Below are 59,650 nucleotides of genomic sequence, written 5' to 3'. Positions count from 1 at the left end.
TTTAAACTTAGTATGAAAATGGCAGTCTTGATAAGAAACATTCTACAGTTGAGATTTAATTGAAACTCTCCTGATGCTGATTATAGGAGACTGCGTTAACAGAGGAACACTCTGACACCACACACACACAAAAACACATACCCAGACTTACAAACAAATTTCAAGCACATATACTGGAGGAATTATGTGGGCGTAGTGGAATGGTGTGCTTTGATAAGATTACACTTTAGATCTACAGGATGTATGCCAGCAAGCTGTCTAACCCACCCACCCACACACACACGCATGCACGCGCGCAAGCACCCACACACGCACACAGGCGCGCGCGCACACACACTCACACTCACACACACAATGCCTGGATCAGAATATATGTTAGTTCATTTATAACTTCACTTTCGAAGAGCATTTGTAGGACTGGGGTTTGGACCAATAGTTTGATGTGTTTCATGAAAACCCATCACACACAAGTGCGCATGCACGCACACACACGCTCGCTCACAATATTATAGGCTACGCTGTCTTCGGCTCCGTGTTTAACTTTAGATCTCACTCATAATTAAGCAAGATAATTACGGTAATTATTCTCTAACGGAAGGAAACGTGGCTCGTTAAACCTGCGCAATCAGAACAAACGTTTTAATAAAAGACCGCGAAAACCTAAGGTCTGTAATATTAGAATATCAGTATCACCACAATGAACTCGTGTTTGTGTGTGTGTGTGTGAGTTTTTTTATTATATTTATTGTTACAGGATCAAATCCACTCGCGGCGAGATTACATTTTCTTCCATAAAAGGATAGCCTGATGACGCGGCTCTTTGGCGCGCGTTCTGATTTGGTCTGAGCATCTGTAGGCTGTGGTGAAGGAGATGCAGGGGTCAATGTGTTGTGCAACCCGGGTGCACAGAGTAGATGCGCGCGGACGGACGCAGCGAAGGTCTGGCTGCGGGTTGCAAAATAGTTTGAAGTGTGTGTGAGTGAGAGAGTGAGTGAGTGAGTGAGTGAGTGAGAGCAGCAAAAACCCCGAACCCGGAGCAGTGTCTCGGTGCGTATGTCCTCTATTGAGATAGCAACGAGAGCTGGACACACGGAGGGACAAACTTGGATATATCACCTGGACTTAAAGCTCTGTCCATTTCTTTCCTTCGTAACGGATATAGCGGTGTGATAGGCTGCTGTTCTGGCTGCGGGGATGGTGTTTATGAGCGCGTACAGGATCGGTGCATGCTTGGGGATGTTGTGTCGCGTGCTGTCGGTCCTTTCTGTGGTCTCAGGGTTTAACTTGCATGGGGAGCGTCCAACTGTGTACCGGGGACCAGAGGGGAGCTACTTTGGTTACTCCGTGGACTTCTACCGACCGACCCCAGAAAGCAAAAAGTGAGTGATAACAGCTCAATACCTTTGTCGGGTTCTCATCAGACTCAGAACAGCGGGATGGGTTCACTCATGCAGACCAGGGTTTAGTATCTGGACTGAAATGGAGAACTCCATGAGCATGATTTCTGAGTCCAAAACTGGCTTTAATCTGTATCAGTTCCTTAGTTTAATGAGAGAAAATAGTTAGTAAAATTGCAAAAATATTAGTGTATTTCTTGTCACAATAATGCCTATTCTCCTGTATTGCAGAGGGTGTGTGTTTATGTGTGCATGTCTGTGTGCTTGTTAAAGCCACCACAAGATATGAGTTAACAATGATGTGATGTTTCTGTGTGTTTCTCAGGTTGAGTGTGTTGGTGGGAGCGCCCAAGGCCAACACATCCCAGCCAGGCATCATAGAGGGAGGAGCTGTCTATTATTGTCCCTTTACCTCAGACCCCACCAAGACAACCCACAGATGTACACAGATACCCTTCGATAACACCAGTGAGTTAGAGCATGCTGTGTGTGTGTGTGTGTGTGTGTGTGTGTGTTAGCGCCACTCCCACAAAGCTCATGAGAGTGAGTAAAAAGGGGTTAAGTCCTGCCCATGTGGTTAGCTTCAGGTTTCAGGAGCATAGCAGACCGTTAATATGTTTGTGTATGTGTGTATGTATGTGTGTATGTATGTGTGTATGTATGTGTGTGTGTTTCATTTCCATCTGTTGGAAGTGTCATTTCACCCATTACACTTCATGCATCCTGAAGATTTTGTGTGAGTTTATGTGTGAGTGTGTGTGAGTGTGTATGTGTCTGTGTGTGTGTGTGTGTTTGTGATGATCCATATGATCTTTATCAGTTGCAGGCAAAAGGCCATAGAAATAAAGCTTCCATAATTTTTGATGGGACAGCAGTGGTGACTGGAAGCATCTGTCTGATGTTCAAGAATTATTTATGTTCTGTTTCTGTCATGAAAAACATATTTCCTTTTGCACTAACTGGTCTATTCTGAAAGGGAATAAAATCTGTTTATTGAGGTGAATAAGTCCTTTACTGTCTGCCTGGATATCTTCTCTCCCTTCCCCCACGCTCTCTCTCTCTCTCTCTCTTTCTACACTCCTTTCCTTTCTTTTCTCCCTTCCCTTTCTTTTTCTCTCTTTCTACACCACTTTCCTCTCCCTTCTACTCCACCTTTCATTTCTCTTTCTTATCTCTCTTCCTTTCTCTCTCCAATCATCATTCCTCTTTTTCCCTTTTTTTGTCACTATTTTCCCCATCTCTCTCTCTCTCTCTCTCTCTATCACGCTTTCATTTATCCTGGGGGAGGGGTAAAGTGTAAGCGTGTGTGAAGCGGCCAGGGAGGGTTGGTGGGTAAACTGTGAGCACATGGGAATTCAGGTCACTCCGGAGAGGTTAGGGATGGGGAGGGGGTAGGATGGATGAGGGGGGGTGGGATGGATGAGGGGGTAGGATGGATGAGGGGGTAGGACGGGTGGGGATGTAGGAGAGTTGGTGGGGGGGGTGAGCGGGGGAGTAAGTCTGCTTTTTGTTAGATCTTCACAATCATCCCTGTCTGGATATGGTCTCTCAGACACACGCTGTGTTGTGTGATTGATGTGTGTCGGTAGAGTGTGTACAGCTAGAGTTACTGTAGCCTCATTAATTCAGATAAAACCCAGAGACACTAGACACAAACACATATGCAGATCATCTATGACAGTCTCATACACACAGACAGAGAGAGATACTGTGCAAGGCCTCAATCAAAAGGAAATGGAGAGTGTGATCGGAGACATGAAGCAGTAACATGCTTGATGGTGGGGTCAAATGGAAGACACCCACCAGCCTGTTTGGGTTATGAATAGTGTGCAGGTGTGTATGGCGTCATTCTTGTGACGTAGCATTACATAAGACACATGGGTTCACTCAAATTTCATAATTAGTTTATTTCTTTCTGACATTGTCCTTACTGTGTGTGTGTGTGTGCATACATTTGTGTTTTTATGTGTGTGCGTGTGTGTGTGTCCCTGTCTTTTTGGACTGTGTCTCTCTCTAAACAGCCCCAGCTGGCCTCCAAAAACAGGAAAGGATCTGGACTGGAGCAGACTAACCCCCCCTCCAAACAAACACACACACACACACACACACACACAATTACAAAGAGCCACAAACAGTCACAAAAAGTCACTAAGAGTCATAAACAGTCACACAATAACACAGTCACACAATAACACAGTCACACAATAACACAGTCACACAATCACACAGTCACATGGTCACACAGTCACACAATCACACAGTCACATGGTAACACAGTCACATGGTCACCCAGTCACATGGTCACACGGTCACACAGTCACATGGTTACTGGTGTATATTTCGTGTGACGTGTGGAACTAGACTTCTAGCTAAGGGTTAGAGCAGGATGACTGATGCTACAATAAAACTCGGTATAACTCTTTCTCTTCCCTCCATCTATCTAGATAACAGAATGATTAAAGTGAATGGCACCAGAGAGCCCCTGGAGTTCAAGTCCCACCAGTGGTTTGGTGCCTCAGTCAGAACTCACAAAGGCAAAGTGGTGGTGAGGAATACCTACACACTCACACAGTCATATATAGTGATCTGACTGCATCTAATACACACTCACACAGTCATATATAGTGTTCTGACTGCATCTAATACACACTCACACAATCATATATAGTGTTCTGACTGCATCTAATACACACTCACACAATCATATATAGTGATCTGACTGCATCTAATACACACTCACACAGTCATATATAGTGATCTGACTGCATCTAATACACACTCACACAATCATATATAGTGTTCTGACTGCATCTAATACACACTCACACAGTCATATATAGTGATCTGACTGCATCTAATACACACTCACACAGTCATATCTAGTGTTCTGACTGCATCTAATACACACTCACACAGTCATATATAGTGTTCTGACTGCATCTAATACACACTCACACAGTCATATACAGTTGTGCTCATAAGTTTGCATACCCTGGCAGAAATTATGACATTTTGGCATTAATTTTGAAAACATGACTGATCATGCAAAAACATATTTTATTTTTAGGATAGTGATTATATAAAGCCATTTATGATCACATAGTTGATCACATAGGCTCCTTTTTAAATCATAATGATAACAGAAATCACTGAAATGGCCCTGATCAAAAGTCTACATATCCTTAAATGTTTGGGCTTGATACAGACACACAAGGTGACACACACAGGTGAAAATGGCAATTAAAAGTGAATTTCCCACACGTGTGGCTTTTAAATTATGTGGATGCACTGAGCAGGCTAGATACTGAGCCATGGGGAGCAGAAAATAAATGTTAAAAGACCTGTGTAACAAGGTAATCTTATAAAGAAGGAAAAGGACATAAAAGCATATCAAAAGCCATGCAAATGCCAGTCAGTACTCTTCACTTAGAAGTGGAAAATTCGGGGATGTCTTGCTACCAAGCCAAGGTCAGGTAGATAGAAATATTTCAGCCAAAACTGCCTGAAGAATTGTTCGGGATACAAAGAAAACCCCACAGGTAACCTCAGGAGAAATACAGGCTGCTCTGGAAAAAGATGGTGTGGTGGTTTCAAGGAGCCCAATACGATGATACTTGAACAAAAATTAGCTGCATGGTCGAGTTGCCAGAAAGAAGCCTTTACTGCGCCAATGCCACAAAAAAGCCCAGTTACAATATGCCCGACAACACCTTGACACACCTCACAGCTTCTGGCACTCTGTAATTTGGAGTGGCGAGACCAAAATAGAGCTTTATTGTCACAACCATAAGTGCAATGTTTGGAGAGGGGTCAATAAGGCCTATAGTGAACAGAATACCATCCCCACTGTGAAGCATGGTGGTGGCTCACTGATGCTTTGGGGGTGTGTGAGCTCTAAAGTTACAGATAATCTTGTGCAAATTGGCAGACAGCTGCGCATGGTACGCTCTTGGACTTTCCAGCACGACAATGACCCTAAGCACAAAGCACAAGTTGACCCTCCAGTGGTTACACCAGAACAATTTGAAGGTTCTGGAGTGGCCATCACAGTCTCCAAACGTGCGGTTCATGCAAGACGACCAAAGACTTTGCATGACCTGGAGGTATTTTGCCAAGACGAATGGGCAGCTATACTACCTGCAAGAATTTGAGGCTTCATAGACAACTATTAAAATAGACTGCACGCTGTCATTGATGCTAAAGGGGGCAATACACAGTATTAAGAACTAAGGGTATGCAGACTTTTGAACATGTTTTGTTTTATGGTTGTGCCATTGTTATGACCTAAAGTTAAATATGAATCCCATAAGAAATAAAAGCAATGTGTTCTGCCTGCTCACTCATGTTTTCTTTAAAAACTTTACATATATTACCAATTCTCCAAGGGTATGCAAACTTTTGAGCACAACTGTATAGTCATATGCATGTGTGTGTGTGTGTGTGTGTATGTGTGTGTAGGCCTGTGCTCCTCTGTATCACTGGCGTACAGTGAAGGTGAACAGTGAGAAGGACCCGGTGGGAACTTGCTATGTCGCCGTGCAGAATTTCAGTGCATATGCAGAATACTCTCCATGTAGGACCAGTGAGTATCCCCCCCCCCCCCCACACACACACACACCATGGCAAAACACCAATGTCTGTTAGAATAAAGAGGCTAATCTGTTGTTGGAGGCCAATACACCAAAAGGATTCAGTCAGAACCATCAGCAGGATAAAAAGCTACTAGCTGGTCATCAGTAACCCATCAGCAAACGCACAGCTACACTAACTCATTGACACAGACACTCACAGAAACACAGAAACAAACACAGACATACAGACATACAGTGGGGCAAAAAAGTATTTAGTCAGCCACCATTGTGCAAGTTCTCCCACTTCAAAAGATGAGAGAGGCCTGTAATTTCCATCATAGGTACACTTCAACTATGAGAGACAAAATTAGGGAAAAAAATCCAGAAAATCACAATGTAGGATTATTTATGAATTTATTGGTAAATTATGGTGGAAAATAAGTATTTGGTCAATAACAAAAGTTAATCTCAATACTTTGTTATATACCCTTTGTTGGCAATGATAGAGGTCAAACATTTTATGTAAGTCTTCACACGGTTTTCACACACTGTTGCTGGTATTTTGGCCCATTCCTCCATGCAGATCTCCTCTAGAGTAGTGATGTTTTGGGGCTGTCGCTGGGGAACACAGACTTTCAACTTCCTCAAAAGATTTTCTAGGGGTTTGAGATCTGGTGACTGGCTAGGCCACTCCAGGACCTTGAAATGCTTCTTACGAATCCTTCGTTGCCTGGGCGGTGTGTTTGGGATCATTGTCATGCTGAAAGACCCAGCCACGTTTCATCTTCAATGCCCTTGCTGATGGAAGGAGGTTTTCACTGAAAATCTCACGATACATGGCCCCATTCATTCTTTCCTTTACACGGATCAGTCGTCCTGGTCCCTTTGCAGAAAAACAGCCCCAAAGCATGATGTTTCCACCCCCATGCTTCACAGTAGGTATGGTGTTCTTTGGATGCAACTCAGCATTCTTTTTCCTCCAAACACGAAGAGTTGAGTTTTTACCAAAAAGTTCTATTTTGATTTCATCTGACCATATGACATTCTCCCAATCCTCTTCTGGACCATCCAAATGCTCTCTAGCAAACCTCAGACGGCTTAAGCAGGGGGACACGTCTGGCACTGCAGGATTTGAGTCCCTGACGGCGTAGTGTGTTACTGATGGTAGCCTTTGTTACTTTTGTCCCAGCTTTTTGCACGTCATTCACTTGGTCCCCCCGTGTGGTTTATGGGATTTTTGCTCACCGTTCTTGTGATCATTTTGACCCCACGGGGTGAGATCTTGCGTGGAGCCCCAGATCGAGGGAGATTATCAGTGGTCTTGTATGTCTTCCATTTTCTTATAATTGCTCCCACAGTTGATTTCTTCACACCAAGCTGCTTACCTATTGCAGATTCAGTCTTCCCAGCCTGGTGCAGGTCTACAATTTTGTTTCTGGTGTCCTTTGACAGCTCTTTGGTCTTGGCCATAGTGGAGTTTGGAGTGTGACTGTTTGAGGTTGTGGACAGGTGTCTTTTATACTGATAACAAGTTCAAACAGGTGCCATTAATACAGGTAATGAGTGGAGGACAGAGGAGCCTCTTAAAGAAGAAGTTACAGGTCTTTGAGATCCAGAAATCTTGCTTGTTTGTAGGTGACCAAATACTTATTTTACAGAGGAATCTACCAATAAATTCATTAAAAATCCTCCAGTGTGATTTCCTGGATTTTGTTTCTCATTTTGTCTCTCATAGTTGAAGTGTACCTATGATGAAAATTACTCTCATCTTTTTAAGTGGGAAAACTTGCACAATTGGTGGCTGACTAAATACTTTTTTGCCCCACTGTAGAAACACAGACACACACACAAACACACAATGACAAAGGGACACACACACGCACACACACAAAAAATATGCAATGCTTTGATAATTGTCTGAAGGTTATTCAGTGCTTTGGTCTGTCACTGAGATTAGACATCAACATCAAAGTCCTTCAAATTGAGATCAATTTGATGATCCCCAAGTGGGTTGGACACACAGTGCTACTGTACAACACAACACAGTAGAACATGTACACACACACACACACACACACACATACACTCTGTGTAATGTATCCTAGTGTGTTTCAACTTTTCTGTCTTTGAGCTAATTTAGATTAATGGCCATCATGGATACACACTCTGTGTTTTGAATGAATGCGCTTCTGTGTGTGTGTGCGTGCGTCTGTGAGTGTATGTGTGTGTGTGTGTGTGTGCGTCTGTGTGTGTATGTGTCTGTGGGTGTGCGTCTGTGAGTGTATGTGTCTGTGTGTGTGTGTGTGTGTGTGTGCGTCTGTGAGTGTATGTGTGTGTGTGTTTGTGTGTGTGCGTCTGTGAGTGTATGTGTCTGTGTGTGTGTTTTGTGTCACGACTCATTTAACCTTTCCTTGGAGTGCCTCAGGAACACTGGGAACGATTCACTATAAGACAGATTTATTGCTATATATACAGTGTATACACACATCACTTTTACCGGGTGCTAAAAATTCTGCACTCTGATTTCTTCCACAAGAAGGTTGGGTGTATGGAGTAGTGAAAATGCAAAGTTAGAGATTGTGAGATAACGTTGACCCCATGATGTGATCAATGACTGTGTTAATCAGATGATCCAGACCCAGAAGGACAGGGATTCTGCCAAGCCGGCTTCAGCGTGGACTTCACCAAGGTAACAACCATCCCCACAAGCCACAGTCATGACTGTCCTATACAGAGATTGTCCCTACAGTCTTTCTAATAGATGTCTCTGTCAACATATTCACAGACTTGTTGACAGAGTGTGGGCATGTGTGGACCAAAATGCACAAAAATTACTTGGCATTACATATGAAGCGTGAAACATGGTGAACATATATTTTAAAACGCTTTTGTAGGCTTATGGGGTAGGTTTAAGGTTTGGGTTACGGTTTAGTTTAGGGTTTGAGTTTCAGGAAAAGACAACTACATGGTATTACAGGGACACGGCAACGATGCTGTAAAGAGGCTGCAGGTGAAAACCCGGGGGATTAACATAACTTAAAGACAGACTGAATCAAAGGAACAAAACAGGAGCTTAAATAGCGGGTAAGGGTGCAGGCTGGGTTGTAGGTTGGGGTGCAGGTTGGGGTGCAGGTTGGGGTGCTGGTTGGGATGCAGGTAAGGGTGCTTGTTGGGGTGCAGGTTGGGGTGCCGGCTGGGGTGCAGGGTGGGATGCAGGTAAGGGTGCAGGCTGGGGTCGGCGGGCGGTCAATAACACTTTAGACAGAAGTACATATAGCACAGCTCGTGAATCTATTCTCTCTGTGGCCTTCCATCTACTAATAGCCGCCCGCGTTACAGGCAAGTGCGGAGGGGTAGTGCTGGCCCTCCCAGCTACGACTCAGACCTTCCATCCACTAGCCGCGCTTGTCTTACGCGCATTCTCCCGCCGTGCGCTCTCCAGGGTCCTGAACCTCTGAGGCCACTACACCCTCGCTCAACGGTAGGACAACAACTGTCCATCCGGAGCTACGTGGAATGGGTTTCCATGGCTGAGCCGCTACATTCAAGACAGCAGGCAAAATGCCAAACGTTGGCTGGAGTGCTGTAAAGCTCGCCACCATTGGACTCTAGAGCAAAGGAAAAACTTTCTCTGGAGTGACAAATCACCCTTCACCATCTGGCTAACGCTATCTGCTCGAATGCATAATACCAACTGTAATTTGTAGAGGAAGAGGGATAATGGTCTTGGGATTTTCATGGTTTGGGCTAGGCCCCTTAGTTGCATTCAAAGGAAACAGCACACAGTGACATTCTAGATAATTCTGTGCTTCCAACTTTGTGGCAACAGGGGAGGGCCCTTTCCTGTTTCACCATTATAATTCTTCCGTGCACAAAGTGAGGACCATACAGAAATGCTTTGTTATTTCTGTCAGGGCTCTCAGTTTCACATTCGCTCTGCATCACTGCCTGTCCTCACTAATGCTCTTATGACTGAATGAAAGCAAATCCCTGCAGCAATGTACCAGCATCTAGTGGAAGGACCTTAGAGAGAAAATAGAAAGACACAACTAACTGTCAAAGTGCAGAGAGCCAGGGAAATGCACCTTTGTTTTGAGGGCTAATTTCTTTCTCACACTTCAGCACACACACACATTATTTCATCGATGTTTTATGCATGGATGTCCTGATCAACTGACCCTTTTTTCCTCAGGATGGGACATTAGTGGTGGGTGGACCTGGAAGTTTCTACTGGCAAGGTGACAATCACTGTACCCATGTGTGTGTGTGTGTGTGTGTGTGTGTGTGCTAAAGTTTGAAAGAGTTCACATGAACATGACCCTCTATGTTTAAAACTAAGTTGTGTGGCTGTGTCTGAGTGGATGCATTTGTCATGCCCTTGTCCCCCGCCTGGTTTTGACTTTGCAGTAGAGACCGATGTACTTTTCAGACCCAGAACACTGCTACAGTAAAGTGTTGATAGCGGAAAATGGAAACCTTTCTTAGAACTTAACAAGCTTCAGTCAATACCGAAACCACCTTTTCCAAACTCTTCACACAGTCTGCATTTCTAACATGCATCTTGGCCAAAAAGTAAACCCCACCTCCAAAACTCACTAAAAACTGTACTAAAGTATATAGAACAAGAATGAATCAGAAATGCAGCGATTGGGATATCCTTTATTCTATATTTTTGCATATAGTAAATTATACTTTTGAAAAATAAACAAACAAAAAAACAATTCCCAAAATTCCAGGGCTGCAATAATAACAAACAAACATCAACATGTATAGTATAATCACTAGCCTCGCTGTGCTATATGGGGCAATGAGTGGTTTGTGTAACAACAAACCATCATTGGACGGTGCTGCACACATTGTGATGTTAGCTCCTCTCTGGCCTGGGACATCCACAGTGGCTCTCTGACCAATCACATTCCTTCCCCACGGTGTGTTTTTGCCAGGTTGAATCCAGCTCCATCCACAAAGATGAATTTATGTGCAGTTTGCCTGGCTTCCATCTCCATTACTCTCTAAAAAACTATAAATCCACACTTTTACAGTACTTTACATTATGCATAGATGTGTATATACCCTGTTTGGTTATTGAACAGACATCTTACCTGGATATATTGATGCTGGAGTTCTTTCACACGTTCCACCATTTCTCTCAAAGGGTACAGTGTACAACACTTGGGTACGTTTTCAGCTGAAACTGCAATCAGCTGTGTTTGGAATGGTTAAATATTCTGCTAACAATATTTTTCAATCTGGTTACGGCAGAAATGCGCAACAGTTGCTATAATTCTGTTTTTAATATGTTTTTCACAGTTTTGAAAAAACATGTGCTGGGAATATATTGTTTTGCAGTTGGTGGAGTATGAGAAAAGAGTTCATGGATTTTGGAGAATGTGTTCATTGAATGCATTTTGTGTGGCAATGAAAAATGATTCACAGTGTGTTTCACATACACTTCTGTTTTGCAGACCGTGTGAAGAGTTTTGACAATGTGACTCTTTGATTGCTAACAATTGATCGATTGTTAGCAATCGTGAAAAACTGTAAAAAATAAATAGAAAGTGGGGCATCAGAAAGCACCTATACTGTTTCAGACAAGACGATTCTGCACTGGAATAGATTGCTCGTCATGTCTCTCTGACAGAGAAGGTATATGAAAGCCATAGGGTGACCTTACAAATATACAACTATGCTGTAACCGATGCGCTTTTAAAGTGCCACAGTCCATGTGTCTGAAAAGGGTACAAGAGCAGCCGCTCCATGCCTTCTGTGTTCAATCCTGTCATCACAGAAAAAAAGAGCGAGTGAGAGAGAGACAGTCAGAGATGAATGCAGATGGGTTTAGCATCACGATCAAGGCACATTCCTGATCCAGACCAGGTTTAATATGAGAGGAAGCTCTGCTTCAGTTCATTTCTTTCCTGATGTTCTGTTGGATTCCAGGAAAAGACAGACTAGGAAAACCTAGCATGAATTCCCCTCTCGCTCCCTCTCTTTTTCTTCCTCAGTCCCTTACTCTCTCTTTCTTCAGGAAGTGAGTGTAGGAGTCGGGGTTCAGTTGTAATGAGCTGATCAGAGGGTAATGGGGTGTGGAGGAACTCCTCTCCCCATGATAATAAGAGTGTGTGTTGGAGGGCAGACACCTGCTTCACGTTTGACAGGGGACCTTGAAGTTTAAATGTGTGTGTGGGTTGGGGTGGATTCCTCCTGTCTCTCCTGTCCTGATGTCTCCACACTTATCTTCATTCAGAGGGCATTAGCACAGGTGCGTGTGTGTGAATGCGTATATGAGATTATAGTGTTACTAATACAGGATAGTAAAGCATGGCCTCTATCCTTTGCTCACAGTCACTACCCTTAAGCTAACCTGTGTGCTTTATGGCCCCAGTCACTTCATTTATTTAATACTGAGGGAGGACAAGGATGTGATTTTAAAGTGAAGCCTGCCTACAGTGTCTTCATGTGCAGAGGGTTAGAAAGAGCTGGGTAAGAGGGTTACAGGACAGCAGACAGATAGACACTTTCATTTTATGAATTATTATTATTATGTTGTACTAATCCTTAGTTGAAGGACGTTTATAAAGTCTGGCCCCTGGTGTGTTTGCGTTGTTGCCCTAAGTTTGGCAGGGTTTCCTGGTGTTTAAACACTTCCTTAAGATGTTTATAAAAGCTCTTTCAGCAGAGAGTTTATGGACTCTAATATACTGCTATTATTGCAGGCGTTTATATGCTTGGAAGTCTTTTATATACAGCTTATCAGACCATCTAAAGGAATCTCTCTTATTAACAGTAATAAGTCTGCAGAGAGTCTGTGATTAGGGACAGGAGCTGTGTCTGTGATTAGGGCCAGGAGCTGTGTCTGTGATTAGGGTCAGGAGCTGTGTCTGTGATTAGGGTCAGGAGCTGTGTCTGTGATTAGGGTTAGGAGCTGTATCTGTAATTAGGGTCAAGAGCTGTGTCTGTGATTAGGGTTAGGAGCTGTGTCTGTGATTAGGGTCAGGAGCTGTGTCTGATTAGGGTTAGGAGCTGTGTCTGTGATTAGGGTCAGAAGCTGCGTCTGTGATTAGGGTTAGGAGCTGTGTCTGTGATAAGGGTTAGGTGCTGTGTCTTTGATGAGGGTCAGGAGCTGTGTCTGTGATTAGGGTTAGGAGCTGTGTCTGTGATTAGGGTTAGGAGCTGTGTCTGATTAGGGTTAGGAGCTGTGTCTTTGATTAGGGTTAGGAGCTGCATCTGTGATTAGGGTTAGGAGCTGTGTCTGTGATAAGGGTTAGCTGCTGTGTCTTTGATTAGGGTTAGGAGCTGCATCTGTGATTAGGGTCAGGAGCTGTGTCTGATTAGGGTTAGGGGCTGTGTCTGTGATTAGGGTTAGGGGCTGTGTCTGTGATTAGGGTCAGAAGCTGCGTCTGTGATTAGGGTTAGGAGCTGTGTCTGTGATAAGGGTTAGGAGCTGTGTCTGTGATTAGGGTTAGGAGCTGTGTCTTTGATTAGGGTTAGGAGCTGCATCTGTGATTAGGGTTAGGAGCTGTGTCTGTGATAAGGGTTAGCTGCTGTGTCTTTGATTAGGGTTAGGAGCTGCATCTGTGATTAGGGTCAGGAGCTGTGTCTGATTAGGGTTAGGAGCTGTGTCTGTGATTAGGGTCAGAAGCTGCGTCTGTGATTAGGGTTAGGAGCTGTGTCTGTGATAAGGGTTAGCTGCTGTGTCTTTGATCAGGTTAGGAGCTGTGTCTGTTATTAGGGGTAGGAGCTGGCTCTGTGATTGGCTGTTGGAGCTGTGTCTGTGATTAGGACCTGGGTCTGTGATTGGCTGCCGGAGCTGTGTCTGTGATTAGGGTTAGGAGCTGTGTCTGTTATTAGGGGTAGGAGCTGTGTCTGTGATCCGGTGTAGGATCTGGCTCTGTGATTGGCTGTTGGAGCTGTGTCTGTGATTAGGAGCTGGGTCTGTGATTGGCTGCCGGAACTGTGTCTATGATTAGGGTTAGGAGCTGTGTCTGTTATTAGGGGTAGGAGCTGTGTCTGTGATTAGGTTTAGGAGCTGTGTCTGTTATTCGGGGTAGGAGCTGTGTCTGTGATCGGGTTAGGGTCCACTTCTTTTGTGGGAGTTAGGGTCAGTGAGTATGAGAGACAGGAGTAAGAAGGAAGGAGACAGTAGAGATTTCTCTGTCACTAGTCACCACATTAAGGAGGATTGATGTGAGGTTGGGGGCAGCTGGAGATAAAGCAGTAGGCCCATGTCTGTCTGACCTTCCTCTCCTCAGTATTTGCTGCAACAGCAGTGAGATGGAGAGGGAAAGAGAGGGTTGTGTTTGTTATCCCTGTCGTCTTTTAACAAGGTGTTTCAGAGTTGCTTTGGGAAGATGGGTAGTTATTGACCTCTATTGGGTTTGGTATTGGATGGGCTTACTGTCCATTGGTTTTTCTGACCTCTGTCTCCCTGTAGGTCAGGTGATGACAGCCGGCGTAGCAGATATACTGAACGGTTATTCACTGAAGGCCGTTCTCAGGCGAGTCCCTGGAGAGAAACACACACACGCTGCTGCTGATACACATGACGACAGCTATCTAGGTAAAACACCCACACGCAAGCACATGTACACACAAAGACCACACAACCACACTTAGTAAAGTCACACTCTTACTTGTCTGCAGGTTACTCTGTAGCCGTGGGGGAATTTACTGGAGATTCGGAACAAGGTAGGAGATAATATTTTACAGTAACAACATGTCATCTGTATCTGTTTGTTCATTATTTGCTGTATTTCAAGTACTACAAACTGCACTACAAACCAAGAATGTACCAAAATATGAAACACTACATGTCCTGTCTCAAAATAAATCTTACATTTTTATTGTATTTCAACCAGAAAACTGGACTGTATGTAGAACTTTACATTTAAATGAAATTAGTTATTTTTTAATGGTCTGTCCAAAAATAGGCACTAGGGAGCTTCAAATTTTAAGCCTTTCCATTTAGGAGAGACAGGAGCATTGGATGCCGCTGACTAGAAGCCACTGGTAGCATGTGGCTGTCTTATCTCCTTTATCAAGAAAGTGTTTGAAATATTTTCAATGAGTTAAGTACAGTTTACAAAAAAGTTTGGACAGTGTGTAAAATGGAAATAAAAACAGAATGTAATGATGTGCAAATCACTTAAACCTTATTTTTAATAAAAAATAGTACAAAGACAACATATTAAATGTAGAAACTATGAAATGTTACAGTTTTTTGAAAAATAAATGCTTACTTTGAATTTGATGCTAGCAACATGTTTCAAAAAAGATGGTACAGGATAAACAAAAGACCGGAAAGGTTGTGCTAAAATAAATATGGTGGAACATCTCACAACTAATTAGGTGAAATGGCTACAGATCAGTAACATGACTTGGTATAAAAAGTGCATCCCAGAGGGGATGAGTCTTACAGAAGTGAAATAGTGCAACAATTTAAGAATAATGTTTTTCAGTGTGACATTGCAAAGAGTTTGGGGATCTCATAATCTACAGTACATAATATTGTTAAAAGAGTCATTGAAAACATTTGGCGCATTATGAAATGAAAAATACAACAAAGGACACCCCGAACTGTTGAGCAGCTGAAATCCTACAAGCAAGAATGGGACAACATTTCACTTTCAAAATACAGCAGTTGGTCTCCTCCGTTCCCAAAAGCTTACAGAGTGTCGTTAAAAGAAGAGGTGATGCAACACAGTGGAAAAATACTTGCCCATGTCTCAACTTTTTTTGAAACTTGTTGCTGGCATCAAATTCAAAATGGGCATTTATTTTTCCACAAACTTTATACATCATTGCATTCTGTTTTTATTTGCATTTTACGCAGTATCCCAACTTTTTTTATAAACAGGGTTGTAGATTTTTCCCTTTTCTGTGTTTCAAACCGGGTGCCAGCTTTTGACACTGCAATGTACATGTGTCCTCTCTTGCCATGTACTGAACATGTTAGACATGAGTCTTTTGCCTTTTCTGATCAACCACTCTTTGTGTTGGACCACCATCATTCATGCTAAACCGCAGACTGAGACAGCAGAGGAGGAGACAAGTACAACCATTTTGACTTCCTGGCAATAAGCTGAATGAAGTGACCCATCTTATTTTGGACCTCTCCAAGAAAACTTTCAAAAGAAACAACAGTCATATCAAGGAAAACGACTAGCGTTACCAGTAATTGTAAGAGGGGTGAAGGTTGATCCTTGTGTAAACATTACGATAAACATTCGTCTTTTATCGAATTTAGTTATATTATTTTATTATTGTCAATTGGTAATTGTGAGCCTATCTTGTTGTAGAAGGTTGTAATATGGCTGTCTACTGGTTACGGGTGTCATCTTTGAAGAGCTGTCTGGGTCGGCTTAGTGGTCTGTTCCGGAACATGGCTTTCGGGGTTAGGGGTGTGTGGGGGGGTTGTCTTTTTTCTCTCTCTGGGTGGGATACTTAGATCATCACCACATTTAGACATTCCCACCCCACCCCCTTTCTTTCTATGGCTTTTTTTTTTATATACTTAACATAAACCGGATTTCTTGAAATGTATAGAATCAAAAAAACTGTGGACCAGTTTTTTCATCTTCTTAATAGTTTTCATCTGGCAATTTCACTGTCATTTACATTTTGGAGCATTTGTTGTTGCTGTAATTGGAGCATCTTGCAATGCAACTCTTTTTTTTTGCTGTGGGTGTGGTTAATGCATCGAGCTGGTTAGAGCATTAATGGTTGCTGGATCGATAAGTTGTTTTGTGTCTGAGCAAGCCAGTTAACCCTAATTGTTCCCTGGTGCTTACTGCAAACTAAAATGTGTTCACTGTCAACTTAGTAGAGAGAGTGAAAACACAACTCCTTGATGCTCCAGTGTTGAGGGAAAAGACTTCCAATATCTAGAAGATAGCAAGGCCCGAAGAAATGGGGGGTTGTGGATCGTAATCTGTCTTATGCCGTTCCAGACAGACAAGCAGTCATTACTCAAAAACTGTTTTTCTAGCCAGACTTATGTTTGGCTAACCCAAGTCCTGATTAGCACTTTTTCTTGGCCTCCCTACAGAGGGACGCCTCTTTTTCCCAGCGGAGACCTGGGCGTCTTCACCCTGTCGACTCTGAGGTTCAATCCTGTGACGTTTCGGTCACTGGTCAGATGTCCTTTAGAACTGTTAGCATGGTCCAGGATTTGATTATGTCTTGTTGGACATTTTACCAGTTACTTGTGTCTGACTAGGACTGGTTTAAGGCTTATGTGGTTAAAATGACCTGTGATGGTCAATATGGTATCTCAGCTTTAGTCATCTGATCAGTCAGTATCTATTGCGCTGTGGACACACAGGCTTCTGGACACACAGGCTAGAGAGACAGGCAGAGAGGCAGGATCAGAAAGACAGTTGAGCAGACAGTGTAATTAATTTCCGTAATATAATTCAATGTTTCTCCTATCCTTTCCAGAGGTGATAGCTGGGGTTCCGAGAGGGGCACAGAACTTTGGATATGTGAGTACAAAATAACATACACACGCACACAGGAAATGTAAATTAAGTTTGGAATTATGGATGTGTTTCTAATGTCACATTCCATCCCTAGTTGCCATCGCTTAGCAACTCCTGCATCTCTGTGTAACTCATACCAATGTCTTATCAGTGTGTGTGTATATGTGTGCTTCATGAAGAGTGTGTCCCCTGGGCTGTCTCCTTAATGACACACAACTTCCACTCCATGAGAGCTGACCCTGCCTGACCCGCTTCTTTGCGTCACACTCATGACCCTCGACCCCTAACACACAGCTCATTGCCTACACACTCGCACAGACGCTCTTACAAGCCCAATGACAGGCACTGAAACACACAGTGGAGATTTATTCAGAGCCGACCTCTTCACCAGTAAAGCCTATGTGGCTGGTAACAACAGGCTGGGGTGCCGGTAGCTCTGTCAGTTGGGGTTAGTGGGCGTTAAGGGTTAGGCCCATTGGGCCTGATGAGAAGCCTGGGTCTGGAGTGGCTGTCAGCCCACGTTAGGCGTCTTATACATGGGGAGACAGCTAGCCTGAAGCCCGAGAGAGAGAAGTTGGTGGGAGTCCATGGAATTAAGTGTCTGCACATGTCTTTCCCTCTGCCTGGCCCACTCTGTGCACCGCTCTTCCTCTGTCCCTCTGTCTGACCCTCTGTCTGTCCCTCTGTCTGTCCCTCTGTCTGTCCCTCTGTCTGTCCATCCTTATGTATGTTGTTCGACCTGTATGTATGTCTGTTCTTCTGTCTGTCCTTCTTCATGTTCACCAGTCTGTCCTTCTTCATGTTCACCAGTCTGTCTGTCTTTATTTTCACCAGTCTGTCCTTCTTCATGTTCACCTCTCTGTCTGTCTGTCTTGATGGTCACCTGTTTGTTCATTGTCTTTTTTGTTTCTCAGTACTTGTTGTTTTTTTGTGTGTGCTTATCTGTCATACTTTATGAGTGTATTCGCACATATGTTTGACTGTCTGTGTGTGTGTGTCTGTGTCTGTGTGTGTGTGTGTGTGTGCATGTGTAGCCCCTGGCTGTCTCCATGTGGTTGTTATTTTAGGTCTTATAAAGGAATTCTCAGCCCTTCTGTCTCCCCCACGACCGGGGTTAGGGAAATGGAGGCTACGGAGGTTAGGCAGAGGTTTGGGCACAGAGAAGGGGGAGGAGGGGGAGGGGGTAAGACAGGGAGGATGATGGGGGGTTTGGGGGGAGATAGATGGAAGGGGGGCCCAGCAGAGTGAAAGAGTTTGGGCTAAACAATTCATTTTCTTTCTTCAGTTTGGTTTCTATGCTTTTACTAGTTGTGTGCGTTTCATGTTTGTGTGACTCTTCTGTTTCAGGTAGCTATGATAAACTCCACTAATCTCACATTCATCATGAATTTCACGGGAGAGCAGGTCAGTAGCACACTGGAGCACACAGCAATGTCCCACACACACACACACACACACACACAGCTCAGTATTCATCTTTTACTCACTACTCTACATCCCAACAATGTAAATTTGGTGTAATGTTTTGCTAGATGGCTTCCTACTTTGGCTATTCTGTGGCTGTTACTGATCTCAACGGGGATGGGTGAGTGTTCTTTCGTTCTATCTTTATTTCTGTCCGCCTGTGTCTGCCTCTTTCCTTATCACGCTACACCACTCTGCTCTGCCCCTCTCTGCCTTCTCCCCTACTTCCTGTCTCTGTCCTCCTCACATCCTATCCCCACAATATATACCAGGATCTATCAAACGTGTTTAGTCTGAGCCAAGAATGAAGTGTTGAGAGGGGGAGTGGAAAAGAGAGAGAAGAAGGAGTGAAGAGGCAGAGAGGAGGGAGGAAGTGTTCCAGCTGTAACTGGCTCTCTGTTTCTGTCTGTAGAACACACTCCGGTCTCTCTGCTGGTGTGTGTGTGACAGTACATATGGGGAACTGAAGTCCCCACAAACAAATTAGTGACCACAAAGGGTTTTGGTTGATCCCCCCAAAAAGGTTATTTTCAGGTTATTTAACACTTACAATTGGGGATTGTGTTAGAATCTGGGGACTTTTTAGATGTGGGCATCACAAGTTAGGTTCAGGGTTAGGCATGAGGGCTAGGTTTAGTGTGTACAAAGTGATTAGGTTACTGTGGTTAGGGTTAGGTAAAGTTTAGGACAAGGGTTACAAGTATGGTTAGGTTTACGCTTAGAGGAACATGGCGAATCAGTTTCCTGTTGCCCACAAATATCAAGGGTGTGTTTGTGTGGTCATGTTTGTTTTGTCCCAGGTTTGATGATGTCCTCGTTGGAGCTCCTCTGTACATGGAGAGGGAGACAGAGAGTAAACCCAGGGAAGTGGGACGTGTGTACCTGTACCTCCAGCACTTCCCGCTCACCTTCTCAGACCCCCTTCTCCTGACTGGAACACACACTTTTGGACGGTTCGGCACTGCCATTGCCCCGCTAGGAGACCTCAATCAGGACGGGTACAATGGTATGCTGTGTTTGTGTGTCTTTTCTTTCCAGTCTTTCTTTAAGTAGAGTTCCCTGTGTGTTGGGACTGAAGCAGATTATTGTGGACGTTTCCTGTTCATCTCTGACTGTTTGTTCTCAGAAAGCGGATATCCTATCAGCAGCTCTGATGTGCGAAGCCGATGGGTTTTCAGCCAATCAGGAAGGGCAGTGTTAGAATGTGTTCTTGTGAACTTCCCTCTTCCTGTGATGATGAGAAGATTTTAAGAGTGTGTATATATATATATGTATATATATATATGTGTGTGTGTGTGTATCAGAGAGAGAGAGAGAGAGGCTATTTTTATCTCCAGATGTCTAGGGAGTTATGAGCATCTGGAAGTTTCTGTCCCAGTGCCCAAATTTCGTTCCTCCTCACATTGTGTTTGTTTTATAAACAGACACACACACACAAACTTGAACTGGAATTGATGAATATGCCTCTGGCAACAATTTCTCTTAATTATTTATGTATGTGTTTGGATATGTGTTTTAGTGTCACTTTCCCCGCCACCATTATTATCAAATCTAGATTCATTCTGCTGAATCCATATCTCCTGCATCACTGTGAATTCACAGAGTAATTCAGGTCATCTTCTCTATTAAATATTACAGTCAAGTAATCCCCCCGAAACACATGGAAGTCCACACACAGGCGCTCATGCGCACACACGCATGTTGAGGGAACTCTGAGGAGTTTGACCTTAGGTTGGTTCATTGACTAGGGTGTGCCTGGGTTAGACTGCTAATGTGGAGGAGATGATCACACACAGGACAGATCAGTAGAGAAACTCCATTAGTCTCAGGAAACTGCAGCTCTAGTCAAGCCAGAATGGACCTTGATTGCAACCAGACCGATGTCTGGTCCAGAATGGACAGTGAAGTCTGAGGTTCCACTGAGATACGTTGAACCAAAATGGACAGTGAAATCTTGGGTTTGATTGAGACGCTTTGATGTTTTCTATCAGACACATGGCTCTGTCTGTCTTTGTATGTCTCTGTCATTGTCTGTCTGTCTTTGTATTTCTCTGGTATTGTCTGTCTTTGTATGTCCCTGTCTGTCTGTCTTTGTATGTCTCTGTCATTGTCTGTCTGTCTGTCTGTCTTTGCATGTCTCTGTCACTGTCTGTCTGTCTGTCTGTCTTTGTATGTCTCTGTCATTCTCTGTCTGTCTGTCTGTCTTTGCATGTCTCTGTCACTGTCTGTCTGTCTGTCTGTCTTTGCATGTCTCTGTCACTGTCTGTCGGTCTGTCTTTGTATGTCTCTGTCATTCTCTGTCTGTCTGTCTGTCTTTGTATGTCTCTGTCATTGTCTGTCAGTCTCTGTCGATCTCTGTCATTCTGTCTCTGTTTCTGTTACTCAGTCGTTGTCTCTCTGTCTATGTCTGTCTGTCTGTCTGTCTTTGCATGTCTCTGTCTATGTATGTCTGTCTATGTGTGTGTGGTTATCTCAGATGATCTCCTTCATCATCATAGTGCTGTGTACCCATGACAACGCTCTGTTTGTAGTTTTCAGCGCCATTTTCCCCAACTAAGGACAGGATCCTTGTGGGGAGTAGCGCTTTGAGGGTGTGTGTGTGTGTCTGTGTGTGTGTGTGCGTGTGTGTGTATGTGTGTGTCTGTGTGTGTGTGTGTGTGTGTGTGATTAGAACAGAGCCTAGCCCATACTAATCACTTACAGACCCATGTCCCCCTCCATGTCAAAGGGTGGGATTAACACCTGTCATTCACTGATGAGGTGTTGATATGTGTTGCTCAGTATCACAGGAATCCCATTGCTTTGTCTAGTTTAGCAAGGTTTGTCTGACTTTTACGACATTAATTCAGAACTTGCTTTTAAACTTATGTTTGTTTTCTCCAATATTTTTATTATACATTCCATGATGCCAGAAAATTCATGGATTAAATTGTATTGAGTTGTAGGTTCTCTGCTTCAGAAATGTTCAGTCGAGTGAGTTAGATTTTCTGCGTTCCTGTGTGTGTTTTTCAGTGTACAGTATTTGTGTATGTGTATATGTGGATATATAGTACCAGTCAATAATTTGGACACACCTACTCTTTTCCACCTTGTACAATAATATTGAAGACATAAAAACTGTGAAATGACACATAAGGAATAATTTAGTAACCAAAAAGTGTTAAACATTTATATTTAAATTCTTCAAAGTAGCCACCCTTTGCCTTGATGACAGTTTTGGCATTCTCCAAACCAGCTTCATGAAGTAGTCACCTGGAATGCTTTTCCAACAGTCTTGATGGAGTTCCTACATATTCTAAGCACTTGTTGTCTGCTTTTCCTTCACTCTGCGGTCCAACTCATCCCAAAGCATCTCATTTGTGTTGAGGTTGGGTGATTGTGGATCATCTGATGCAGCACCATCACTGTCCTTCTTGGTCAAATTGCCCTTAAACCGCCTGGAGGTGTGTTTTGGGGTCATTGTGTTGTTGAAAATCAAATGATTGTCACACTAAGTGCAAACCAGGTGGTGTGTCGCTGCAGAATGCTGTGGTAGCCATGTGGGTTGATTGTGTTTTTAATTCAAAATAAATCACACATCATGTCACCATCAAAGCACCTCTCACCATCACACCTCCTCCTCTGTGCTTTATGGTGGGAACCACACGCGGAGTTCATCCATTTAACCACTCTGTGTCTTACAAAGACATGGCAGTTGGAGCCAAAAATCTAAAATGACTACTTAATAGACCAAAGGACAGATTTGTACCAGTCTAATGTCCATTTCTTGTGTTTCTTGTCCCAAGCAAGTCTCTACTTCCTGTTGGTGTCACTCAGTTGTGGTTTCTTCACTGCAATTCTACCATAAGGGCTTGATTCATGCAGTGTCGTCTGAACAGCTGATGTCAACATTTTGTCTGTTATTTGAGCTGCAATCTGTGGTGCAGTTAATTCCCTATTTCTGAGGCTGGTAACTCTAATGAACTTATCCTCTACAGCAGAGGTAACTCTGGGTCTTCCTTTCCCCCGTAGTGGGCCCCATGAGACCCAGTTTCATCATAGCGCCTGATGGTTTTTGCACTTGAAGAAACTTTGAAAGTTCTTAAAATGTTTCGTATTGGCTGACCTTCTTGTCTTAAAGTAATGACGGACTGTTGTTTGTCTTGGCTCATTGAGTCTTGGCTTTGTTTTGTGTATGCAGAGGGTGACAGGGTAGAGATATTGTCACCCTCTGCATGCCCGCCGTAATACATTAAGAAGGAAAGAAATCCCACAACTTAACTTTTGACAAGGCACTGGTCACATTTCAGGGAAGGCAGAACGCGTGGAGCAGAGCGTACATGGAAACTTTATTATTTCCACTCTCAACTGATTACAAAATAATAAAGATGAGCCATAGCCATGAACGGAGGCACACAGCAAAATAATTTACCACCAAACAGTAGGCAAACCAGGGTAACTTAAATAGGATCTCCAATCAGAGGCAATAGGTAGTAGCTGCCTCTGTTTTGGGGATGCTTGAACAGAAGTGCACATAGAGATGCCTAGAGACACCCCAGCCAGGACCTGACAGCACTCCTGTTAACTGAAATATTTTACCGGTGAGCTCATGAAGCTGGTTGAGAAAATGCAAAGTGTGCAAATTTGTCATCAAGGCAAAGAGTTGCTGCTTTGAAGAATCCACAAAATGACTTTTCTTTGGTTGCTACATTTCCCAGTTTTGATGTCTTCACTACTAGTATACAATGTAGAACATAATAAAACTAAAGAATTACCCTTGAATGATTAGGTGTGTCCAAACTATGACTGGTACTGTTTGTGTATACAATATGTCTGTCTGTGTATGTGGGTGTACACGTTTCTGTACATGTGTGTACGTACAGCTTCGGAAAGAGTTAAGAGACCACTGCACCTTTTTCTTTCCTTTCCAAAAAAGTTGAAAAGGAAGGTTTAGAGTGAGGAACAGAAGCGTTCAATTTGCAGTGGTCTCTTAATTTTAACCCTTCAGTTCCTCACTCAAAACCTTCCTTCTCAACTTTTTTGGAAAGGAAAGAAAGAGGTGCAGTGGTCTCTTAATTTTTTCCGGAGCTGTATGTACACAGAAGCATGCGTGTGTGTTGCCTGCCCTCTCAATCTCTGTTTCTTTCTGTTAGATGTAGCAGTTGGTTGTCCATTTGGTGGGGAGGACCGGCGTGGCCTGGTGTTGATCTACAATGGCCAGAAAGACCTGCTGTCTCAGGGCCTAACTGTCAGCCAGGAGCTCCATGGTGCCTGGGCCTCCAGTAGTGGCCTGTCTGGCTATGGCTTCACCCTGAGGGGGGACAGAGACCTGGACAACAACCACTACCCTGGTACACTCCCCCACACCTTCAGTATTTTCTACCGATTATTCAGTTTCACTTTTGTCTTCCCCCTCTCCTCTTCTGGTGAAGTCTTTACTCAGAGCAAGAAGGGGTGGAGGGGTTTTAGAGCGGCTGCCATGACTATTCTCTGATGACTCCTCGTTCCTACCTCCTGAAGGATGGAAAGGGAGTCTGGCAGAGTGTGGACAGGCATTCATTGGGTCTGCTCTCAGTGAACTAAAATATCTCAGTGTTTAGTCTGTTTGCCAGATATTTCAACATGGTCTTGTAGTCCCACCAAGGACAACATTCTTTAGAGGTCTATTGTCATGTGGCTCTTGTTACTTTTGAAAGCTTAATCTTTTGGGATTTCATGGCACAGATGAATTTAGCACACTACAGTGATCTGAACAGGTTGTGGCTAAGTGTTTATACAGAATGTAGTTGTTCATTCAGAGGTAGAGGTAGTTTCTGTGTGTACGTGTTTAGTCAGTAGTGTCACTTTATATGTGTTCAGTCAGAGGTAGTGTTTGTGTTCAGTCAGTAGTTTTTGTATTTATGTTTTCAGCCAGCGGTAGTATGTGTATTTATTTGTTCAGTTAACAGTGTTTGTACTTGTTCAGTCAGTAGTGTTTGTATTTACTGTACTGTGCAAATGTCGTAGGCACCTGAAAGTCAAACTAAAGCCATTTATTTGGGTAGTGTTTGTTTGTAAAAAATATATGAACATATTTTATAACCCTCTTTCCAAAGTTGGGACGCTGAGTAAAATGCATAGAAAAACAGAATGCGATTGCATGAGTGCAAATCATTTTATATTCAATAGAAAATACTACCAAGACAACATATCAAATGTTGAAACTGAGAAATGTTATTGTTTCTTGGAAAATACATGATCACTTTGATTTTGATGCCAGCAACACGTTTCAAAAAAAGCTGGGACAGGGGCATCAAAAGACTGGAAACGTTGTGTAATGCTAAAAAACTAAAAACAAATTAGGTCAATTGGCCACAGTTCAGTAACATGATTGGGTATTAAAAGATCATTCCAGAGAGGATGGGTCTGTCAGAAGTGAGGATGGGGAGGGGTTCACCCTCTGTGAAAGACTGTGCGGGGCAAATAGTTCCACAGTTGAAGAATAACAACATAAAATTACAACGAGTTTGGGGATCTCATCATCTATAGTACACAATATAATTAAAAGATTCAGAGAATCTGTAGTTATCTCTGTGAGCAAGGAACAAGGGCCAAAACTAATATTGGATGACGGTGATCTTCGGCCCTCAGGTGTCACTGCTTTGAAAACCGACACGATTCTGTAGTGGACTGCATCACTGCATGAACACCACTGACTGTGAACACAGTACGTCGCAGCATCCACAAATGCAAGTTAAAACTCCACCATGCAAAGAAGAAAACAGATATAAACAAGATCCAGAAACACTGCAGACTTCTCTGGGCCCGAGCTCCTTTAAGATGGACTGAGGAAAAGTGGAAAACTGTCATGTGGTCTGACAAATCAAAATTTGAGATTAATTTCGAGAATCATGGACGCTGTGTCCTCCGGGCTACACAGGAAGGGAAAATAGGCTTGTTATCAGCACACAGTGCAAAAGCTAGCAACTGTGATGGTGCACAAGGCATGGGTGACTTCTGTGAAGGCACCATTAATGCTTGAACAATATATACAGGTATTGGAGCAACACATTCCGCCATCAAGATGACGTCTTTTTCAGGGAAGGCCTTGCTTATTTCTGCAGGACAATGCCAAACCACATTCTGCATGTATTACAACAGCATGGCTCAGTAGTAAAAGAGTCAGGGTGCTAAACTGGCTTGCCTGAAGTCCAGACATGTCCCCTAATGAAAACATTTGGCGCATTATGAAATGACAAATACAGTGAAGGAGACCTGTTGAGAAGCTGCAATCCTACATCAAGCAAGAATGGGACAACATTCCACTTTCAAAACTACAGTCATTTTCTCCTCAGTTCCCAAATGCTTAGTGTATTGTTAAAAGAAGAGGTGATGCAACACAGTGGTAAAGATGCCCTGTCCCAAAGTTTTTGAAACATGTTGCTGGCATCATGTTGTCTTTGTAAGTTTTTCAATTAAATATAGGGATTAATGATTTGCACCTCATTGCATTCTGTTTTTATTTGCATTTTATGCAGCATCCCAACTTTTTTGGAAACAGAGTTGTATAAATAAACTCTTACTACCCAAATAAATGGCTTTAGTTTGACTTTCAGAACACATACAGACCTTTGCACAGTACTATATGTATTCAGTTAGAGGTAGGTGTAATTCATTCATTTACTTCAGGCCATAGGCTTTATGAAAGTTGACCAAAGGAACAGGATTTGTGTTTTCTCAGTTTGGAGTCATTCTATAGGCCGAATAGTTCAGCATTTGTGCTTTTATAGACAAAGCAGAAATGTTGGAATTATTGTTTTCATTTTCTTTGCTTTTCTTCTTTTCTTCTTTCTGTAACAATAACATACCTCCTCTGATCTCTCTCTATCCCACAAACAGGAAATCTGTGTCTTTGTTATAAAAACACCCCACACACATGCGCACACACGCACCACATGACTTGTGATTAGCTGTTTCACTGGCCCCTGAGTGTGTTGAGTGTGTGTGTGTTGAGCTACAGACGGACATACAAGCATGCATTACACACTCGTGCTCGTTAGAGCTCAGGCTTTCTAAAGCCCTCTGGGAGAACTCTGGTAAAGGAAGTACAAGCGTAGTTCCCGGGTGGCATAGACATTACACACACCCACGCACACACACGCACGCACACACATACACACACACACACACACATGGTCTGTCGTTAATAGGGTAGTAAAGTCACGCTGTTCAAAGGACTCTCAGATGTTTAATCATGAGCCTGCTGGGCGTCTCTGTGCCGTTTTACAGGATGTGTTTCTGTGCGTATATACTGTGTGTGTGTGTAAGGTATGTCTTTCTAAATGGGTTTTAGAATCCCATATCCCATGTATCTGTTTTACTGTCAGCTCTGTACATTCAAGATTCTCCTAGATAGAGACACAGAGAAAGGGAGGGACCAGAGAGATAGATGACTGCTCCCAATGGATACTGTCTTCAAAACTATTTCCTTGTGCTATCTGGGTATCAAACCGTTCTTTCTTTAAAGTGTTAGGCAGGCTCTCAGAGGCATCACAAATCTGTCTGTCAGCAAGGTTACTCATCAGCTTCTTGGAAGGAGGGATTGTATTAAGCTACCAGAGAAGTGAAAACCAAAACGGACTGTTTGTTAGAAACCATCCCTGCTCCTGACCCTGGGAAACTGCTTCTGCAACTCCTCGGGTGATGGGAAGGGTCTTGTGTGTGTGTTCATGTGTCCCTTATTGTGTGTGTGTGAGCACATACGTGTGTGTGTGCGTGTGCGTGTGTGTGTGTGTGTGCGTGTGTGCGTGTGTGTGTGTGTGGGCGTGCGTGTGTGCATGTGTGTGCGTGCGTGTTTGTGTGCGTGTGTGTGTTCGTGTGCGTGTGTGTGTGTGTGTGCGTGTGCGTGTGTGCGTGTGCGTGTGCGTGTGTGTGTTTGGGTGTGTGTGTGTGTGGGCGTGCGTGTTTGCATGTGTGTGTGTGCGTGTTTGTGTGCGTGCTTGCGTGTGTGCGTTCGTGTGCGTGTGTGTGTGTGCGTGTGTGTGTGTGTGAGTGTGGGTGTCGGGTCAAATGGCCTAAAGCCATGGATTATGTGCAGTGGAGAAGACAGAGTTCAAACGCTGTAGACATTTAACTGGCCAATCAGTCCACACGGAAAACTCATGCAAAATATATATGCACATATATGTAGAGGATTTCTCAACATATATTTACATATGTGCCCTGAATATGCTCATGAAATATATAACTTGCGCTTCTCACAGTATCATAATACAATGCATGTCATATATTTTAACATTGAATATTATGTGTTAGAATAATGAAATACAGTTGTGCTCGTTAGTTTGCATACCCTGGCAGAAATTGTGACATTTTTGAATAGATTTTGAAAATATGACTGATCATGCATAAAAACTGTATTTTATTTAAGGATGGTGATCATATGAAGCCATTTATTATCACATAGTTGTTTGGCCCCTGTTTAAATCATAATGATGACAGAAATCACCCAAATGGCCCTGATTAAATGTTTACATAACCTTGAATGTTTGGCCTTGTCACAGACACACAAGGTGACACACACAGGTGAAAATGGCAATTAAAGGTGAATTTCCCACACCTGTTGCTTTTTAAATTACAATTAGTGTCTGTGTATAAATAGTCAATGAGTTTGTTAGCCCTCACGTGGATGCACTGAGCAGGCTAGATACTGAACCATGGAGAACAGAAAATAACTGTCAAAATACCTGTGTAACAAGGTAATGGAACTTTATAAAAGGATATAAAAAGACATCCAAAGCCTTGCAAATGCCAGTCAGAACTGTTCAATCACTTATTAAGAAGTGGAACATTTGGGAATCTCTTGATACCAAGCCAAGGTTAGGTAGACCAAAAAATATTTCAGCCAAAACTGCCAGAAGAATTGTTCGGGATACACAGAAAAATCCACATATAACCTCAGGAGAAATACAGGCTGCTCTGGAAAAAGACGTTGTGGTTGTTTCAAAGAGCACAATACAACGATACTTGAACAAAAATTAGCTGCATGGTCGAGTTACCAGAAAGAAGCCTTTACTGCGCCAATGCCACAAAAAAGCCTGGTTACAATATGCCCGACAACACCTTGACACGCCTCACAGCTTCTGGCACTCTGTAATTTGGAGTGACAAGACCAAAATAGAGCTTTATTGTCACAACCATAAGCGCAATGTTTGGAGAGGGGTCAATAAGGCCTATAGTGAACAGAATACCATCCCCACTGTGAAGCATGGTGGTGGCTCACTGATGTTTTGGGGGTGTGTGAGCTCTAAATACACTGGGAATCTTGTGAAAATTGATGGCAAGATGAATGCAGCATGTTATCAGAAAATACTGGCAGACAATTTGCATTCTTCTGCACGAAAGCTGCGCATGGGACGCTCTTAGACTTTCCAGCACAACAATGACCCTAAGCACAAGGCCAATGTGACCCTCCAGTGGTTACAGCAGAAAAAGGGGCAGGTTTTGGAGTGGCCATCACAGTCTCCTGACCTTAATATTATTGAGCCACTCTGGGAGATCTCAAACGTGCGGTGAAGACCAAAGACTTTGCATGACCTGGAGGCATTCTGCCAAGACAAATGGGCAGCTATACCACCTGCAAGAATTTGTGGCTTCATAGACAACTATTAAAATAGACTGCACGCTGTCATTGATGCTAAAGGGGGCAATACACAGTATTAAGAACTAAGGGTATGCAGACTTTTGAACAGGGGTCAGTTCATTTTTTTCTTTGTTGCCATGTTATGTTTTATGATTGTGACATTCTGTTATGACCTACATTTGAATGTGAATCCCATAAGAAATAAAAGACGTGTTTTGCCTGCTCACTCATGTTTTTACCAACTCTCCAAGGGTACTGCAATATGAATATGCAGTACCCTCTCGGACAGATTTGTGAATCCCCTCTTTTTTTGTCCCAGACTCTGTTACAGTGTAAATTAACATGGCAGCGCACATAGACAGTAATCAATTAAAATAGCACAACATAATCAGTATAACCTTCAAAAAACGATTTTACACAAATCATATGGCTTCAGTAAACAATGTTGGTGTTCTACGTCGTCCTAATTTAACCAGGCTGCCCACACACGCGCGCGCTCTCACACACCTAAAGACACACACATCATGAACGCTTTGACACTGGACACACTGAATATTGGTTGCACATGCAGGGGGTCCGTGGTTGCTTGAAGCAGCCAGCCTCTGACAGGTTGACAGGTTGTGTAAACGTTGGATGGCAGCCATGTTTCCCAGATCAGGGAGTCCGGGACTGGCCTAGAGGTCCAGTTACTCAACATACCCCGAAGGTACACTTACTCCAAATGTGTGTCTGTATGTGTGTGTGTTTACATACTAACCTCAAATCACTGGTGCCAAGTATTTTCCTCAGTGTTTAATAGGATTGACTTGGAAGGGGAAAATGGGTTATCAGCTATTTTTGATTTCCCCCAAATAAGCCTCTAGTGGTATATGTGGTACTTTTTGAGGGATAGTAATGCCTGAATAAAGAGCTTAGACTTACAGTATGTAAGGGGAGAGCCAGCCCTTGCGCACGCACGCACACACACACACACAACCACTGATGGAAGTCGTGGCGTTGGGTTTCTCTGGAGTGAATGAAAGATCCAGAAGTTGGGGAGAATTCTTCTGTTGGAAGTGTGAGTCCCTGAGGCGGAGCTGATGTCTGGATTGTGTGTGTGTGTTTATATCTGCCCGCTGGAAACACACCTTAGCTCTGATGACTTTTACAGGCTGTGGTTGGAGGGCCAAGTACTTTAGCTGCTGCGCTCCTTTCCCCCTCTCCGCCTCGTCTCCCTCTCCACTGCACCCCGTCCCCTGCAGACATAGAGTCCCCTTTCCCTGTTGGCCCCTTGTACAACACACACAAGGATATAGAGTCCCCTGGTTACACCTACAACACACACAAGGATATAGAGTCCCCTAGTTACACCTACAACACACACAGGGATATAGAGTCCCCTAGTTACACCTACGACACACACAGAGGGATATAGAGTCCCCTTTCCCTGTTGGCCCCTTGTACAACACACACAAGGATATAGAGTCCCCTAGTTACACCTACAACACACACAGGGATATAGAGTCCCCTAGTTACACCTACGACACACACAGAGGGATATAGAGTCCCCTAGTTACACCTACAACACACACAGGGATATAGAGTCCCCTAGTTACACCTACAACACACACAAGGATATAGAGTCCCCTAGTTACACCTACAACACACAGAGGGATATAGAGTCCCCTAGTTACACCTACAACACACAGAGGGATATAGAGTCCCCTAGTTACACCTACAAAAACACACACAGGGATATAGAGTCCCCTAGTTACACCTACAACACACACAGGGTTATAGAGTCCCCTAGTTACACCTACAACACACAGAGGGATATAGAGTCCCTTAGTTACACCTACAACACACACAAGGATATAGAGTCCCCTAGTTACACCTACAACACACACAGAGGGATATAGAGTCCCCTAGTTACACCTACGACACACACAGAGGGATATAGAGTCCCCTAGTTACACCTACAACACACACAGGGATATAGAGTCCCCTAGTTACACCTACAACACACACAAGGATATAGAGTCCCCTAGTTACACCTACAACACACAGAGGGATATAGAGTCCCCTAGTTACACCTACAACACACAGAGGGATATAGAGTCCCCTAGTTACACCTACAAAAACACACACAGGGATATAGAGTCCCCTAGTTACACCTACAACACACACAGGGTTATAGAGTCCCCTAGTTACACCTACAACACACACAGGGATATAGAGTCCCCTAGTTACACCTACAACACACAGAGGGACATAGAGTCCCCTAGTTACACCTACAACACACAGGGATATAGAGTCCCCTAGTTACACCTACAACACACACAGGGATATAGAGTCCCCTAGTTACACCTACAACACACACAGGGATATAGAGTCCCCTAGTTACACCTACAACACACAGAGGGATATAGAGTCCCCTAGTTACACCTACAACACACACAGGGATATAGAGTCCCCTAGTTACACCTACAACACACAGAGGGATATAGAGTCCCCTAGTTACACCTACAACACACACAGAGGGATATAGAGTCCCCTAGTTACACCTACAACACACAAAGGGTTATAGAGTCCCCTAGTTACACCTACAACACACAGAGGGATATAGAGTCCCTTAGTTACACCTACAACACACACAAGGATATAGAGTCCCCTAGTTACACCTACAACACACACAGAGGGATATAGAGTCCCCTAGTTACACCTACAACACACACAGGGATATAGAGTCCCCTAGTTACACCTACAACACACAGAGGGATATAGAGTCCCTTAGTTACACCTACAACACACACAAGGATATAGAGTCCCCTAGTTACACCTACAACACACACAGAGGGATATAGAGTCCCCTAGTTACACCTACAACACACAGAGGGATATAGAGTCCCCTAATTACACCTACAACACACAGAGGGATATAGAGTCCCCTAGTTACACCTACAACACACAGAGGGATATAGAGTCCCCTAGTTACACCTACAACACACAGAGGGATATAGAGTCCCCTAGTTACACCTACAACACACACAGGGATAGAGTCTAACGGGGCATGTTGTGGTCTCAGGGAGACAGCAGGATAAGGGGCTCTGGCTAACAGCAGAAACAGACAGCAGATTTCTTCTACACTCTTAGACAGTTATTTCTAGAAACTGAGAGGGTTATCTGATCGTTCCCCTGGCATAACATTTAGAAGAATCCTATTTGTTCCATTTTGTGTTATTTTAGACCTTTTCACAAAGGGTTTGAGCTGGAGCCAGTTAAGTGTTCTCTGATGGGGACAATCAAACAACCCTTGGAATTTAGACATACATATATTTATGTTTTACTATCCTTATGGGGACATTATACACATTGAATATCACTAACCCCAAACCCTGAACCTAACCTCTAACTCTAATGTTATTGAAGGTAGTCTGGTTGTTAGAACATATGACCTGTAAACAAATCAATTCCCTAAGCCAGCCTGGTGAAAATCTGTTGTTCTGTCCAGGAGGCAGTTATTCCTATAATTGCTCCCAGGAACTTGCTATAAATGAAAATGTATTCTCTGTTAACTTACCTATAAAACATAAACCTATAAGTGTATGATCTATTCTAACTTTACAAGTAACCTGGCAAAATCTCCACACAATGTCAAATTTTATTTTTCGTTCTATTCTTTGCAAGGATTTTTGGTCTCCACCAGGATGTTTCATGTCATACACAAGCAGTTATGTACATTTCCAACAGATTAGAGGGCTTGCTATCTTATCTATCTCTTTTTCTACTTAACCAGAGACTCTGTCATTATCAGTTTCTCAGCGACGTGTCAAACTAAATCAACTCTCATACTGAAGGTCCTGACAGACGAAAACACCCAAGCTCCAAACTCTTTCAGACATTTCTACCAAGATCAGAACTCCTTCAGACAGAACTATGAAGGTCAGAACTATTTCAGAAAGAATGCCCATCTGACCTACTGTATGTTAGCATAGTTAGCTTAGCATCATGTCTATACAGAGCCCCTGTTCCAGTCAGACCAACAGTACATTAGCACAGTTAACTTTGCTTGTCTGTCAGGGTAGGCTTGCATTGATTAAGTCTCTTTCCCGCTGCGGTTTCAGACTGTTTTAATCAGTGCTGGTTGTGTGTGTCAGTGTGTGTGTGTCTGTGCGTGTGTGTGTGTGTGAATGTGTGTGTGTGCCCACCATAGTATGTGTCCCGTGACCACACTCATTAGAGTGCAGGTCTATTCTAAACAGAAATTTAATTAAAACTTATAATTTACAAAACATGTAAACACTAATGAACTGAGCAGAGAACTGGACCAGTTGTGAGTCTGCTAGGGACTGGCTGGTTATAAACCAGAAAACAGAAGGACGTCCTAAGTACATTCAACATTGTTCTATTAGATCCCTTAATGGTTTTGGCCAGAAGATATCGCACTGGTATATTCAGAAACTTTTAGTAACATTCATTCATGACATTATCTTCAGGAACATTAAAGAATCTTCAGTACAATTACCAGTTTGGTTGCTCTAATCAGGGTTTGAATTAGACCAGGGACACCAGGAAAAGGAAGTTAACTGGATGCGGAAGTATCGAACACTTCGTTAGGTAAGGTACTGGTTAACAGAGTAAAGTAATTTGAAAAGCTGCTTACTCTAAATGCTCTTATGAAAATACATCATTGCAGTAGTTCACCAATAATTGCTGTTCTCATGTTGTAAAGAAGTTGAGAAACAGTTTTCTTTTGTGATTATATCAGTAGTTAATGTTTCCTACAGGTTGGCTCATGGTTTTATTTGAAGTAATATCATCAAATACTTTGCAAGTTTGCTAGCTTGGGGGGAGCTAGACACAATATCCTGTCCACTTTAGGATACCATTTGTGATGTTCCAAGTACGTCCTGCTGACACATTGGTTTGCTGGGACTGCACATTGTTTTGGTATGGTAGGGGACTAGTTTTATTGAGAAGCATAGGGATCTGATTGCACAGATGGGAACATTCTTATTGAGCTGGAATGTGCCGTGGGGTCTCTCCATCGCGACACACATGCACACACTGTTTCGTTTGGTGACCAAAACAAAAACAGTGTGTCAAAAAATAGATTTATTTACAACCCCAAAGCTGTTACAGACTAATTGTGTCTGCATGTTTGTGCATATGTGTGTGTGTGTCTGGGAGAGTGTGTGTATGTGTTAGCGGGTGTGTGTGAGTGTGTTTGTGTGTGTAAAGTGTGAGAGGTCTGTGTGTGATGAAGATTTTTGGAGACCTTGAAATCAGTCCCATCTGCTGCGTTCTTTGAAGCACATGTATTCTCTTTCTCTCTGTCGCTTTCACCATCTCTCTCTCTTTCTCTCTCAATGTAGACCTGATAGTGGGAGCATTTGGTAAAGGGGAGGTGTCAGTGTACAGGTAAGATATCTAATTGTCTTATTGTATAGACCAAAATGTTGAAACTACATGATGAAATCGATTGTTTGTTTGTAGGGCTCGTCCTGTAGTCTCAGTGGAGACAGAGATGATCCTGACTCCCAGAATCTTCAACCCTGATGACCGATCCTGCTTAATGACAGAATCTGATACGATGGTTACCTGGTGCGTGAGCACATGGACACACACACACACATCCTTTATTTTCTAACTCTAACCCTATGCCATTGTTAGCTAGTGAGTGACAGAAACAGTGGTCAATAAGGATGTCCAGGGGATAAGTGAATGCAGGGATGGAGACATGGTTCATTTGGACAGATTGATAGACAACATTTAACTGGGGAATGTTGTTAAACCAAAAGCCAGCTGATTCCAATTCCAGACCATCAGTCTGTGGTCTGAGAAATCAGATTGGACACAACTATGCTACAAACTGTTAGGAGGTTTCTATGACTGTCTGGTACATTTGTTTTTATTGGAATCACTGTTTTATTAAGAACTTTGGCTAGTTTAGTTATGTTATAGTGGTTTTGTGGAAACTGAGGAAATAGGGTAAATAGGAGGTCTTTGTTCTAATTGGTCTTCCTAAATGGTTGTGGTTGACAGGCTTTTCACTTCTATAGAACCCCAGTATGGTTGTGTATGAATGTCTGTGTGAATGTGGGTGTGTGACAGAGAGAGTGTGAGGGTATGTGTTTAAAGTGTGTGTGTGTGTGTGTGTATCTGTGTGTGTCTGGGTGTGTGTATGTGTGTGTGTGTGTGCATGTGTGTGTGCGAGTGTCTGTGTGTGTGTGTATGTGTGTCTGTGTGCGTGTGTCTATGTGTGTGTGTTATCACCCTAGTTATCAGGAACAGGGAAGTGACCCCCGCAGAAGAACAGCATCATTAATATCCTGGAATCCAATGAGCACACACACACACATATGTATACACATCCACGCTGGGGTTCTCTAGAGGTGAACATTTTCTCAATGACAACCATTCACACACTGACACAGTTATACGTAGAGGTTACAGACACAGTCATATGGAAACAGGTTACAGACACAGTCATATGGAAACAGGTTACAGACACAGTCATATGGAAACAGGTTGCAGACACAGTCATATGGAAACAGGTTGCAGACACAGTCATATGGAAACAGGTTGCAGACACAGTCATATGGAAACAGGTTGCAGACAGTCATATAGAAACAGGTTACAGACACAGTCATATGGAAACAGGTTGCAGACACAGTCATATGGAAACAGGTTACAGACACAGTCAGATGGAAACAGGTTACAGACACAGTCAGATGGAAACAGGTTGCAGACACAGTCATATGGAAACAGGTTGCAGACACAGTCATATAGAAACAGGTTGCAGACAGTCATATGGAAACAGGTTACAGACACAGTCATGTGGAAACAGGTTGCAGACATTCATATGGAAACAGGTTACAGACACAGTCATATGGAAACAGGTTGCAGACACAGTCATACGGACAGTGGTTACAGGGAGTTATATGGAGAGAGGTTACAGACACAATCATATGGACAGAGATTACAGACACAGCCATACGGACAGAGATTACAGACACAGCCATACGGACCGCGGTTACAGACACAGTCATACGGAGAGAGGTTACAGACACAGTCATACGGACCGCGGTTACAGACACAGTCATACGGAGAGAGGTTACAGACACAGTCATACGGACAGCGGTTACAGACACAGTCATACGGAGAGAGGTTACAGACACAGTCATACATAGAGATGTTACAGTAGTGATGGCCAAACGATATTTTAGCAGCAGGATATTATGTTGACAGGACTCAGATTTTCTTTATCACAATAAAAGCCATAATTGAAATTTATAAGGCTATATAGTTAACAATCTAGTCTGTAAATAAGAATAGACACAAACAATATTGGAACGGACATTAAACATAAAATGTGCAGACTGGATTGCTAACTATATTGCCTCATATATTCAATGATGGCTTTTATTTTGAAAAAGTAATTCTCAGTTAGCGCTGCTAGAATAATATCCTGCTGCTAGAAGAACAGTAATGAAGCCTTGTATGGCCATCACTAGGTTACAGACACAGTCATACATAGAGAGATTACAGACACAGTCATACATAGAGAGGTTACAGACACAGTCGTACATTGAGAGGTTACAGACACAATCATACAGACAGTGGTTACAGACACAGTCAATTGGAGAGAGTACGAATCTTCTGGTCCTTTTGACAGTCTCCCTTATCTCTCTTCCTCTATTTCTCATTCAGCATCAGGGTAGATGTGTGTGCGAATGTGAGTGGTGTGGAGATCCCCGAGTCTGTAGGTAAGTAACTCTAACCAGGGAGAGAGGGGGGAGTGTTGTATGCATTACTTAGTGTTACAGTTGCTAACTATATAAATACCTGTTGTTGCTATGTTTCTTACTACACCCAGGGTTCCCTCCTGCTCACCAGACGAGGTTGCACAGACACACACGTTTCAGCACATTATTTAATTCCTGTCATTATTACTGTAATAATTACTGCACATCAGTAAAGGTTTTCAAACCTCTAAATGTTTTTTGACATCAATACACTTATGGTTGCACGTAGCCAGGTTTAACATAATGGGCGAAACACACCAGTCAGCTGCCTTGCTCAGGCCTGCAATCTGGAGGCTACGTTTGTCTATACTTGAGGGGATCTAACCCTAAACCTAAAGCTGAACCCAATTCTACACTAATACCCAATTATGTTTTACCTTAACCTCTGTGTCTGAGTTATCCTTTTTCATTGTGAGGATTTGTAAACCACAAAAAAAACAGTGGTCATCGAATTGTCTGGTTTACCTGTCTTTGTAGGGACTTCTGTTCTCCACATGTAAAATCACGAACACACAAAGACATTATTATGAGGCCACGTAAAAGTTGAGTGATTAAGTTCTTGTTCTCACCCATCCTGACTCTCTCTTCATCCACCCCTCCATCTCCTCTGCCTCACCCAGTCCTGAATACAGAGGTACAGCTAGATTGGCTGAAAGGTGTGAGAGGTGGAGTTAAAAGAGTTCATTTCCTGGATTCCCATCAGCCTCAGAGGACAGGGGTCCTAATGTTCAGCCCCAGCCATCCACACTCATGCCTGAACTATACTGTCTACCTACGAGTAAGTCTAACACATTATTCTGCCAAATAAATAGAATTTTGGAAATCATTGGAGAAATCCATCTGTGCCGTATTTGGTCTACAAACCTCTGAAGTTATTTGTCTGCTCAGCAAACTTAGTTTTTTATTTTGTATTTGACAAAACTATTACGTCTTTTCCTTTGGCTTTCTCAGGCAGAAGATGAGTTCAGGGATAAGTTGACTCCCATCTCACTGGCGGTGAACTATAGTTTAGCCCCTCCTCCTTCTGACCTGGACCTCCCACCTGTCCTCAACTACTTCAGTAGCACCTTCCTGCAGGAACAGGTGTGTGTGGATTCTCCTTCTCTTCCAATCAAGACCACCTACTGCATGATCTAACCGCACCCTCCCCTCGCTCTTCCTGTGTTTCTCAGGCATATATTCTGCTGGACTGTGGCGACGACAACGAGTGTATTCCAGACCTCCAGCTCTCTGCCAGCATGTGAGTATGTAGGCAGTGGTCCCTAAAGTCTGAGTAGAAATGCAGGCTGAGATCTACTACTCAGAATTGTTTTGACTTTGACTTTGGAAAATGGAAGCCAAATATCAATTAGCCTTTTTTACAGTTTTGTAGCAGTGAGGTTTGTTCTGTAGGCTTTAGGCTTAGAACGATATAACTGGCTGAACTGTTCAAAATTCTTGTTCCTTTCAGACTATTTTCCTTTACATTAATATTCACAAACGTAAGGTATTGGAATTTGGTGAATAATGGGCATAATGTCTCATTGTATGGCCTTGGTAAATCATGATTGGCCACTAGGTCTGATATGTGGTATGCAACATGAAGAATGTTGATCGACACAGAATCCTTGCAGTTTAATTTCAAAAGTTAAATAACTTTACTGTTATATGGTGGTACCAATCCCCCACACTCCATTGAGTGAGGCATTCTGGGATTTGTCATTGTTAACCTGTTAATACTCAACATACAGTATATACTCCCATTCACACACGTATTCATTCAGACAAAGGGTGGGTCTTCATTACAGCACTAAAGAGAAGTTTACGCTTTCTTGTTTACATTAGCAAATGCGTAGAAGCGAGCTGGTTGAAGAGGCCAGTTTGTATCATTTGTTTGTGTGAGCTTTTCTTCCTTTTTTGTATTTTCATCTGTATACTATTGTAGCTTAACACAAACATGCTGTGGTTCTCCGTTGACTAATTCACACAAAACACAAGCATGCACATGCTCTGATCACACGTGCGCGCGCATACACACACACATACACACACTCCCCTCAACTTCATGACATGGTTCTCCTCTCTCCTCCTGACATAAACACAGGGACCGTATGGAGCTGGAGGTGGGGGATGACAACCTGGTCCTGCTGACCATTAACGCGGTTAACAAAGGAGAGGGGGCATATGAGACAGAGCTACATACTCTCCTGCCCCCTGAGGCTGATTACATAGGAGTGGAACGCAGAATAGAGGTGAGAGTACACACTGAAACCCTCTATACCCCAAACCCTAAGCTACCAACCCACAGTAACTAGACTTCTATTCTCCCTCCCAATAGATCCGTTGCAGTAGGTATGGGTTTGTTTAGAGCAGAGCTATGTAATTGGAGAGGCAGGTAGCCTAGCGATTAGAGCATCTGAACAGTAACCAGAAAAATGCAAAAGAGTCAGTTGTTCTCTAAGGGGGCAGGGCAGTTAACATGAATCTGCTTGTCAATCAGTATCACCCAATATAATGATGTCTGCCCGTCTATCAGCTCTGAGGTAAAGCAAAACCCACTGTGGACTAAATTACAGTTGTTATAAACTTTATCTGTTCAACATCTAGCTTGCAACATTTGTACTTTCATAGTCTGCTGAAAGACATGTCTGCTAGTCATCATGATCTTGTACATGAAGTTTGGTTGGTGGCTAAGCAAAGTCAAGCTTTAAAGAGAGTTAACTGTTTCAAGCTTTAAAAAAAGGCATTCATACTATTCTCCATTTGGCCACAATGAACGTTCTTTTTATACCATATTTGATTAGTTAAATCAGAGGTGATGCAATTAGTTAGCACCCAGTTCTCTTCAGCTCTTGAGGCAAAAACCTTTCTGCAAAAGCTACTCAACTGAGATATATACGTACCATGCATGATTCAAAAGATTAGAATATTTTAAATAGAACAATTTGATGCTAGTCAAATGCTTGCCATGCATATAATTATTACTGTATGTTGTAAAAAACTAAGAAACAATGTCAGAAAAAGGACATCCTTTTGTGGTCTATACCTCAGAGTATAGCTGCATCATAGCAGACAGATGTTCAAATCAAGTTTTCTGCATGCTAACAGTGCCTGGGGCTCCTGCAGAGACAGGGCCAGAATTGTCTCAAAGCTCCCTGTGGGATTGTTGAATTTCAGACAGGGCTACCTTGTCTCATGGCCTTAACATCTCCTGCGGTAAATCGGGTGCTTCAGGGCTCAGAGGTGGTTGTTGGTCAGGGAATGGGTTCCTTCCAGTATGTATATCATGAAGAACACTTCCTGGTGTTGCCCCCAGTTTGATTAGAAGCACAATGGCTTAGTGAGATGGGTTCGGTGGATGCATTTCCCCAACTTCAAGTCTCCGGACTTGATGTAGGGTTGATGTGAAGACAGAAGGCCTTTAATCACCAATTGGACATCATGAAGCTGAAAGGGGACACAAAATAGGGTCAAAAAAAAGAATTATATAAACATACTTGGCAAAGAATATAACATTAAATGGTGCTGGGATACTGTATGTCATACATAAGATGTTTCTTATGTTTAAAAATAAACAGGAAACCTATAAAACAGACAGGAATGTATGTATGAATTAGATGGAGAACAGTTGTGTTCTGTATTTATTTTTATTTAGATGCAATAAACTACTTTTGATTAATTACTTTCAAAGCATGTACATTGAAGTTTTAGCAGCATAAAGTTTATTTGAAAAAGATACTTTATCACATCGTAATTGTTTTTGTGGACATTGCCTCTTTAACAATGTTTTGGAAGTATAATCCCATGTATAAAATGTCTTGGCCCCCAGTAAATAATGTTTTTCAAAATGGCTCCCTTAAGAAAGGAAGAGTAAAATAGACTGAGGGCAGCAGGACAGTCTTTCCTGACATGACTCCTTGACGTGATTTACATGCCACATTAGTGAGCACGGAAAGGCCCGGGAGGGAGGGTGGTAATGAGTGGGGAATGGGGCCCTAAGATGGATGAGGTTGTTACTGTCAGAACATTAATCACTTCCTCCTCTCTCCTTCTCCCTCCACATTACCTCCTCTCTCCCCTGCATCACCTCCTCTCTCCCCCGCCCCATCACAATTCCCTCCCTTTCCAACCAACCCATTCCCCACCATCATCCATTCTCTTCCCTTTCCCTCATTCACTTCCACCTTCCTCTGGTCTGGTTTCCTCTCCAGTCTCTGTCCAGGTTGAACTGTGAATACAGGATGGTGAATGACTCCAGGCTGGTGGTTTGTGACCTAGGGAACCCCATGGTTGCTGGAACTGAAGTAAGTCCTACGCAAACACACAAACACAGAAAACCAAAAACATACACACACGTTCAACCACACTGACCTCCACCTCAGCTTGAAAACACTCACTTCCTGTCCAAACAGGAAGCTGTCGATCTGATACAGTGGCACTGATTGATAGTTAGCACAGTGATTGATCATCCAGATCATGCTTCACTGACTCCCACACAGTGAATCTGTCTATGTGGGTATTTCAGTGTGTTAAACCGTTCGCCCCTTGCTTGACACAGGCAGGAAGCATAGGCTTTGTTAAGCTAAGAGTGGTCCCTTCTGACAAGTAACTCTACCCTGTGTTTGCGTAACTGCTCTCTCTCTCACTCTCTCTCTCTCTCTCTCTCTCTCTGCCCTGTCATTCTCTCTGTCTATATCTCATCCACTCTAACTCTCATTCTCCCTTCTCTGTCATTCTGTCTTTGTATGGAAGCAACACACAGCATTCTGATAGATCAATAACGTGATCAGATTTCACTTGTGGGTGTGGCCTTATAGGGTTTCTAGGGGTTGAGGAGTGTGTGTGTGTGTGCGCGTGTGTGTCAGCCCTCCTTCAGACCAGATGTTTCCCCTGCATATGTACCCTTGCCCCTTTAGACCTATAGTTATTTATGAGCTTTTACAGAACACATACACACTCACTCTAATCATACAGACTGTGATATAGCTAGTAGACCATTTCAAGTTCCTCTTATTGAAACCTGTAAGGCAGACTGAAAGAAATACATTATTCTAGTTAGCATTGTTGTAAAATCAGACACGGTTTATTGGCAACGCCTGACCCTGGCAGCATGTATATTGTGAGGAGAAACAGTCTTTCTAACACCATATTGCTTTGTGCAATCAGAGTACTCACCAGCCAGAAAAACAAAATGATACCTGGCAATATGATTGGTCGGCTACATCTATCCTTGCTATTATGTCAAGAACAGACAGAGCTGTGTTGATTGGTTGATCCACTCCATCCCCCCTGGGGGTCCTGTGTAGCTCAGTTGGTTGAGCATGGCATTTACAATGCTGGGGTGGCAGGATGAAAAAAAATATATGAATCTAGATTGGAGCTTATAGGGTTGATGGGGCTTCTGAGAAGCCAAAAGAACTAAATGTTTTCCAGATTTGAGAGAAACAGATTTGGGTATTTCTCTGTCTCTCTTAATTTCACTTGCATTCGGCCTGCAGACTTTTGTGATTGAGATCCAGTTGGTCTTTACTGGACTCTGTTGATCTAAACTGTTTCCCTCTATGATGTGAAATGATCCATTCTCTTAGACGCTGGAGTCCTAATGAGTTTCCACCCGTAGGCCTCTTCCAAGTTGTAGTAGATGTTTAGGAGTTTCCGGCATGCACTAATGTCTGACCTGTTGTTCATTAGAACATTATTGCGCTCACACACACACACACACACACACACACACACACAAAGCCATTATCATGCCCATGGTAATTGGCTTAGCCCTTCACATGGAGAGAGTTAAGCAAGTGTAGAGTGTAGGTTTAACTGGGCACTAAAGACTAGAACTGTGAAAAGCCAAGGAGACCTGAAGGCTATCCTACACAGCTAACTTGTAGGATATTCAAGCTTTTATGAAGTTTGCCAGATACCACAGGTATTGCTTGTCCATCTGTTGCTAACTCTAGCAGTTTGTCAATACTAAATGTGAAATTTTGCACATAATTTATTTTTGGTTTTAAAAAATGGTCTCAAATGAAGGAGATGGTGACTCCACCTTGGTGTGTGGGAGGGACTGATTGAATTGGTCTTCAGCCGAGTCATTTCATTCAGGGTCTATTGAGTTAGCCGAGTCCTGCTAATTATGTGAGAGGGTTTGTTCTGAACCAGAGGACACTGTGCCATAGATATATACCAGGCAGAAAGTAGGTTGGCCAAAGTTACGTTGATAACTCCTCAACCCTGATTCGTCAGCCCAGAGATTCTCCATCACACACACACACCCATACATGCACTTATACACATGCACACACATGCACACAGACACACACACACACACACACACACTACAATGCAGACACATAACCCAAACCCAAATACACACCACACACACAGAATCCACACACACATACAGAATACGGATACATAACCCAGGTACACACACCATGACCATGTCCTGCTTAGTGTCAACAAAGGGAGCCTACACAGTGAGTTAGAAGGCTGCTTGGTTTAACTGAACACTTACAGATGTCTTTCCTCTGTCTGTCACTGTCCCTCTCTTTCACTCTTGGTCTCACTGTCTTTCCCTCCAGGTGTCTGTAGGCTTACGGTTTGCTGTTCAGAGGTTGGATGATGCTGGGCCACTTATCAACTTTGACCTACAAATCCACAGGTGACTCACACATAAAAAACCTTTGTCCAGATCTAGAACCTATGTTTTCTAAAAGAGGGAACAAGGCAAGAAACATATTAGGAATGCTCTTTCACCAGTGTAAACCTGATGGCCGATCGCTGTTATATACCGTGGATATAACCTGCTTAACCTAGACAGTCTCTGCGGAGTGTCCTTCATTATTACACAACTTGGGTTCAGTCCTTACATTGTATGTGCATAGGGCACTCTCGGGTCACAGGGCTTGATATTTTCCCTTGTAAATATGTTAAGAACATCTACAAAGAAACATGTCAACTGGCCCTGGTGAAGAATCTACACTGACTGACTCATGTGTCTCTTATCTTACAGTTCAAACAAAGACAATTCCAAGAGCAATCCGATCAGTCTGTCTCTCTCTATATCGGCCAGAGCTCAGCTTGATCTGAGGGGGTGAGTGACATCTCTGTTCAGTTTGATCTGAGGGGGTTAGTGACACATCTCTGTTCAGGATAATCTGAGGGGGTGAGTGACATCTTTGTTCAGTTTGATCTAAGGGGGTTAGTGACACATCTTTGTTCAGTTTGATGTGAGGGGGTTAGTGACACATCTCTGTTCAGTTTGATGTGAGGGGGTTAGTGACACATCTCTGTTCAGTTTGATCTGAGGGGGTTTGTGACACATCTCTGTTCAGTTTGATCTGAGGGGGTTTGTGACACATCTCTGTTCAGTTTGATCTAAGGGGGTTAGTGACACATCTCTGTTCAATTTGTTCTGAGGAGGAGAGTGACATCTTTGTTCAGTTTGATCTAAGGGGGTTAGTGACACATCTTTGTTCAGTTTGATCTGAGGTGGTGAGTGACACATCTCTGTTCAGTTTGATCTGAGGGGGTTAGTGACACATCTCTGTTCAGTTTGATCTAAGGGGGTTAGTGACACGTCTCTGTTCAGTTTGATCTGAGGTGGTTAGTGACACATCTCTGTTCAGTTTGATCTGAGGGGGTTAGTGACACATCTCTGTTCAGTTTGATCTAAGGGGGTTAGTGACACATCTCTGTTCAGTTTGATCTGAGGGGGTTAGTGACACATCTCTGTTCAGTTTGATCTAAGGGGGTTAGTGACACGTCTCTGTTCAGTTTGATCTAAGGGGGTTAGTGACACGTCTCTGTTCAGTTTGATCTGAGGTGGTTAGTGACACATCTCTGTTCAGTTCTACCTGTTCTCTAATTCTCAAATGTGTGTTTGTTGTCTCAGTGTTTTATGTGAGACAGATTCATAAATATGTCTCCTTATTACTGTCTAACTGTGGACATGTCTTTGGATGTTTCTATTAATAGTTCTCTCCTAATCATGCACATATGAGCTTTTGCTGCCCCTAAAGCATTTTGTCCACATAAGCGTGCTACTCTGATCAGAATACATGGGAGTGAATGAGAGAGAATAGACCGTGTCATCTTCTCAGAGTGTGTCAAATTAAAGAGCGAATCCATTTACTTTTCATGTACGTGGAGCATTGATGCTAACCTTAACTGATACATTTTCAAAAATTTTAAAAAAATGTAAAAAGTTTACAGTTATATTTAGGGTCAGAGTGGCTTTTGCTTAGAGATTTTCAGTATATTTCATCTGCTGGACCAATGATCAGGTTCAAGTGTGATCAAACAGAACGTGAACGTGAGTTTGGGAAAGGCGGTTTTGAGGTACCAAAATAGTCTTAAGATGTACCTCGTAGCAATGCATCAATGGAGCAATACTTTATACATTTATATTACACACACACACACACACACACGCACTAACACAAACACACACTTTAAAGCCTGTACCCCGGAGTGACTTGGCAGTGTCTGAAACGGTTGTACACACAAACAGACAGGGATGATGGGGGCTGTGGGGTCGGGGGGCTGTGGGGTCGGGGGGATGTGGGGTCGGGGGGCTGTGGGTTCGGGGGGCTGTGGGGTCGGGGGGGCTGTGGGGTCGGGGGGCTGTGGGGTCGGGGGGCTGGAGGTTAAGGTTTAGCCCACGTGGGGTAAGTTGCGTTTGGCTGCAGTCACCGTGGCTTGGTGTTGACCCTCTTCATTTCTCTCTCACACACTTTCTCTCCCTCTCTCTCTCCCTCTCTCTCCCTACCTCTCTCTCTCCAGGGTGTCTCATCCCTCTCAGGTGGTTCTACCGTTTCCTCGCTGGGAGCCCAAAGAAAAGCCGCTCAAAGAGGATGATGTAGGACCCCAGGTTACACACATTTACGAGGTACACACACTCACACATAGTACAAGCAGGAACCCTGTAAAACATTGGGTTCTGGTTGATCAAAGGCAGTCTGCTCAGTGGTAATGGTAATTACTGTCATAGAGAGAGTGTGTGATTTATGCATGTGTGTGCCTTTGAGTTTGTGCAGGCAAGGCGTGTGTTATGCCCTATGCACCTTTACTGATACATAACCCAAATGCCTATGCCCCTTAATTATTGATTCATTTCAGAATCAGACATTTCTATTTACTTCATACACATACCTGGGGGACGTGGTTAAGGCATTGTTACTTCAGCTCTGTGAAACCAAAACTAAGCTCTGACGCTGTTAACCTTTCCTCTTCATACTTTATAGTTGAGATATAGATATTTAAAGGCTAAGAGTTGCATACTGGAACATGGCATCAGTAAACATGTTGTCCCACTCTTTTCCTGTTGTATATTATTGATTGTGTTAAGTTTCTCATGCCCATAATCTCTCAGGGGTTTGCAGCCTTGGTGTTTATGTGCTGCAAAAAGTTTGTGATGTTGAAAGGGATTCTGGAAATTGTGTGCTACATGTTTAATGTGTAGGTATGTACATGATGTCATTACTGTTTACCGTCTTTTGTTGTGTGTATTGAATTATTTGGTTTTCCTTGAAATCCGTTTGGTACTGCTTGGCAGTGCAATTTGGTAGTTGGTTCAGCTCATGTAATTGTCAGTGTGTGTAAGAATTTGGGAAAATTGCAGAGCACAGTTGTATGTTACAAAGAAGCACTTTTAAAACTGATTGATGCAAATTAGTAAGTCTGTTGTCAGTTTTTGCTTGTGTGGTATTTCATTGATAATTTGCCCAAGGTGGGAGGTTTGTGAAAGATGTGGTTATTTTAATGTCACAAGGAATGTTGGTCATTTTTATGGTCTTAAACTGGAAGGCAATGATGCTGTGGTAATAGAAGGTTTTATAATATAGCATTACATGGTAATAAAAGGAATATGACAGTATGCAAATAATGGACAGAGAAATTAAGCAGTCTTTATTTAATATGAACAGCTGATTTTCCAGCTTAACACATTTGTTAGCAATGTAGTCTGTGTTATTAATTTGGTGATCACGGAAATCATGATTGATTTTATTCATTTTGTCCAAATGTTTATTTCTGCTTGAATATCTACAGAATGCAATGTTTAATTGTTTTTCAAACCAAGCAAATGGTGGCAGTACTTGACTCTATTGAGGTCTATTTGTTTGGAATGATTTGCTGAATTTAATAGCATAATATCACTGCATAGTATCAAACTAAGTCAGTAACAAAATCATTATAAAATCAGTAACAAAAAACATCACTGCATTCGACTGTAAATTATAATTCTCCATAGTAGCCTAGTAACCATTTAATTTCAATGCTTTAAGATCTTCTTGAGTTATACAGAGTTGTTTAGAAGTACACTACAATGTTGTGAGCAAACCTAGATGAAAACCTAATCTCAATCGACCGACCTAGATTCAAGATTTTAAGTTTTGTAAACAAGACAATTAAGCTAACCATTGGCAAGTCAATTTTCCATATAAAAACAGGCAAGCACAAGTGTGAATGTTTTTATACATCATACTTTGGAAATGCCAGTCATCAAATCTAAGACAGATAATTCACCCAGGTTTTGTTGCAATGTGCTACATTACTGAGCCAAATTACAGCATAGTATAACAAAAACAAGTGCTGTTCAGTTCTAATGATAATTCTCCATAGCAGCCTAGAAATTATTTAATCTTAATCAGACTCTTGGGGATACACATTTACATATTCTTGAGTTACACAGAGTTGTTTATAGGTTAACTACAGTGTTGTTTTGAATTATGTAGGCACAAGCATAGCCTCAAAATTACAAACTTTAGGTACAGAGATAGCTGCTCTGACCATTGAGCTTATTCTGAAGGGCAAATTCTCTACGTATAATTTTGCGACCAATTTTCTTAATTTTTTTAGATGTCTGCATGTGACAATCAACATAGTTTTGAAAATTCCAGTTTCGATAGTAACAGTTTTCATCATTCATCCAAGTTTTGTCAAAAAATGCTTAGTAGCCACAGAGAAATCGCCTGTGAAACCCATGAACCAACAGACTGAACCCGGTACATTTCCAGTGGTGTCTGTGGGTGACAAATAGCTGTAGAACCTCAAGGGTTTTAGTTAGCACTGGGATTGAATGTGCAGTCCTCTGAGCTAGGGCAGGCCTACCCCATCCAAGATGCTTTAGAAAATTGCTAGCCTAAATCACTGTAAAAGTGCTTGCCAACTCACATTTCAAGTGACCCATCTGCTGTAGCTGCAGTAAAGGGGGACCTCTGCTGGATGTCTGTTGGGTTTGGGTCCTGCGGTCAGCAGCTGGTTGTTGTTAGGGAGGCCAGAGTTTCTGTGAGAATTCCTGCCTGGAGGACTGGTACCAGGTCCTGTTTGGGTGACTCACCATCCTCAGAGTTCCTGAGTGTTTGTGTGTGGAAAAACATCTCAGCTTATAACCTCCCTCCCTCTTTTTCTTTCTCTCTGTCACTCTCCCCTTCATTCTTTCTCTGTCCCTCTCTACCTTACCTCTGTCTTTCTTTGTCTCAGCTTCATAACTCAGGTCCCAGTAGTATCCGGGAAGCAGAGCTCCAGGTGGGCTGGCCCTCTCGTTTCCATGATGAGCACCTGCTCTATGCAATGGAGGTTGTAACGGATGGACCAATCAGCTGCCGGACCAACACCAGCCTCAACCCCCTGGGTCTACAGGTAACAAAACAATATCTTCTGCTGAGGCAGTCCTGATATGGACCATACTCAGAAACTACCCATCCAGCTGTTCTTATTGATCTGTATTGGTCTCCTGCTGAGGCTGGTCTATTACAGCATACAGCATACTCAGGAACCCATTCACTTGAAACTCCAAACTTTTGACTGCTACTGTATATGATATTTGTAAACCTTGTGTAAATAATGTTTACCACTAGCAGCAGCATTCCACATATGTATATAAATAAAAAGTCTGCTTTTTTCCGCAAGAGACTGTGAGGTCACAAACATGTCAAATTACATATACAGTGGGGAGAACAAGTATTTGATACACTGCCGATTTGGCAGGTTTTCCTACTTACAAAGCATTTAGAGGTCTGTAATTGTTATCATAGGTACACTTCAACTGTGAGTGACGGAATCTAAAACAAAAATCCAGAAAATCACATTGTATGATTTTTAAGTAATTAATTTGCATTTTATTGCATGACTTAAGTATTTGATCACCTACCAACCAGTAAGAATTTTGTCTCTCAGACTTGTTAGTTTTTCTTTAAGATGCCCTCCTGTTCTCCACTCATTACCTGTATTAACTGCACCTGTTTGAACTTGTTACCTGTATAAAAGACACCTGTCCACACACTCAATCAAACATACTCCAACCTCTCCACAATGGCCAAGACCAGAGGGATATAAGGGATAAAATTGTAGACCTGCACAAGGCTGGGATGGGCTACAGGACAATAGGCAAGCAGCTTGGTGAGAAGGCAACAACTGTTGGCGAAATTATTAGAAAATGGAAGAAGTTCAAGATGACGGTCAATCTCCCTCGGTCTGGGGCTCCATGCAAGATCTCAAATCGTGGGGCATCAATGAGGAAGGTGAGGGATCCGCCCAGAACTACACCGCAGGACCTGGTCAATGACCTGAAGAGAGCTGGGACCACAGTCTCAAAGAAAATCATTAATAACACACTACGTCGTCATGGATTAAAATCCTGCAGCGCACGCAAGGTCCCCCTGCTCAACCCAGCGCATGTCCAGGCCTGTCTGAAGTTTGTGAATGACCATCTGGATGGTCCAGAGGAGGAATGGGAGAAGATCATGTGGTCTGATGAGACAAAAATAGAGCTTTTTGGTCTAAACTCCACTCGCCATGTTTGGAGGAAGAAGAAGGATGAGTACAACCCCAAGAATACCATCTCAACCGTGAAGCATGGAGGTGGAAACATCATTCTTTGGGGATGCTTTTCTGCAAAGGGGACAGGGCGACTGTACCGTATTGAGGGGAGGATGGATGGGGCCATGTATCGCGAGATCTTGGCCAACAACCTCCTTCCCTCAGTAAGAGCATTGAAGATGGGTCGTGGCTGGGTCTTCCAGCATGACAATGACCCAAAACACACGGCCAGGGCAACTAAGGAGTGGCTCCGTAAGAAGCATCTCAAGGTCCTTGAGTGGCCTTGCCAGTCTCCAGAACTGAACACAATAGAAAATCTTTGGAGGGAGCTGAAAGTCTGTAGTGCCCAGCAACAGCCCCGAAACCTGAAGGATCTGGAGAAGGTCTGTATGGAGGAGTGGGCCAGAATCCCTGCTGCAGTGTGTGCAAACCTGGTCAAGAACTACAGGAAATGTAGGATCTCTGTAATTGCAAACAAAGGTTTCTGTACCAAATATTAAGTTCTGCCTTTCTGATGTATCAAATACTTATGTCATGCAATAAAATGCAAATTAATTACTTAAAAATCATACAATGTGATTATCTGGATTTTTGTTTTAGATTCTAGTACTCACAGTTGAAGAGTACCTATGATAAAAAGTACAGACTTCTACATGCTTTTTAAGTAGGAAAACCTGCAAAATCTGCAGTGTATCAAATACTTGTTCTCCCCACTGTATTTGAAAACATATACATCCTCAGTCAATGGCAAAACCCCAATGACATTAGTGACACAGGCATAGTAGCAGTTCCTTAAGTTCCTCTACCTGTGTGTTAGCAGTGCCTTACTTGTGTTCCCTTTGAAGGGGATATCCCTCATTTGCTTTCACCCTGTGGAAGTTACAGCTCATTTAAACTAAATCGTGCGTGTTTTATTTTCACTTTTGGTCAAAATGTTTACAATAGCTGAAAAAAGTTAGTTTTAAAAAAAGTTGAACTGTGTGTAGAATTTTAGAAACCAGGAAATGCCAGGAAACCAGAAAGGTTGTGCTCTGGAGGACATCTTGACATTGACTTTCCTGATCCACTGGGAGTTCCTGCAATGAAGCAGGTCCTTAATTATGAACTGGGTAATACGAAATGGAGAAGATCAAGTGGAGTAGCACGCTGTGTTATTACAACCCGTGTTCTTATCCTGTGTTATTGTAACATGGGTGCTTATCCTGGTTGGGACTCCCACCCAAGGGCATTAGAATTTCTCTCAGCACTGCTTGGATTGGTGGTTCTGTAAGAGAGGCTTTGTGTCAGCACTTTCAAGCGACTTCTTGTAGTGGTTTGAACACCTGCAAGCTTATTTTTATCTTTAGGTGTTTGTTCCGGTTTACTTTCTAGTTGACCAAGGAGTGTGCTATGGGAGAAGAATGGCTTGGCAGGATGTGCCTCGGATGACACCTGATCTTCATCTCTTAGCCCCCTGGGAGTTGCTGAGATTAGACAAGACATAATCATGAATTGGATACTATAAACTTAGGTGAAATGGAGTACAGTTTATATCAAGCTAAATCATATTTTAAGAAATTAGCATTTTGTAATTACCCTGGCTCTCCATCTGCAACTCGAACGTCACATTGGTGCCCCATTTGTCATGTTGGTCTTTTAGTTTTGCTGCTTGATTTCTACAGAGAAATATGTTGTGTAATGTAGCCTATGATTGGTCAAAATCAGGACCTCACATTTCTATTGAGTGAGTTTAAAGCCTAAGTAATTTTTATTAATAATATAATGTTAGGATTACCTTTGTTCTTGGTCTCCAGGTCGACCACTTGGCCCACCAGGACTTTAATAGTATAAACATAAATGTATCAATCCAAACAGAATGGAAGTTAAATAAGCACTTCTTAATTTTTATTTCTGTCTATGTCTTCATACACACATGTCAACAAGAATGTAAGAATCAGCACGTGGCGAATGTAAAGATAACACCAGCAGGAATTATCAGGCAGCATCTTAATCTGCAATCCAACCAGGACAACTTTGGACAGGGACAGCAAAGTAATTCAGGCCAGATAGTCCTGAGGTGTTGTCCAAGCGCCCTTTTTCTCAAAAGTTTACAGTTTTTTGTAACTATTGGCTATTTTTGCAAAACTCTACACACAATCAAGAAAACCTTTCACCCAATTATCAAAACATTGTAGTTCTCTTGCAAAAGCGAACACAGCTAGATTAACTCTTCACACCTTCGTAAAAATTGTGTTTTCGTATCAAACAGTAAACACAAGCCATCATCTACTAAGCACACAATGTGCCAACTACACACTGATGGTATGAATACAAAACACATCTGGCTTTTGCTTTCTCTGTGTACAGATATCAATTTGAGGTCATACTTTTGTCATAGTGTCATGTAAACATACAAGGATCCAAACTTCAAGTATTGGTGTTTATTCACACTAATCAAAACCAAGACAAAGTCAGAACACAAAATAGTAATTTCACAAAAAAATTATGAGGATGACGGTCATACACTTTCCAGCACCAGGCAGAGAAGAACTCCTTGATGGGATTTAGGAATGGAGAGTATGGAGGGAGGTTGAGTGCCATGAAGAATGGGTGGTCTGTAAACCAGTTGCAGACCAAAGCAGCCCTATGGAAACTAACATTGTCCCATATGATGACATATCGGGTATGCTCTGGTCTCTGAACAGTGAGCATGTCATGTAAGGTGTCCAGGAATGCAATAATGTAGTGTTGTATGGGCCTATGGTTGCATGATGGTGAACAACACCATTTAGGCTTATAGCTGCACACATGGTTATGTTACCACCACGTTGTCCTGGGACATTGATGATGGCACGGTGTCCAATAATGTTCCTGCCACGTCTCCTGGTTTTACTGAGGTTAAAACCGGCCTCATCTACAAAAAGTAGCTAATGTCCCATGGCATCTGCTTCTAGTTCCATCACTCTCTGGACAAGACAAAACAAATGCAGCACATCAGGCCCATGCACAGCACTACAGTATGCACTTCCAAATTCAGAACCAATGACACTATAGCTTACCTGCACATAGTCATATCGCAGTTGCTTTACACTTTCTGTGTTTCTCTCGAAAGGAACTCTGTAAATTTGCTTCATTCTCATTCTGTGGCGCGCAAGTACACGACTTAGTGCAGAAATGCTTACACTGTGTATATTTTGAAAGATGGTGTCATTATCAATTATGCGCTGCTGTATTTTGCGCAGTCTTATTGCATTATTGGCAATCACCATGTTCACTATATGGGTCTCTTGCTCTGGAGTGAACATTCTTCCTCTGCCCCCAACATCTGGATGTCTAGCAATTCTGTAAAGTAACAATTTCAGTATTTTTGCATGTATGGTACTGTTGTGTTTCTCATTAGAGTATGGCAGTGCTACAAAGTACTTACCGATTCTCATTTGGAAATGTCCTAATGATGCTTGCCACAGTGTAGCGGCTCAGATTAGGCTGAACCCGTTGGCCAGCGTCCCTCAGGGTCATCCCATGGTTGATGACATGGTCCACTATTGTAGCTCTGATGTCATCAGTTATTCTAGTTCTTACTCTTCTTACCCTTCCTCTTTCCCCTCCTCGTCCTCTTCTTGCTCCTCCTTGTCCTCTTCCTCTAACTTCCTCTAACCCTCTCGCTTCTTCAACTCCACGTCCTCTTCCTCCAACTTCTTCACCTCCACGTCCTCACCCTCGGCCTCCTCTGATTCTCACTCTTCTCACTCTTACTGCTCCTTCCATTGTACTCCACACAGACAGCTTACCTGTGGCTTATTTATAGTGCTTAGGCAGACTGCAAAGTGAACTAATTATCTAAAACAGTTTTCACATGTGAAAGTGTGCCAGACAGTTGGCAGAATGGTGTTAATGATGGCCATACATGTGTATAATTTTGCTAGGAGTGTGTTGGAAATTTGGTGATTGAGTGTAAGCAGTGAGTTGTGTTTAAAGTTCTGCAAAGAGAGTGTTGTGCAGTGAATTGTGCCTACAGTTTTGCAAAGTGTGTGTTACAAAATTGCAATCTGAGTGCAAAGCAGTGTTTGTGCTTTTAGTTTTGCAAACTCAGTGAGTGGTTTTGCTATTCGTATTAATAGTTTTAGAAATTGTGCTACAAGAATCATGATTAGCGCTTAAGCATTCAGAAAAAACTGTAAAAGGTGGTGTAGAAAACGGATGGAAACGTTGCTGATTGGTATGTAATCTCTAATGTGCATATACTGAATACACAGCTCTGGTGTTGTGTGTTAGGATGGTCAACCGACCTGTGAGCGGGACGTCATTAGTGAATACATCTTCTGTCTCCCAGACCTCCTCTGCCCAGGACACCCCGGAGTTGTTAGGCTTTCTGAGGAACAGCAGCTCTCCTCGCCGTTACAGACGAGCCACCGGCACTGTGCAGGCCTATAGCAGCAAGACCTTGGTGATTCAAATATTTACTCTTGATTTTCAAACGATTTACATTCCACTGTACGTTTGTCTGGCGTTAATATACGGCAGCGTTCCTGGGATGTAAATATATAAATAATATATAAACACATTTGTCTCTGTCTCTCTGTAGAACTGCAGTAACATTATTTGTCTGAGGGTGCTCTGTGTCATCGGCCGGTTGGACCGTGGTCAGAGCGCTGTAGTCAAGATTCGCTCCCGACTTTGGGCTCACACCTTCCTCCAGGCAAGTACATACCCAAAGACTTATGTAGTAAGACTTATGTAGTAAGACATGTGGTGAGTAACTGTTATTGTGTGAGACTTTATACAACAACCCCGTTTTCCATGTGTAAAATGGAAATAAAAACGGAATGCAAAGATGTGCATATCAGTTAAACCCCATGTTCAATAGAGAAAAGTACAAGGACAACATATCAAATGTTGAAACATACAGCTCCGGAAAAAATTAAGAGACCACTGCACCTTTTTCTTTCCTTTCCAAAACAGTTGAAAAGGAAGGATTTGAGCGAGGAACAGAACGGTTAAAATGAAGAGACCACTGCAAATTGAACACTTCTGTTCCTCACTCATAACTTTCCTTTTCAACTGTTTTGGAAAGGAAAGAAAAAGGTGCAGTGGTCTCTTAATTTTTTCCGGAGCTCTATATGCCCACTTTGAATTTGATGCCAGCAACAGATTTGAAAAAAGACTGGAAAAGTAGTTGTGTAACACAAAAAGATTACCTGGTGGAACATCTCACAACTAATTAGGTCAATTGGCAACAGGTCAGTAACATGATTGGGTATAAAAAGAGCATCCCAGAGAGCATGTGTCTTTCAGAAGTAAAGATTGGGGTGTTCGGGGTTCTTGTAATCTATGGTACATAATATCATTAAAAGATTCAGAGAATCCAGAGACATCACTGTACACAAGGGACAAGGCCGAAAACCAATACTGGATAGCCGTGATCTTCGGGCCCACAGGCGGCACTGCATTAAAAACAGACATGGTAGGGGACTCTGTAGTGGAAATCACTGTATGGGCTCAGGAACACTTCTGAAAACCATTGTGTGTGAACACAGTTTGTCACTACATCCACAAATGCATGTTAAAACTCTACCATGCAAAGAAGAAAACAGATATAAACAAGATCCAGAAACATTGCTGCATTGTCTAGGTTCGAGCTCATTTTTTATAAATATTGTCTATCAAAAGTTAAGTAAATGGTTATTTTACCCTCATATAAAACATATGCTTTCACCAAATTGATAGGAGTTACTTAATTGGGTTTCTGAGGAGGATTAACCCTTCATGAAAGAAAGCAATGCAAACCTTAACAGGGTTCATTTTGGTCTGTATCAAATAAATAGGCCATTGTGAAATGGATTTACAAAGGATTTAAATAGACACGTAGAGGGTAATCTGATTCACTTATTGATCAACAACTTTGACATCCCACGACATGTCTTTATATTCCTTAGCATGATTGTCTCAGTTCTGCCCTAGTGTGGGTGGGTAGATGGATGCTGGACAAGGGCTGCATTATCTCTATGTGATTCATTCTGTTAGATCCTACTGCTGCGGACCTGCTGTGGAGTTGTTGCTAGAAATTCAGCAAGTGGAAATGTACAATTAGAAAAAATCCCTTAGCCACACAATGCCAGAATCTACTTTGTGGTATGGAGACAAACCTGTATCGTGGCAAAGTAGGCCAACAGAGGTTTTTACCTGAGTGTTCATTTGACCACTTCAAGGTCACAGTAGTTCCGTATGTATTACATGTTTTTATGATCTTTTTCTTGCAGAGACGTAACAACCCGTACCTCCTGAATTCCACGGTGTCCTTCAGAGTGATTGCCCTGCCCTACCGTCTCCAGCCCTCTTCTTTACCCCATCGCACTACTTCAGTAAGAGACCCCTGACACAGACCCAAACCCAATCCTCTAGCACTAGGCTTTGAAGAAAATGAGGCCCCCTGCGAGAAATATATTTTAGCCCCCATTTTTACAAAATGTTAAAGTTTACAATTTTACCTGCAAATTTCGAAGTTATTTTAAATATTTAAAAACACACCTAACAGTAACCCTAGGCAGTGTCTAATCACATCCAACCTCAGGCCAACACACCACTCCAGAAAGATTTAACACTAACCTTGAATTCCTACTAGCCTGTCACTAACTGTGTGTGTGTGTGTGTGTGTGTGTGTGTTGTAGATGGGTACATTGATTCTGTGGGGAACTCCTGATGTGGCGTTTGCTGTTCCTCTGTGGGTCATCATCCTTGCCATCCTACTGGGGTTGCTGGTTCTGGCCGTGCTAACACTGGCCATGTGGAAGGTACACACACACACACACACACCAATGTGTCTCAGTTGTGTATCCATGTCACTATAACACATGCAGCATTTACCCTGAATGCAGTCTTCATAAATGCTGAAACATTGCTAAAGCACTGAAGAACAAAACTCTTGCTATAGGACTTTAGTATTATTAGTATAACTAGTATAACTACTATAACCGTCTCTTACTTAGTGTGGGTTCTTTGACCGGGCGCGGCCCCCAGCGGATGACGTGTCGGATCGAGAGCAGCTGACCTCTGACCAATCAGCGGATGCCTAAGCACATGCTTCTGTTTCAAGGGGGCTGTTCAGGAGAAGTTACACCTCTTGAGTGACTTAAATCAATGAAACTGAATTGAGATCTGCAGGCAGACTGGTCGCAGACTTTAAGGCTTTCTACGTGCTTTTAAGCTGATCTGAAATCAGTGAGCAGACTGCAAAGTCACACACCAAATGCTTGAATTGCCATTACGACTGGTAGACAAACAGCATCCGAGAGACTGGGAACAACACACAGATCAAAGTACACACATAAACACCCTAGAGATGTTTATGAAGAATCATGACCATCATGGATGAGTAGAATGGACTCTAGTTTTAGCACTACTTGTAGTGAATACGTTTCTTTACACCACTGGCCTATGGGTTTTTGGTGATCTGTATGTTTAGATTCAGATGGAGTAATCCACCCTGTCTTAATTCAGATGGAGTTATCCACCCTGACTTTATTCAGATGGAGTAATCCACCCTAACTTTATTCAGATGGCATTATCCACCCTGACTTTATTCAGATGGAGTAATCCACCCTGCCTTAATTCAGATGGAGTTGTCCAACCCTGACTTAATTCAGATGGAGTTGTCCACCCTGCCTTAATTCAGATGGAGTAATCCACCCTGCCTTAATTCAGAGGGAGTAGTCCACCCTGCCTTATTTCAGAGGGAGTAGTCCACCCTGCCTTAATTCAGATGGAGTAGTCCACCCTGCCTTATTTCAGATGGAGTTGTCCACCCTGCCTTAATTCAGATGGAGTTGTCCACCCTGCCTTAATGCAGATGGATTAGTCCACCCTGCCTTAATTCAGATGGAGTAATCCATCCTGCCTTAATTCAGATGGAATTGTCCACCCTGCCTTAATGCAGATGGAATAGTCCATCCTGCCTTAATTCAGATGGAGTAATCCAACCTGATTTAATTAATCTGATGTCTCACTGTGTCTATTGATCAGGCTCACACAGAGACAGACACACACAGAGACAGACACACACAGACACCACACACACAGAGGCAGACAGACACCACACACACAGAGGCAGACACACACAGAGACAGACACACACAGACACCACACACACAGAGACAGACACACACAGACACCACACACAGAGACAGACACACACAGAGACAGACACACACAGACACCACACACACAGAGACAGACACACACAGACACCACACACAGAGACAGACACACACAGACACCACACACAGAGACAGACACACACAGAGACAGACACACACAGACACCACACACATTGAGGCAGACACACACAGAGACAGACACACACAGAGGCAGACACACACAGACACCACACACATTGAGACAGATACACACAGACTGTATATATCAATGGATGATGTATGTGCAATATTGGGACATTCTGTGTGATACTGAAGCGTGTTTACACTGGTATTATTTTATTAGAACTTGATGTTCAGATTTTGTATATTGTTTAATTAATACACTGTTGTGTATATGAGTGTTAGTTGATATATCAGTATATAAATGTTGGAGGAGAGAAGTGTGTAAAGGTGTGTCAACACTTAACCCTGTTTCAAAAGACAATGGGGGGACTGAACTAATGCAAAGGGAACTGTCTTAACATTGTAACATATTCATTATTCAATGCTAGAGATTAGGAAGTAAGGTTGGAGGTTTCAACTTCATTTAATTTCATTTCTATCCATTCACAGTATGTAAATATTAAAGATTATTTTGATTTTATACTGAAATATAATGATAGGACATTGAAATACAAATAAGCTTGTATTAAGATGTTTTTTGCTGTCTCCTATTACTTTGACCTGTTCTCTCTTGGAATGCTGGACATTAATCAGGACAAGCCATCTGACATCAAAGGACAGAAGAGAGCAGCCAGTTAGAATGAAAGAACTCAGCTCACCTGAACAATACCTCAGTAGCCCCCTCTAGAGGAGTACTCGCATTGTACTGGAGTTTTCAATGTTTCAAAAACCCAGACTGTATCCCACGTTCATTTTCAGGTTTGGGAGAAATTCAATTTTAATAAAACTCACAAAGGGAAATATATTATATATCTGTAGGTTAAATAAGTATCATCCTTATCAAAGATCAGTGTTATATGAATGCAAACTAATAGCCATCATTAGAAAAACAATATACAGTATTATAGTTTTTTACTACTCTATTATTTAAGGATATGGTATGACTTACTTTGGGATGATGTCTCTTTGGCAACTAGTGACTAGATTCAATCAGACTGAATGATTTCCAGCATTAATCAGCATTAGCTAATAGCAGATGTTTTGGCGTTGTTCTAGGTGTAATCACGGTATAAGCTAACATCACAAGGTTGCTGCTCTTCTCGGTCAAAAACAACTCACTCAATAGCACTTGTTAAAGTTCAAAACATTGTAAGAAAGTTTCAATTGTATCAATGTTCTAAATATAATTACTAAAATGTCAAACCGGTGGTGTTAGCTTAATATATGTTTTCACATTATTTTAGGGGCTATATGCC

At 42.6% G+C, this 59,650-nt stretch overlaps 1 protein-coding gene across 2 annotated transcripts; it reads left to right on the top strand.

Moving 5' to 3' along the window:
* Positions 1-650: 650 nt before the first annotated feature.
* On the top strand, positions 651-58,157 carry itga8 (integrin, alpha 8). Of its 2 annotated transcripts, XM_034289075.1 has the most exons (31): positions 651-1,047; positions 1,163-1,379; positions 1,723-1,865; positions 3,842-3,942; positions 5,856-5,979; positions 8,596-8,657; positions 10,161-10,206; positions 14,403-14,528; positions 14,612-14,656; positions 17,408-17,451; positions 18,796-18,852; positions 18,981-19,033; positions 19,713-19,918; positions 24,045-24,242; positions 34,867-34,912; positions 34,988-35,095; positions 37,205-37,260; positions 37,920-38,077; positions 38,251-38,382; positions 38,472-38,539; positions 39,383-39,530; positions 41,490-41,582; positions 43,860-43,939; positions 44,291-44,371; positions 46,063-46,168; positions 48,763-48,921; positions 54,413-54,526; positions 54,665-54,778; positions 56,340-56,441; positions 56,748-56,870; positions 57,066-58,157. In XM_034289075.1, exons 2-31 carry the CDS (start codon positions 1,195-1,197, stop codon positions 57,150-57,152), a joined length of 3,165 nt encoding a protein of 1,054 aa, XP_034144966.1. In that variant the 5' UTR covers positions 651-1,047; positions 1,163-1,194; the 3' UTR covers positions 57,153-58,157. The 2 variants fall into 2 exon arrangements, with proteins under 2 accessions (XP_034144966.1, XP_028971742.2); XM_029115909.2 differs by having other exon boundaries at positions 651-1,379.
* The last annotated feature ends 1,493 nt before the right edge of the window (positions 58,158-59,650 follow it).

This window comes from Esox lucius, chromosome 20 (assembly GCF_011004845.1).
Source record: "Esox lucius isolate fEsoLuc1 chromosome 20, fEsoLuc1.pri, whole genome shotgun sequence".
NCBI lineage: Eukaryota > Metazoa > Chordata > Actinopteri > Esociformes > Esocidae > Esox > Esox lucius.
Note: the sequence above shows the minus strand (reverse complement) of the source record. Positions and strands in the feature narration are given on the sequence as shown.

Bases quoted from the DNA above. Each gene is read 5' to 3' on its own strand.
- itga8 (XM_034289075.1), top strand. From the start codon at position 1,195: ATGGTGTTTATGAGCGCGTACAGGATCGGTGCATGCTTGGGGATGTTG. The intron at 14,657-17,407 runs GTAGGAGATAAT...TATCCTTTCCAG, and splicing joins TACTGGAGATTCGGAACAAG to AGGTGATAGCTGGGGTTCCG. The intron at 37,261-37,919 runs GTAAGTAACTCT...TGCCTCACCCAG, and splicing joins GGAGATCCCCGAGTCTGTAG to TCCTGAATACAGAGGTACAG.